Here is a 72,089-nt window from a genome sequence, read left to right on the forward strand (position 1 = left end):
CACCCTTACCCTAACCGATAATTCTAACCCTAAGCCTATTCCAAAACGTCAACCTAACCCTCACCCTCACACTAAGACTAACACTAACCCTAACCCTACCCCTCACCCTAACCCTCCCCCGAAACCTAAACTTCACCCACAAACTAACCCTAACCCTAAACCTCACTGTAAACTTCAACCTAACCCTAACCCTCACCTCACCCTCACTGTAAGTCTAACCCTAACCTTAACAATAACACTAACCCAAACACTAAACCTAAACCTAACCCTAACCATAAATCTCACCCTCAGCCTCACCCTCATCGCAAACTTAACCCTAACCATAACACTAACAATAACCCTAACCCTAACCCTAATCCTCACCCTAAACCTCACCCTAATCCTAACACTAATCCTCAATCTAAACCTCACCCTCACACTAACCCTAGACCTAACCCTCACCCTAACACTAACCCTCAGCCTTACAGTAACTCTCACCCTCAGCCGAACCCTAACATTTACTCTTACCTTCACCACCATCCTAACAATCACGCTAACCCTAACCCTCACTCTAACCCTCAACCTAACCCCAACTGTACCCCTAAACCTCACCCTCACCATAACCCTAACTCTAACCCTAATCCTAACACTAAACCGCACCATAACCCACAGAGTCACCCTCACCCTAACCCTAATCCTAACCCTAACCCTCATCCTAACCCTCAACCTTATCTAAACCTAACCCTAACCTAAACCTATCCCTCACCTTCAGCCTCAGCCTCAGCCTAACCCTAAGCCTAACTTTAAACCTAACCCTAACCCACACACTCAAGCTCACCCTACCCTAATCCTAACCCTAACAGTCCCTCTAACCCTTACCCTCACAATAAACCTCACTCTAACCCTAACCTAAGACTAACCTTAACACTAATCCTCACACTAACCCTCACATTAAGCCTAACTCTAACCCTAAACCTCACCCTCACCCTAACCCTAAACCGGACCCGCAACCACACCCTCACCATAACTCTAACCCTAACCCTAACAATAACACTAACCCTAACCCTAACCCTCACCCTAACCCTAACCCTCATCCTCAACCTAAACCTCACACTAAACCTAACCCTAATCCTCAATGTAACCCTCACCCTCACAATAAACCCTAACCCTCACGCTTACCCTAACCCTAACCCTCACCCTTAACTTAACCCTCCCTCTCAGCCTAACCCTCAACTTTACCCTTACCATCATCCTCACTCTAACACTCAACCTACCCCTAAACCTCATGCTAAACTTCAACCTAACTGTAACCCTAACCATCACCATAACCTTAACCCTCACCCTCAACATCACCCTCAGCCTAAACCTAAGCCTAAGCCTAACCCTAACCCTCACCCTCACCCTCACTCTAGCCCTCACTCTAACACTAATCCTAACCCTAACCCTCATCCTAACCCTCACCCTAATCGTAACCCTAACCATCACCCAAAAACTAATCCTCACCCCCACCCTCACCCTCAGCCTAACCCTCAGCCTAAGCCGAAGCCTAACCCTAACCCTCACAGTCACCCTCACCCTAAACCTAATCCTAAACCTAACCCCAACCCTAACCCTAAACCTCCACCTATCCCTCACCTTAACCCTCACCGTAACCCTTTCCCTAATCCTAACTCTAACCCTAACCCTAACCCTCACCCTAACACTCTCTCCCCCTAACACTAACCCTCACACTAACACTAACCATAACCCTAACCTTAAACCTCACCTTTACCCTTACCCTCACCCTCAACCTAGCCCTCAACCTAACACTAACTCTCATCCTCACCCTAAAACTCACACTAACCCTAACCATATACCTCACCCTAAGCCGAACCCTCACCCTCACCCTCACCATAACTCTAACCATAAGCTTAACAATAACACTAATCCTAACCCTAAACCTAACCCTAACCGTAATCCTACCCCTAAACATCACCCTCAGCCTCACCATCACTGCAAAGGTGTCCTTAACCATAACATTAACAATAACCCTAACCCGAACTCTAATCCTAACCCTCACCCTTACCCTAACCCCAATCCTAATGCTAACCCTCACCCTAACCCTAACAATCACCCTCAACTTAATCCTAACCCAAATCCTAAACCTCACCCTAAACCTAATCCTCACCCTCACCATAACCCTAACACTCACACCTATCTTCACCCTCAACCTAATCCTAAACCTAACCCTCAATCTAACCCTCACACTCACCTCACCCTCACTGTAACACCAACCCTAACCTTAACAATAACACTAACCCAAACCCTAACCCTAAAACTAACCCTAACCATAAACCTCACCCTCAGCCTCACCCTCATCGCAAACTTAACCCTAACCATAACACTAACAATAACCCTAACCCTAACCCTAATCCTCACCCTAAACGTCACCCTAATCATAACACTAATCCTCAATCTAAACCTCACCCTCACACTAACCCTAAACCTAACCCTCACCGTAACACTAACCCTCAGCCTTACAGTAACTCTCACCCTCAGCCCAACAATAACATTTACTCTTACCTTCACCACCACCCTAACACTCACGCTAACCCTAACCCTCACCCTAACCCTCAACCTAACCCCAACTGTACCCCTAAACCTCACCCTCACCATAACCCTAACTGTAACCCTAACCATAACACTAAACCGCACCATAACCCACAGAGTCATCCTCACCCTAACACTAATCCTAACCCTAACCCTCATCCTAACCCTCAACCTTACCCTAAACCTAACCCTAACATAACCCTATCCCACACCTTTAGCCTCAGCCTCAGCCTAACCGTAAGCCTAACTTTAAATCTAACCCTAACCCACACACCCAACCTCACCCTAACCCTAATCCTAACCCTAACAGTCCCTCTAACCCTTACCCTCACAATAAACCTCACCCTAACCCTAATCTAAGACTAACCTTAACACTAATCCTCACACTAACCCTCACATTAAGCCTAACTGTAACCCTAAACCTCACCCTCACCCTAACCCTAACTCTACCCCTAAACCTAAACCTCACCCTAACTCTAACCCTAAACCTCACACTCACCCTCACCCGGAATGTAACCCTAAACCTAAAAATCACAATAACCCTAACCCTAAACCTAACCCTAACCCTCACCCTAACTATAACCCTCACCCTAACCCTAACCCACACTCTAACACTTACCCTCACCATAACACTAACCCAACCATAACACTAACCCGCACACTAAACCTAACCCTCACCCTAACCCTAAAACTCACCATAACCCTAACCTTACCCTCACCCTCACCCTCAGCCTAGCCCTCATCCTAACCCTAATTCTAACCCTAACCCTCACCCTAACCCTAACATCATCCTCACCCTAAACCTCACACTAAACCTAACCCTAATCCTCAATCTAATGCTCACACTCACCCTAACCCCTAACCCTCACCATTACCCTAACCCTCACCCTAACCCTAACCCTCACCCTTATCTTTACCCTGACCCTCAGCCTAACCTTCAACTTTACCCTTACCATCACCAACAACCTATCCCTCACCCTATCCCTAAACCTCAGGCTAACCTTCAACCTAACCGTAACCCTAACCTCACCCTAACCCTGACCCTCACCCTCAAACTCACACTCAGCCTAAACATAAGCCTAAGCCTAACACTAACCCTAACCCTCACCCTCAAACTAGCCCTCACCCTAAACCTAACCCTCAACCTAACCCTCCCCCATAACCCTAACTCTAACCTTAAACCTCACCCTAACCCTAACTCTAACCCTAAACCTCACACTCGCCCTAAACCTAAACCTAACTATAACCCTAAACCTCAGCCTAACCCTAACCCTAAACAGCACCCTCACCATAAATTTCACCCTAACCCTAACCCTAAACCTCACACTCAACGTAGCCCTCAACCTAACCCAAAACCTAATCGTAACCGTCACCCTAAACATAACCCTCACTGTAACCCAAAGACTCACACTAAACCTAACCCTCAGCCTCAACCTCACCCTCTGCCTAACCCTAAGCCTAACACTAAAACTAACCTTAACCCACACACTCACCCTCACCCTAACCCTAATCCTAATCCTAAACATAAACATAACATCACCCGAACACTATCACTCACCCTAACCCTAACCCTAACACTAACCCGATCCCTAACCCTCACCCTAACCCTAACTCTAACACTCAACCTCACCCTAAACCTAACACTAAACCTCACCCTAACCCTAAATCTAAACCTCACCCTCACCCTAGCTATCACTCTAACCCTAACCCTAACCCTAACCCTAACAGTAAACTTAACCCTAACACTAACACTCACACTAACCCTAAACCTCACCCTAAGCCCAAACCTCACCCTAACTCTAAACCTAACCCTCAACCTCACCCTAGCCTTCACCCTAAACCTAATCCTAACCCTAACCCTGATCCTATCCCTCACCTTCATCCTAACCCTAACCATCACCCAAACACTAAGCCTCACCCTCACCCTCACACTCAGCCTAAGCCTAAACCTAACCCTAACACTCACACTCACCCTCACTCTAACCCTAATCCTAAACCTAACCCTAACCCTAACCCTAAACCTCAACCTATCCCTCATACTAACCCTAACCCTCACAGTAACCCTAACCCTAATGCTGACCCTAACCCTCCCCCTAATCCTAACACTAAACCTAACCCTCACCCTAACTCTAACCCTCACCCTAACCCTAAACCTCACCCTAAACCTAAGCTTAACACTCACCCTCACCATAATCCCAAACCTAAGCCTAAGCCTAATTCTAACCCTAACACTCACATTCACACTCACCCTAAACCTAATCCTAACCCTAAACCTATCCCTAAACCTCAACCTAACCCTCACCCTCACCCTAAGAATAACACTAACCCACAACCTAATCCTAACCCTAAACCTCACCCTAAAACTCACCCTAACCCTAACCTTCACCCTCACCTTCACCCTAACCTTAACTCTAACCTTAACCCTAACAACACTAACACTAACCCTAACTCTAAACCTACCCCTAACCATAAACCTCACCCTCAGCCTCACCCTCACTGCAAAATTAATTCTAACCATAACACTAACAATAACCCTAACCCTAACCCGAACCCGAACTCTAACCCTAACCCTAACCCTAAACCTAATCCTCACCCCCACGCTCACCCTCAGCCTAAACCTAAGCCTAACGCTAAAAATAACCCTAACTCTAACCCTAAACCTTACCCTCAACCTAACCCTATCTCTAACACTAACCCTAAACCTCACCTAACCCTAACCCTAATCCTCAACCCCACCCTCTCACCATTAGCCTAACACTAACCCTAACACTAATCCTAATCCTCACCATCACCCTCACTCTAAACCAAACACTAATCCAAACCCTAACCCTATGCCTAACCCTAACCCTAAGCCTAACCATCACACTCACCCTCAACCTAACCCTAATCCTAATCCTAACCCTATCCCTATCCCTCACACTAAACTTCACACCAGCGGTCAACCTAACCCTCATCCTAACCCTAACCCTCATCCTAACCCTCAATCTAACCCTAACTCTAACACTCACCCTAACCCTAATCCTCACCCTCAACCTCACCCTCAGCCTAACCCTAAGCCTAACACTAAACCTAACCCTAACCCAAACACTCACACTCACCATAACCCTAATACTAATGCTAACTATCACTCTAACCCTAACTCTCAAACTAACCCTCACCCTAACCCTAACCTAACACTAACCCTAACCCTAACCCTCACACTAACACTCACCCTAAGCCTAACTCTAACCGGAAACCTCACCCTCACACTAACCCTAAATCTAACCCTAATCCTAACCCTAAATCTGACCCTAACCCTAATCCTAAACCTAACCCTCACCCTCACCCTCACCCTCAATGTAACCCTAAACCTAACAATAACAATAACCCTAACCCTAACCCTCAACCTAACTATAAACCTCATCCGAACCCTAACCCTCACCCTAACACTTACCCTCACCCTAACACTAACCCTAACCCTAACACTAACCCTCACACTAATCTTAAACCTCACCCTAATCCTAAAACTCATCCTAACCCTAACACTAACCCTAACCCTCATCCTCTCCCTAGCTCTCAACCTAAACCTTATTCTAACCTTAACCCTCACCATAACCCTAACCCTCATCCTCACCATAAACCTAACCCTAATCCTCAATCTAACCCTCACCCTCAGCATAACCCCTAACCCTCTCTCTTACCCTAAGCCTCACCCTAACCCTAACACTCACCCTTATTTTAATTCTCGCTCTCAGCCTAAACCTCAACTATACCCTTACCATCACCCTCACTCTAACCCTCACCTTATCACTAAATATCATGCAAACCTTCAACCTAACGGTAACACTAACCATCACCCTAACCATAACCCTCATCCTCAACCTCTACCTCAGCCTAACCCTAAGCCTAAGCCTAACCCTAACCCTAATGCTCACCCTCACCCTAGCCTTCACCCTAACCCTAATCCTAACCCTAACCTTCATCCTAACCCTCACCCTAATCCTAACCCTAACCATCACCCGAACCCTAAACCTCACCCCCAACCTCATCCTCAGCCTAACCCTAAGCCTAAGCCTAAGCCTACCCTAACACTCACACTCACCCTCACCCTAACCCTAATCCTAACCCTAACCCTAACCCTAACCCTAACCCTCACCTTAACCTTCCCCCTAACCCTAACTCTAACCCTAAATCTCACCCTCACCCTAACCCTAATCCTCACCCTAACCCTAAACCGTCACCTAACCCTAAACCTAAGCCTCACCCTCACCCTCACCCTAACCCTCACCATAACTCTAACCCTAACCTTAACAAAAACACTAATACTAACCCTAAACCTAACCCTAACCCTAATCCTAATCCTAAACCTCACCCTCAGCCTCACCATCACTGCAAAGCTAACCTTAACCATAACACTAAAAATAAGCCTAACCCTAATCCAAACACTCACCCTCACCCTAATCCCAATCCTAACCCTAACCATCACCCTAACCCTAACCCTCACCCTCACCTTAATCCGAACCCAAATCTTAACCCTCACCCTAACTGTAATCCTCACCCTCACTGTAACCATAACCCTCACACCTACCTTCACCTTCAACCTAAACCTATGCATAAACCTAAACCTAACCCTCACACTCATGCTCACCCAAACCCTAATTCTAACCCTAAGCCTATCCCTAAACCTCAACCTAAACCTCAGCCTCACCCTAACACTAATTCTAACCCTAACCCTACCTCTCACGCTATCCCTCACAATAAACCAAATTCAAACTCTAAAACTCACCCTCAACCTAACCCTAACCCTAAACCTCACCGTAAACTTCACCCTAAACCTAACCCTCACCCTCACCCTCACTGTAAATCTAACCCTAACCCTAAAAATAATACTAACCCTAACCCTAACCCTAAACCTAACCATAACCATAAACCTCACCCTCAGCCTCACCCTCACTGCAAACTTAACTGTAACCATAACACTAACAATAACCCTAACCCTAACCTTTACAATCATCCTCACCCTAAACCTCACCTTAACACTAATCCTCAATCTTACCCTCACCCTCACACTACCCCTAACCCTAACCCGCACCATAACCGTAACCCTAATCCTCACATTTACCGTAATCCTCACTCTCAGCCTAACCCTCAACTTTACCCTTACTATCACCCTCACCCTAACCCACACCCTAACACTCACCCTAATGCTAACCCTCTTCCTGACCATAACCCTAAGTATCACCCTAACCCTAACCCTCACCCACACCCTAACTTTAACACTAACCCTCACACTAACCCTCACCCTAACCGTAACACTCACCCTAACTCTCACACTCACCCTAACCCAAATCCTAACCGTCACCTTCACCCTAGCCCTCACCCTAACCCTAACTCTCATCCTCACATTAAACCTCACACTAACCCTAAAACTAATCCTCAAACTAAACCACACCCTCACCCTAACCCTAACCCTAACCCTCACCCTAACCCTAACCCTCACATTTACAGTAATCCTCACTTTCAGTCTAACCCTCAACTTTACCCTTACTGTCTCCCTCACTCTAACCCTCACACTAAATCTCACCCTCATGCTAACCCTCTCCCTGACCGTAAACCTAAGCATCACCCTAACCCTAACCCTCACCCACACCCTAACATTAATAATAACCCTCACACTAAACCGCACCCTAACCCTAACCGTAAACGTCACCCTCACCCTTGCCCTCACTCTAAACGTAATCATAACCCTAACCCTCATCCTAACCCTCACACTAACCCTAATCCTAACCCTCACCCTAACCCCTAACCTCACCCTCAACCTCACCCTCAGCCTAATGCTAAGCGTAACCCTAAAACTAACCCTAACCCACACACGGAACCTCACCTTAACCCTAATCATAACACTAACCGAACTCTAACCATAACCCTCACACTGACCCTTACCCTAACCGAAACCTAACACTAACCCTCACCCTGAGCCTAAATCTAACCCTAAACCTCACCCAAACCCTAACCCTAACTCTAACCCTAATCCTAAACCTATACCTCACCCTAACCCTAACCCTAACCCTCACCCTCACCCTCATACTTAACGTAAATCTAAACCTAAATCTAACAATAACCCTAACCCTAACCCTAACCCTCACCCTAACTATAACCCTCACCCTAACACTTACCCTCACCATAACACTAACCCTAACCCTAATACTAACCCTTACACTAACCCAAAACCTCACCCTAAGCCTAAACCTCACCCTAACCCTAACCCTAATCCTCACCCTCAACCTAGCCCTCACCCTAACCCTAATTCTAACCCTTACCCTCACCTAACCCTAACCCTCATCCTCACCCTAAACAACAACACTAACCCTAACCCTACTCCTCAATCTAACCCTCACCCTAATACCTAACCCTCAACCTTAACCTAACCCTCACCCTAACCGTAACCCTCACACTTATCCTAACCCTCACCCTCAGAGTAACCCTCAAATTTGCCCTTAACATCACCCTTACCCTAACACTCACCCTATCCCTAAACCTCATCTTAACTTTCAAGCTAACCGTAACCCTAACCATCACCCTAACCCTAACCCTAACACTAACCCTAACCCTAAGCCTGACCCTAACACTCCCCCTAAACCTAACACTAAACATAAACCTAACACTAACACTCACACTAACCTTAACCCTCACCTTAATCCTAAACCTCACTCTAACCCTAACCCTCACTCTCACCCTAGACCTCACCCTAACCCTCACCCTAAACCTAACCCTAACCATCACACGAAAACGAATCCTGACCCACACCCTCACCTTCAGCCTAAGCCTAACCCTAACCCTAACACTCACCCTCACCCTCACCTTAACCCTAACCCTTAAACTAACTATAACCCTAATATTAACCCTAACCCTAAACCTGACCCTAACCCTCCCCCTAACCCTAACACTAAACCAAACCCTAACACTAACACACTAACCCTAAACCACACCCTAACCCTAAACCTCAATCTAACCCTAACCCTAACACTCACCCTCATCCTAATTCTAACCATAAGCCTAAGCCTATACCTAATCCTAATCCTCACATTCACCCTCACCCTAACCCTAATCGTAAACCTAACCCTATCCCTAAACCTCAACCTAACCCTCAACCTCACCCTAAGACTAACACTAACCCTAAACCTAACCCTCACCCTAACCCTCCCACTAACCCTCACTCTAAACCTAAAACTCACCCTCAACCTAAATCTAACCCTAAATCTCTCCCTAACCCTAACCCTCACCCTCACGATCACTGTCACCGTAACTTTAACCCTAACACTAACACTAAAACTAACATTAACCCTAACCCTAAAGCAAACCCTAACCATAAACCTCACCCTCAGCCTCACCCTCACTGCAAACTTAACTTTAGACATAACACTAACAATAACTCTAACCCTAACCCTAACCCTACATCTAACCCTAACCCTATCCCTAATCCTCACCCCCACTCTCACCCTCAGCCTAACCCTAAGCCCAATCCTAACACTAACACTAACTCTAACCCTAAACATCATCCTCACCCTAACCTTATCTCCAACCCTAACTCTAAACCTCACCCAAACCCTAACCCTAACCCTCACCCACAACCTCAGCCTCATAGTAACTCTAACTCTAACCCTAACAATAACACTAACCCTAAACCTAACCATCACCCTAACCCTAATCCTCACCCCCACCCTCACCCTCAGCCTAACCCTAACAGGAACACTAACACTAACCCTAATCCTCACCCTACCCCTCACCCTAAACCAAACCCTAACATTAAACCTAACCCTAACCCTAAGCCTAACCCTAACTCTAACCCTAAAACTCACACTGACCCTCAACCTAACCCTAATCCTAAACCTAACCCTATCCCTAACCCGAAGCCTCACACTAACCCTAACCCTCACCCTCAACCTCAGCCTCAGCCTAACACGACGCAAAAATCTAAACCTAACCCTAACCCACACACTGACCCTCACACTAACCCTAATCCTAACCCTAACCCTCATCCTAACCCTCAAACTTACCCTAAACCTAACCCTCACCTAACCCTCACCCTCACATTCAACCTCAGCCTCAGCCTAACCCTAAGCCTAACTCTAAACCTAACCCTAACCCAAACACTCAACCTCACGCTAACCCTAATCCTAACCCTAACCCTCCCTCTAACCCTAACGCTCACACTAACCTCACCTTAACCCTAACCTAACACTAACCCTAACCCTAATCCTCACACTAACCCTCACCCTAAGCCTAACTCGAACCCAAAACCTCACCCTCACCATAACTCTACCCGTAATACTAAACCTAAACCTCACCCTAACTTTAACCCTAACACTCACCCTCACCCTCACCCTCAATGTAACCATAAACCTAACAATAACAATAACCCTAAACCTAACCCTAACCCTCACCCTAACACTTACCCTCACCCTAACACTAACCCTAACCATAACACTAACCCTCACACTAACCCTAACCCTCACCCTAACCCTAAAATTCACTCTAACCCCAACCTAACCCTAACCCTCACCCTCACCCTAGCCCTCATCCTAACCCTAATTCTAACCCTAACCCTCACCCTAACCTTAACCCTCATCATCACCCTAAACCTCACACTAACCCTAACCCTAATCCTCAATCTAACCCTCACCCTCACCCCAACCCCTAACCCTCAACCTTACCTTAACCCTCACCCTAACCCTAACCCTCACCCTTATCTTTACCCTGACCCTCAGCGTAATCCTCAACATTACCCTTACCATCACCCTCACCTTAACCCTCACCCTATCCCTAAAACTCATGCTAACCTTCAACCTAACCGTAACCCCTAACCTCACCCTAACCCTAACCTCACCCTCAACCTCACCCTCAGCCTAACCATAAGCCTAAGCCTAACACTAACCCTTACCCTCACCCTCAACCTAGCCCTCACCCTAAACCTAACCCTCACCCTAACCCTCCCCATAACCCTAACTCTAACAGTAAACCTCACCTTAACCCTCACTGTAACCCTAACTCTAACCCTAAACCTCACACTCACCCTACCCCTAACCCTAAATATAACCCTAAACCTTAGCCTAACCCTATCCTTAAACCTCACCCTCACCATAAACTTTACCCTAAAGCTAACCCTAAACCTCACCCTCAACGTAGCCCTCAACCTAACCCTAAACCTAACCGTAACCGTCACCCTAAACATAACCCTCACTGTAACCCAAACACTCACACTAAACCTAACCCTCAGCCTCAACCTCACCCTCAGCCTAACCCTAAGCGTAACACTAAACCTAACATTAACCCACACACTAACCCTAACCGTAACCCTAATCCTAATCCTAACCATAACCATAACCCTCACCCTAACCCTATCACTCACCCTAACCCTAAACCTAACACTAACCAGATCCCTAACCCTCACTCTAACCCTAACTCTAACACTCAACCTCACCCTCACCATAACCCTAACACTAAACCTCACCCTAACCCTAACCCTAAACCTCACCCTCACCCTAGCCATCACCTAACCCTCATCCTAACCCTCACCATAACCGAAATCCGTACACTCACCCTAACCTTAACCCTCACCCTCAACCTCACTCTCAGCCAAAAACTAAGCCTAACCCTAAACCTAATCCTAACCCACACACTCACCCTAACCCTAACCTAATATTAACCCTAACCCTAACCCTCACCGTCACCCTCAACATAACCCTAAACCTAAAATTAACACAAACCCTAACCCTAACCCTAACCCTCACCCTAAGTATAACCCTCACCCTAACCCTAACCCTCAACCTAACACTTACCCTCACCCTAACACTAACACTAACACTAACCCTAATACTAACCCTCACACTAACCCTAACACTCACCCTAAGCCTCACCCTCACCCTAACACTAACACTAACCCTAACCCTCACCCTGATCCTAGCCCTCACCGTAACCCTAATTCTAACCCTTACCCTCACCTAACCCTAACCCTCATCCTCACCCTAAAACAGACACTAACCCTAACCCTAATCCTCAATCTAACCCTCACCCTCACCATAACCCCTAACCCTCACCCTTATCTTAACCCTCACCCTCAGCCTAACCCTCAACTTCAACCTTACCATCACCCTCACCGTAACCCTCACCCTATCCCTAAACATCCTAACCTTCAAGCTAACCATAACCCCAACCATCACCCTAACCCTAATCCTAACACTAACCCTAAACTTAACCCTGACCCTAATCCTCCCCCTAACCCTAACACTAAACTTAACCCTACCACTAACACTCACAATAGCCCTAACCCTCATCCTAAGCCTAAACCTCACCCTAACACTAAACCTAACCCTCACCCTCACCCTAGCCTTCACCTTAACCCTAATCCTAACCCTAACCCTCATCCTAACCCTCACCCTCATCCTAACCCTAACCATCACCCAAACGCTAAGCCTCACCCTCACCCTCACCCTCAGCCTAAGCCTAAACCTAACCCTAACACTAACAAATACCCTCAACCTAACCCTAATCCTAAACCTAACCCTAACCCTAACCCTAAACCTCAACTAAACCCTCACCCTAACCATAACTTTCACACTAACCCTAACCCTAACTCTGACCCTAACCCTCCCCCTAACCCTAACACTAAACCTAACCCTACACTAACACTCACACTAACCCTAACCCTCAACCTAACCCTAAACCTCACCCTAATCCTAAGCCTAACACTCACCCTCACCATAATCATAAACCTAAGCCTAAGCCTAACCCTAACCCTAATGCTCACATTCACCCTCACCCTAACCCTAATCCTAACCCTAAACTTATCCCTAAACCTCAACCTAAACCTCACCCTCACCCTAAGACTAACAATAACCCTAAACCTAACACTCACACTAACCCTAACCCTCAACCTAACCCTAAACCTCACCCTAACCCTCCCACTAACCCTCACTCTAAACCTAAACCTCACACCTTACCTAACCCTAACCCTCAACCTCACCCTCAACCTCACCCTAACCGTAACCCTCACCCTCACCCTCATCCTCACCATAACTCTAACCCTAACCCTAAAAATAACACTAACACTAACCCTAATCCTAAACCTAAACCTAACCATAAACTTCACCCTCAGCCTCACCCTCACTGCAAACTAAACCTAACCATAACACTAACAATAACCCTAACCCTAAGCCTAACCCGAACTCTAACACTAACCGTAACGCTAACCCTAATCCTCACCCCCACCCTCAACCTCAGCCTAACGGTAAGCGTAACCCTAACACTAACCCGAACTCTAACCCTAAACCTCACCCTCACCTTAACCCTATCTGTAACACTAACCCTAAACCTCACCTAACCCTAACCCTAAAACTCACCCGCACCCTCACCCTCACCCTCACCTTAACTCTAACCCTAACCCTAACAATAACACTAATCCTAACCCTAACCATCACCCTAACCCAAATCCTCACCCCACCCTCACCCTTAGCCTAACCCTAACACTAACACTAACACTAACTCTAATTCTTACCCTCAACCTCACTCTAAATCAAACCCTAACCATAACTCTAACCCTAATCCTAACCCTAACACTAAGCCTAATCCTCACACTCACCCAAAACCTAACCCTAATCTTAAACCTAACCCTATCCCTAACCCTAAACCTCACACTAACCATCACCCCAGCGCTCAACCTAACACTAATCGTAACACTAACCCTCATCCTAACCCTCAATCTAACCCTAACTCTAACTCTCACCCTAACCATAACCCTCACCCTCAACCTCACCCTCAGCCTAACCCTAAGCCTAACATTAAACTTAAGCCTAATCCACACACTCAACCTCACCCTAACCCTAATACTACACCTAATTATCACTCTAAACCTAACCCTCACCCTAACACTAATATAACACTTACCCTAACCCTAACCCTCACACTAACACTCAACCGAAGCCTAATTCTAACCCTAAACCTCACCCTCACACTAAACATAACTCTAACACTAATCCTAACCTTAAATCTCACCCTAATCCTAACCCTAAACCTAACCCTCACTGTCACCCTCACCCTCAACCTAACTCTAAACCTAACAATAACAATAACCCTAACCCTAACCCTCACCCTAACTATAACCCTCAACCTAACCCTAACCCTCACCATAACCCCTAACCCACACCCTTACCCTAAGCCTCACCCTAACCCTAACCCTCACCCTTATCTTAATTCTCACAGTCAGCCTAACCTTCAACTTTACCCTTACCGTCACCCTCACTCTAACCCTCACCCTATCCCTAAACCTCATGCTAATCTTCAACTTAACCTTAACCCTAACCATTACCCTTAACTTAACCCTTACCCTCAACGTCACTATCAGCCTAACCCTAAACCTAACCCTAACCCTAACCCTCAACCTCACCCTAGCCCTCACCCTAACCCTAATCCTAACCCTAACACTCATCCTAACCCTCACCTTAATCCTCACCCTAATCATCACTCGAACACTAATCCTCACCCCCACCCTCATCCTCAGCCTAACCCTAAGCCTAAGCCTAAGCCTAACCCTAACACTCACACTCACCCTCAACCTAACCCTACTCCTAAACCTAACCCTAACCCAAACCCTAATACTCACCCTAACCCTCCCCCGAACCCTCACTCTAACCCTAAACCTAACCCTCACCAAAACCCTAATCCTCACCCTAACCCTAAAGCTCACCCTAACCCTAACCCTCACCCTCACCCTCACCATAACTCTAACCCTAACCTTAACAAAATCACTAATCCTAACCCTAAACCTAACCCTAACCCTAATCCTAAACCTAACCCTCACCCTCAGCCTCACCATCACTGCAAAGCTAACCTTAACCATAACACTAACAATAACCCTAACCATAATCCAAACACTCACCCTCACCCTAATCCTAATCCTAAACCTAAAACTCACCCTAACCCTAACCCTCACCCTCACCTTAATCCTAACCCAAATTCTAACCCTCACCCTAACCCTAATCCTCACCCTCACCCTAACCATAACGCTCACACCTACCTTCACCCTTAACCTAACCCTGAGTCTAAGCCTAAACCTAACTCTCACACTTATCCTCAACCAAAACCTAATCCTAAACCTAAACCTATCCCTAAAACTCAACCTAACCCTCACCCTCACCTTAAGACTAACTCTAACCCTAACCCTATCTCTCACCCTAACCCTCCCCATAAACATAATTCTAACTCTAAACCTCACGCTCAACCTAACACTAACCCTAAACCTCACCGTAAAACTCACCCTAACCCTAACCCTCACCCTCATCCTCACTGTAAATCTAACCCTAACCCTAAAAATAATACTAACCCTAACCCTAAACCTAAACCTAACCCTAACTATAAACGTCACCCTCAGCCTCACCCTCACTGCAAACTTAACTGTAACCATAACACTAACAATAACCCTAACCCTAACCCTCATCCTCACCCTATACCTCACCCTAATATTAATACTCAATCTTACACTCACCCTCACCCTACCTCTAACCCTAAACCTCACCCTCACCTTAACCCTAACCCTCACATTTACCATAATCCTCACTCTCAGCCAAACCCTCAACTTTACCCTTACTGTCCCCCTCACCCTAACCCTCACACTAACTCTCACCCTCATGCTAACCCTCTCCCTGACCATAACCCTAAGCATAGCCCTAAACCTAACCTTCAACCACACCCTAACTTTAACACTAACCCTCACACTAACCTTCACCCTAACCCTAACACTAATCCTAACACTCACACTCGCCCTCACCCTAAACCTAACCCACACCCTCAACCTAACCCTAAGCCAAACCCTTACCTTAACCTCACACTCATCCTCACCCTAACCCTAATCCTAATCCTAAACATAACCATAACCCTCACCCTAACCCTAACACTCATCCTTACCCTAACACTAACCCTAACCCTAACCCTCAACCTAACGCCAACCCTGACCCTTATCTTAATTCTCACCCTCAGCCTAACACTCAACTTTACCCTAACCATCACCCTCACGCTAACCCTCACCCTATCCCTAAACCTCATGCTAACCTTCAACCTAACCGTATCCCTAAACATCACCCTAAACTTAACACTCACCCTCAACCTCACCCTCAGCCTAACCCTAAGCCTAAGCCTAACCCTAACCCTCCCCCTCCCCCTAGCTTTAACCCTAAACCTAATTCTAACATTAACCCTCATCCTAACAGTCACCCTAATCCTAAACATAACAATCAACCGAACCCTAATCATCACCCCCACCCTCATCCTCAGCCTAACCCTAAAACTAAGAATAAGCCTAACCCTAACCCTCACAGTCACCCTCACCCTAACCCTATTCCTAAACTTAACCCTAACCCTAACCCTAACCCTCAACCCTAGCCCTCTGCCTAAACCTAACTCTAACCCTAAACCTCACCCTCACCCTAACCCTAATCCTCACCCTAACCCTAAACCACACCCTAACCCTAACCCTAACCCTCACCCTCACCCTAACACTAACCATGAGTCTAACCCTAACCTTAAAAAAACACTAATCGTAACCCTAAACCTAACTCTATCCCTAATCCTAACCCTAACCCTCCCACTAACCCTCACTCTAACCATAAACCTCACCCTCAACCTAATCCTAACCCTAAACGTCACCCTAAACCTCAACCTAACCCTAAGACTCACTCTCACCATAACTCTAACCGTAACCTTAAACCTAACACTAACACTAACACTAACCCTAACCCAAAACCTAACCCTAACCATAAACCTCACCCTCAGCCTCACCCTCACTGCAAACTTAATCCTAAACATAACACTAACAATAACCCTAACCCTAACCATAAACCTAACTCTAACCCTAACCTTAACCATATCCCTAATACTCACCCCCACTCTCACCCTCAGCCTAACCCTAAGCCCAACCCTAACACTAACCCGAACTCTAACCCTAAACATCACCCTCACCCTAATCCTATTTCCAACCCTAACTTTAAACCTCACCCTAACACTAACCCTAAACCTCACCCAGAACCTCACCCTCACCGTAACTCTAACCCTAACCCTAACAATAACACTAAACCTAACTCTAACCATCACTCTAACACTAATCCTCACCGCCACCCTCACCCTCAGCCTAACCCTAAACCTAACACTAACACTAACTCTAATTCTCACCCTCACCCTAATCCTAAACCTAACCCTAACCCTCACCCTAACCCTAACCCTCACCCTCACCTTAATCCTAACCCAAATCCTAACCCTCACCCTAACCCTAATCCTCACCCTCACCGTAACCATAACCCTCAAACCTACCTTCACACTCAACCTAAACCTAAGCCTAATCCTAAACCTAACCCTCACACTCAACCCCACCATAACCCTAATCCTAACCCTAAGCTTATCCCTAAACCTCAACCTAACCCTCAACCTCACCCTAAGACTAACACTAACCCTAACCCTACCTCTCACCCTAACCCTCCCCATAAACCTAATTCTAAATCTAAACCTCACCCTCAACGTAACACTAACCCTAAACCTCACCGTAAACCTCACCCTAACCCTAACCCTCACCCTCACCCTCACTGTAAATCTAACTCTAACCCTAAAAATAATACTAACCCTAACCCTAACCTAAATCTAACCCTCACCATAAACCTCACTCTCAGCCTCACCCTCACTGCAAACTTAACTATAACCATAGCACTAACAAAAACCCTAACCCAAACCCTCATCCTTACCCTAAACTTCACCCTAACACTAATCCTCAATCTTACACTCACCATCACCTTACCCCTACACCTAACCCTCACCCTAACCCTAACCCAAACCCTTATAGTAACTCTCACCCTCAGCCTAACCCTAAAGTTTACCTTTACTGTCACCCCCACCCTAAACCTCACCCTAACCCTAACCCTCAGGCTAACCCTCACCCTAAGCCCAACTCTAACCCTAGACCTCACCCTCACCCTAACCGTTACCCTAACACTAAAACTCATCATACCCCTAACCCTAACCCTCACCATAACACTAACCTAACCCTCACCCTAACCTTAACCCTCTCCCTCACCATCACCCTCAGCCTAAACCTAAGGCTAACCCTAAAACTAACCCTAATCCTCACACTCACCCTCACCCTAACCCTAACCCTCACGCTCACCCTCACCCTCAGGCTAACCCTAAGCCTAACCCTTACCCTCACCCTCACACTCACCCTAACCCTACCCTAATCCTAATCCTAACCATCACCATAACACTCACCCTAACCCTAACACTCACCCTAACCCTAACGCTAACACTAACCCTAATCCTAACCCTCAACCTAACCCGAACTCTAACACTAAACCTCACCCTCACACTAACCCTAACCCTAAACCTCACCCTAACCCTAACACTAAACCTCACGCTCACCCTAGCCCTCACTCTAACCCTAATCCTAACCATAACCTTCATCCTAACCCTCACACTAACCCTAATCCTAACCCTCACACTAACCGTAACCATCACCCTCAATCTCACCCTCAGCCTAACCCGAAGCCTACCCCTAAACCTACCCCTAAACCACACACTCAACCACACCATAACCCTAAACCTAACCCTAACATAACACTAATCCTAACCGTAACCATAACACTTACCCTAACCCTAAGATAAATCTAACCCTAAACCTCACCCTAAACCTCACACTCACCCTCACCCTCAACATAAACCTAAACCTAAAATTAACAATAACCCTAACCCTAACCCTTAGCCTCACCCTAACTATAACCCTCACCCTCACCCTAACCCTCTCCCTAACACTTACCCTCACCCTAACACTAACCCTAACCCTAACACTAACCCTCACACTAACCCTAATCCTCACCTTAAGCCTAAACCTCACCCTACCCCTAAACCTAACCCTCACCCTCACCCTAGTCCTCACCATAACCCTAATTCTAACACTTAACTTCACCTAAGCCTAACCCTCATCCTCACCCTAAACCACACACTAACCATAACCCTAATCCTCAATCTAACACTCAGCCACACCTTAATCCCTAACCCTCACCCTTACCCTAACCCTCACCCTAACCGTAACCCTCACACTTATCCTAACCCTCACCCAAAGCTTAACCCTCAAATTTACCCTTACCATCACACTTACCCTAACCCTCACCCTATCCCTAAACCTCATCCTAAACTTCAAGCTAACCGTAAGCCTAACCATCACCCTAACCATAACCCTAACACTAACCCTAACCCTAACCCTGACCCTAACCCTCCCCCTAACCCTAACTCTAAACCTAAATCTAACACTAACACTCACACTAACCCTAACCCTCACCTTAACCCTAAACCTCACCCTAACCCTAACCCTAAACCTCAGTCTCACCCTAGCCCTCACCCTAAGCCTAATCGCAACTCTAACCCTCATCCTAACCCTCACCCTAATCCTAAGCCTAACCATCACCCGAAAACTAATCCTCACCCCCACCCTCACTCTCAGCCTAAGCCTAACCCTAACTCTAACACTCACCCTCACCTTCACCCTAACCCTAACCCTAATCCCTAACCTAACCCTAACCCTAACTCTAACCCTAACCCTAAACCCAACCCTAATCCTCACCCCCACTCTCACCCTCAGCCTAACCCTAAGCCCAACCCTAACACTAACCAGAAATCTAACCCTAAACATCACCCTCAACCTAACCCTATCTCCAAACCTAACTCTAAACCTCACCCTAACCGTAACCCTAACCCGGACCCGCAACCTCACCCTCACCGTAAATCTAATCCTTAAACTAACAATAACACTAAACCTAACACTAACCCTCAACCTAACCCTAACCCTCATCCTCACCCCAAAGCTCACACTGAACCTAACCCTAATCCTCAATCTAACCCTCACTCTCACACTTACTCTAACCCTCACCCTAACCCTAACCCTCACCGTTATCTTAATTCTCACCCTCAGCCTAACCCTCAACTTTACCCTTACCATCATCCTCACTCTATCCCTCAAACTATCCCTAAACCTCATGCTAAACTTCAACCTAACTGTAACCCTAAACATCACCCTAACCTTAACCCTCACCCTCAACCTCACCCTCAGCCTAACCCTAAACTTAAGCCTAAACCTAACCCTAACCCTCACCCTCACCATAGCCCTCAGCCTAACCCTAATAATAACCCTAACCCTCATCCTAACCCTCACCCAAATCCTATCCGTAACCAACACCCAAACCATAATCCTCAACCCCACCCTCATCCTCAGCATATCCCTAAAGTTAAGCTTAAGCCTAACCCAAACCCTCACACTCACCCTCACCCTAACCCTAATCCTAAACCTAACCCTAACCCTAACCCTAACCCTCACCCTAACTCTCCCCCTAACCCTCACTCTAACCCTAAACCTCACCTTCACCCTAACCCTAATCCTCACCCTAACCCTAAACTCACCCTAACCCTAACCCTCACCCTCACTCTCACCCTCACCATAACTCTAACCCTACCTATAACAAAAACACTAAAACTAATCCAAAACCTAACCCTCACTCTAATCCTAAACCTAACCCTCATCCTCAGCCTCACCATCACTGCAAAGGTAACCTTAGCCATAACACTAACAATAACCCTAACCCTAATCCTAACCCTCACCCTCACCCTCACACTAATCCTAATCCTATCCCAAACACTCACCCTAATCCTAACCCTCACCCTCACCTTAATCCTAACCCAAATCCTAACCCTCACCCTAACCCTAATCCTCACCCTCACCGTAACCATAACCCTCCCACCTACCTTCAACCTCAACCTAATCCTAAGCCTAAGCCTAAACCTAACCCTCACACTAACCCTCACCCTAAAACTAACACTAACCCTAACCCTCACACTCACCCACACTCTAAACCTAACCCTCACCCTCAACCTAACCCTAAGCCTAAAGCTTACCCTAACCCTCACACTCACCCTCACCCTAACCCTAATCCTAATCCTAACCATAACCATAACCTTCAACCTAACCCTAACACTAACACTAACCCTAACCCTAAACCTCACCCTAACCCTAACTCTAACACTAAACCTCATGCTCACCCTAACCCTAACCCTACACCTCACCCTAACCCTAACAGTAAAGGGCACCCTCATCCTAGCCCTCACTCTAATCCTAATACTAACCCTAACCCTCATCCTAACCCTAACACTAACCCTAATCCTAACCTTCAGCCTAACCCAAACCCTCACACTCAACCTCACGCTCAGCCTAACGCTAAGCCTAACCCTAAACATAACCCTAACCCACACACTAAACCTCACCCTAACCCAAATCCTAACCCTAACCCTAAATCTAACCATAACCCTCAACCTAACCCTCACCCTAACCCAAACCTAACACTAATCCTAACCCTAACCCTATCAGTAACCCTCACCCTAAGCCTAAATCTAACCGTAAACCTCACCCTCACCCTAACCCTATCTCTAACCCTAACCATAAACCTGACCTAACCCTAACCCTAAACCTCACCCGCACCCTCACCCTCACCTTCACCTTAACTCTAACCCTAACCCTAACAATAACACTAACCCTAAACCTAACCATCAACCTAACCCTAATCCTCACCCCCAACCTCACCCTTAGCCTAACCCTAACCCTAACCCTAACCCTAACCCTAACCCTAATAATCACCCTCACCCTCACCCTAAACCAAACCCTAACCCGAACCTAACCCTAAGCCTAACCCTAACCCTGCCCATAACCCTCACACTCACCCTCAACCTAACCCTATCGTAACCCTAACACTCACACTATCCGTCACAGCAGCGCTCAAACTAACCCTATTCCTAACCCTAACCCTCTGCCTAACATTCAATCTAACCCTAACTCTAACCCTCACCATAACCCTAACCCTCACCCTCAAACTCACCCTCACCCTAACCCTAAGCCTAACACTAAACCTAACCCTAACCCTCACACTCACCCTCACCCTAACCCTAACGTAACACTAACCCTAAACCTAACCCTCACACTAACACTCACCCTAACCCTAACTATAACCCGAATCCTAACCCTAAATCTCACCCTAACCCTAACCCTAAACCTAACCCTTACCCTCACTCTCACCGTCAACGTAACCCTAAACCTAACAATGACAATAACCCTAACCCTAACCCTCACCCTAACTATAACCCTCACCCTAACCTTAACCCTCACCCTAACACTTACCCTCACCCTAACACTAACCCTAAACCTAACACTAACTCTCACACTAACCCTAACCCTCATCCTAACCCTAAAACTCACCCTAACACTAACAGTAAACCTCACCCTCACCCTAGCCCTCACCCGAAACCTAATTCTAACCCTAACCCTCACCCTAATGCTAACCCTCATCCTCACCCTAAACCTCACACGAAACCTAACCCTAATCCTCAATCTAACCCTCAAACTCACCATAAACCCTAACCATCACCCTTACACTAACCCTCACCCTAACCCTAACTCTCACCCGTATCTTAATTCTCACCTTCAGCCTAACCCATAGCTTTACCCTTACCATCATTCTCACTCTAACCCTCACCCTATCCCTAAACCTCATGCTAACCTTCAACCTAAGGATAACCCTAACATCACCCTTACCTTAACACTCACCCTCAACCTCAACCTCAGCCTAACTCTAAGCCTAAGCCTAAGCCTAACACTAACTTTCACCCTCACCCTAGTCTTCAGCCTAACCCTAATTCTAACCCTAACCCTCACACTAACCATCACCCTAATCCTAACCCTAACCATCACCCGAACCCTCATCCTCAACCCCACCGTCATCCTCAGCCTAACCCTAAGCCTTAGCCTAAACCTAACCCTCACACTCACCCTCACACTAACCCTAATCCTAAAGCTAAACAAAACCCTAACCTTAACCCTAACCATCAACCTAACCATCGCCCTAAACCTAACTCTAACCCTAAACCACACCCTCACCCTAACCCTAATCCTCACCCTAACCCTAAACCTCACCCTAACCCTAACCCTAACCCTCACCCTCACCCTCACCCTCACCATAACTCTAACCCTAACCTTAACAAAATCACTAATCCTAACCCTAAACCTAACCCTAACCCTAATACTAACCCTAACCCGCACCCTCAGCCTCACCATCACTGCAAAGGAAACCTTAACCATAACACTAACAATAACCCTAAACCTAATCCTAACCCTCACCCTCACCTTAATCCTAATCCTAACCCTAACCCTCACCCTAACCCTAACCCTCACCCTCACCTTAATCCTAACCCAAATTCTAACCCTCACCCAACCCTAATCCTCACCCTCACTGTAACCATAACCCTCACACCTACCTTCACCCTCAACCTAACCGTAAGCCTAAGCCTAAACTTAACCCTCACAATCAACCTCACCCTAACCCTAATCCTAACCCTAAGACTATCCCTAAACCTCAACCTAACCCTCACCCTCACCCTAAGACTAACACTACCCCTAACCCTACCTGTCACCCTAACTCTCCCCATCAACCTAATTCTAACTCTAAACCTCACCCTCAACGTAAACCTAACCCTAAACCTCACCGTAAACCTCACCCTCACCTTAACCCTCACCCTCACCCTCATTGTAAATCTTAAACCTATCCCTCTAAATAATACTAACCCTATCTCTAACGCTGAATCTAAACCTAAAAATAAACCTCACCCTCAGCCTCACCCTCACCGCAAACATAACTGTAACCATAACACTAACGATAACCCTAACCCTCACCCTCATCCTCACCCTAAACCTCACCCTAACACTAATCCTCAATCTTACCCTCACCCTCACCCTACCCCTAACCCTAACCCTCTCCCTAACCCTAACCCTAACCCTCACATTTACGGTAATCCTCACCCTCAGCCTAACCCTCAACTGTACCATTACTGTCACCCTCATCCTAACCCTCACACTAACTCTCAACGTCATGCTAACCCTCTCCCTGACAGTAACACTAAGCCTCACCCTAACCCTAACCCTCACCCACACCATAATTTTAAGACTAACCCTCACACTAACCCTCACCCTAACCCTAACACTAACTCTAACCCTCACACTCACCCTCACCCTAAACCTAACCCTCACCCTCAACCTAAACCTAAGCCTAACACTTAACCCTCACACTCACCCTCACCCTAACCCTAATCCTAATCCTAACCAAAACCATAACCCTCACCCTAAAACTAACACTCACCCTATCCCTAACCTTAAGACTATCCCTAACCCTAACCCTCACCCTAACCCTAACTCTAACACTAAACCTTACCTTCACCCTCACCCTAACACTAAACCTTACCCTTACCCTAACAGTAAATGTCACCCTCACCCTAGCCCTCACTCCAATCCTAATCATAACCCAACCCTCATCCTAACCCTCACCCTAACCCTAATCCTAACCCTAACCCTAACCCCAACCCTAACACTCAACCTCACCCTCAGCCTAACGCTAAGCCTAACCCTAACCCTAACCATAACCCTCACACTAACCCTCATCCTAACCCACACCTAACACTAACTCTAACACTAACCGTCACCCTAAGCCTAAATCTAAACCTAAACCTCACTCTCACCCTAACCCTAACTCTCACCCTAATCCTAATCCTAAACCTTACCCTAACCCTAAACCTAACCCTCATCCTCACCCTCACCCTCAAGGTAACACTAAACCTAAAACTAATACCCCTAACCCTCACCCTAACTATAACCCTCACCCTAACCCTAACCCTCACCCTAATACTTAGCCTCACCCTAACAGTAACCCGAACACTAACACTAACCCTTACACTAACCCTAACCCTCACCCTAAGCCTAAACCTCACCCTAAACCTAACCCTAACCCTCACCATCACCCTTACCCAAATTCTAACACTTACCCTCACCTAACCCTAACCCTCATACTCACCCTAAACAACATACTAACCCTAACCCTAATCCTCAATCTAACCATCACCCTCACCCTAATCCCTAAACCTCACCCTTACCCTAACCCTCATCCCAACTGTAACCCTCACTCTAACCTTAGCCCTCACCCTCAGCCGAACCCTCAAATTTATCCCTACCATCACCCTTACCCTAACCCTCACCCTATCCCGAAACTTCATCCTAATTTTCAAGCTAACAGTAACCCTAACCATCACCCTAACCCTAACCCTATCACTAACCCTAACCCTAACCCTGACCCTAACCCTTTCCCTAAACGTAACACTAAACCAAAACCTAACACTAACACTCACACTAACCCTAACCCTCACCTTAACCCTGAATCTCACCCTTACCCTAACCAAAACCCTCACCCTCACCCTAGTCCTCACCCTAACCCTAATCCTAACCCTAACCCTCATCCTAACCCTCACCCTAATCCTAAGTCTAACCATCACCGGAAAACTAATGGTCACCCTCACCCTCACCCTCAACCTAAGCCTAACCCTAACCCTAACACTCACCCTCACCCTCACCATAACCCTAATCCTTAACATAACCCTAACCCGAAACCTCAAACTAACCCTAACCCTCCCCCTAACCCTAACACTAAACCTTACTCTAAACCTGACCCTAACCCTCCCCCTAACCCTAACACTAAACCTAACCCTAACACTAACATTCACACTAACCCTAATACTCACCCTAACCATAAACCTCAATCTCACCCTAACCCTAAATCTCACCCTCATCCTAATCCTAACCCTAAGCCTAAGCCTAAACCTAACCCTAACCCTCACATTCACCAACATTGTAAGCCTAATCCTAACCCTAACCCTATCCCTAAACTTCAACCTAACCCTCACCCTCACCCTAAGACTAACATTAAACCTAAACCTAACCCTCACCATAACCCTCCCACTAACACTCACTCTAAACCTAAACCTCACCCTCAACCTAACCCTAACCCTAAACGTCACCCCAAACCTCACCCTAACCCTAACCCTCACACTCACGCGCACCTCACCGTAACTCTAACCCTAACAATAACACTAACACTAACCCTAACACTAACCCTAACCCTAACCATATAACTCACCCTGAGCCTCACCCTCACTGCAGACTTAACCCTAAATATAACACTAACAATAACCCTAACCCTAACCCAAACCCTAACTCTAACCTTAACCCTAACCCTAATCCTCACCCCCACTCTCACACTCAGCCTAACCCAAAGCCCAACCCTAACACTAACCCTAACTCTAATTATAAACATCACCCTCACCCTAACCCTATCTCCAACCCTAACTCTAAACCTCACCCTAACCCTAACTCACCCTCAACCTCAGCCTCAGCCTAACCTTAAGCCTAACTCTAAACATAACCCTCACCCACACACTCGCCCTCACCCTAACCCTAATCCTAAACCTAACCCTCAACCTAACCCTCATCCTAACCCTAAACCTTACCCTCACCTTCAACCTCAGCCTCAGCCTAACCCTAACCCTCCCTCTAACCCTAACCCTTACACTAACCCACACCGTAACTCTAACTTAACACTAACCCTAACTCTAATCCTAACACTAACCCTCACCCTAAGCCTAACTCTAACCCTAAAACTCACCCTCACCCTAACCCTAACTCTACTCCTAATCCTAAACCTAAACTTCACCCTAACTCTACCCCTAACCCTCACACTCACCCGCAATGTAATCCTAATCCTAACAATTACAATAACCCTAACACTAACCCTCAAACTAACTATAACCCTCACCCTAACCCTAACCCTCACCCTAACCCTTACCCTCACCCTAACACTAAACCTAACCCTAACACTAACCCTGACACTAACCCTAACCCTCACCCTAACCCTAAAACTCACCCTAACCCTAACCCAACCCTGACCTTCACCCTCAACGTAGCCCTCATCCTAACCCTAATTCTAACCCTAACCCTCACCCTAACGCTAACCCACATCCTCACCCTAAACCTCACACTAACACTAACCCTAATCCTCAATCTAACCCTCACCCTCACCCTTATCCCTAACCCTCACACTTACCCTAACCCTCACCCTAACACTAACCCTCACACTTATCTGTACCCTGACCCTCAGCCTAACCCTCAACTTTACCCTTACCATCAACCTCACCCTAACCCTCACCCTATCCCTAAACCTCATGCTAAACTTTAACCTAACCGTAACCTTAACCATCACCTTAAACCTAAACCTCAACCTCAACCTCACCCTCAGCCCAACCATAAGCCTAAGCCTAAGCCTAAATCTAACCCTCACCCTCAACCTAGCCTTCACCGTAAACCTAACACTCACACTAACCCTCCACCTAACAATAACTCTAACCCTAAACCTCACCCTAACCCTCATCCTAACTCTAACTCTAACCCTAAACCTCACACTCGCCCTAACCCTAACCCTAACTATAATCCTAAACCTCAGCCTAACCCTAACCCTAAACCTCACCCTCACCCTAAACCTCACCCAAAACCTAACCCTAAACCTCACCCTCAATGTAGCCCTGAACCTAACCCTAAACCTAACCGTAACCGTCACCCTAAACATAACCCTCACTGTAACCCAAACACTCAAGCTAAACCTAACCCTCAGCCTCAACCTCAACCTAAACATAACCCTAAGCCTAACACTAAACCTAACATTAACCCACACACTCACCCTCACCATAACGCTAATCCTAATCCTGACCATAAGTATAACCCTCACCCTAAACCTATCACTCACCCTAACCCTAACCCTAACACTAACCCAAACCCTAACCCTAAACGTAACCCTAACTCTAAGACTCAACCTCACCCTCACCCTAACCCTAACACTAAACCTCACCCTAACCCTAACCCTAAAACTCACCCTCACCCTAGCCATCACCCTAAACTTAATCCTGACCCTAACCCTCATCCTAAGCCTCACCCTAACCCTAATCTAACACTAACCCTAACCCTAACCTCACACTTACCCTCACCCTAATCCTAATCCTAACCCTAAACCTCACCCTAACCCTAACCCTCACACTCACCTTTATCCGAACCCAACCTAACCCTCACTGTAAACTTAATCCTCACGCTCACCGTAACTATAACCCTCAACCCTCACCTAACTTCACCCTCAACCTAACCCTAAGCCTAAGCCTAAACCTAACCCTCACACACACACTCACCCTAACCCTAATCCTAACCCTAAGCCTATCCCTAAACCTCAACCTAACCCTCACCCTCACCCTAAGACTAACACTAACCCTAACCCTTCCTCTTACCATAACCCTCCCCATAAACCTAATTCTAACTCTAAACCTCACCCTCAACATAACCCTAACCCTAAACCTCACCGTAAAACTCACCCTAACCCTAACCCTCACCAAACCCTCACTGTAAATTTAACCCTAACCCTAAAAATAATACTAACCCTAAACCTAACCCTAAACCTAACCTTCACCATAAACCTCACCCTCAGCCTCACCCTCACCGCAAACTTAAATGTAATCATAACACTAACAATAACCCTAACCCTAACCCAACCCTCATCCTCACCCTAAACCTCACCCTTACACTAATCCTCAATCTTACCCTCACCCTCACCCTACCCCTAACCCTAACCCTCACCCTAACCCTAACACTAACCCTTACAGTAAATCTCACCCTCAGCCTAACCGTAAAGTTTACCCTTACCGTCACCCCCACCCTAACCCTCACCCTAACCCTAACCCTCACCCTAAGCCCAACACTACCCCTAGACCTCACCCTCACCCTAACACTAACACTAACACTAAACCTCATCATTCCCCTAACCCTAACCCTCAACCTAACCCTAAACCTCACCCTCACCCACACCCTCAGCCTAAACCTAGGGCTAACCCTATCACTCACCCTAATCCTCACACTCACCCTAACCGTAATTCTAAACCTCACCCTCACCCTAGCCCTCACCCTAACCCTAACCCTCATCCTCACCCTAATCCTCACACGAACCCTAAAATTAATACGCAATCTAAACCACACCCACACCCTAACCCTAACCCTAAACCTCACCCTATCCCTAAACCTTACATTTAACGTAATCCTCACTCTCAGCCTAACCCTCAACTTTATCCTTACTGTCACCCTCACCCTAATATTCACACTAAACCTAACCCACATCCTAACCCTCACCCTGACCGTAACCCTAAGCATCACCCTAACCCTAAACCTCACCCACACCATAATTTTAACACTAACCCTAACACTCACCCTCACCCTAACCCTTACTGTAACCCTAACTCTAAAACTAAACCTCACCCTAACCCTAACCCTAACACTCACCCTAACCCTAACCCTCGCCCTCACCCTCACCCTCAGCCTAAACCTAAGGCTAACCCTCAAACAAACCCTAACCCTCACACACACCCTCAACCTAACTCTAACCTTCACCCTCACCCTCACTCTCAGGCTAACCTAAGCCTAACCCTTACCCTAACCCTCACACTCACCCTAACCCTACCCTAATCCTAATCCAAACCATCACCATAACCCTCACCCTAAGCCTAACACTCACCCTAACCCTAACCCTAACACTAATCCTAATCCTAACTTTCAACCTAAACCTAACTCTAACAATAAACCTCAACCTCACCCTCACCCTAACCCTAATCCTAACCCTAACCCTAACCCTATCACTAAACCTTACCCTCACTCTAGCCCTCACTCGAACCCTAATCCGAACCCTAACCTTCGTCCTATCCCTCACAGTAACCCTAATCCTAACCCTCACCTTAACCCTAACCCTCACCCTCAACCTCACCCTCAGCCTAATCCCAAGCCTAACCCTAAACCTAAACCTAACCCAGACACTCAACCTCACCGTAACCCTAATCCCAACCATAACATTAACTCTAACCCTAACCCACACACTAACCCTCACCCTAACACTAACCCTAACCCTAACACTCACACTAACCCTCACCCTAAGCCTAGCTCTAAACCTAAACCTCACGCTCACCCTAACCCTAACTCTAACACTAAACCTAACCCTAAACCTCACCCTAACCCTAACCCTAAACCTCACCCTCACCCTCACCCTCAACATAAGCCAAAACCTAAAATTAACAATAAACGTAAACCTAAACCTAACCCTATCCCTAACTATAACCCTCACCCTCACCCTCACCCTCACACTAAAACTGACCCTCACCCTAACTCTAACACTAACACTAACCCTCACACTAACCCTCACCCTCACCCTAAGCCTAAACCTCACCCTACCGCTAACCTTAACCCTCAACCTCACCCTAGCCCTCACCCTAAACCTAAATCTAACCCTACACCTCATCCTAACACTCACCCTAAACCTAACCCTAACCCTCACCCTAACCCTAACCCTAACCCTCACCCTCACTCTCGGCCTAAGCCTAAGCCTAACCCTAAGCTTAAGCCTAACCCTAACCCTTACACTAACCCTCACCCTAACCCTAACACTAACACTAACGCTAAATCTAACCCAAAACCTCATCCTCACCCTAAACCTAACTCTAAACTTAACCATTAACATAAACCTCACCATAAACATAACCCTAACCCTCACACTCACAGTAACTGTAAACCTAACCCTAAACCAAACAACAACCCTAAACCTAACCCTAACCCTCATTGTAACCATAAACGTCACCCTAACCCTAACCCTCACCCTAATATTTAACCTCACCCTAACACTAACCCTAACCCTAACACTAATCCTCACACTAACCCTACACATCACCCTAACACTAAACCTTACCCTAACCCTAAACCTCACCCTCACCCAGCCCTCACCCTAACCGTAACCCTCATCCTTAGCCTAAACCTAAAACTAACCCTAAAACTAATCCTCAATCTTAACCTCACCCTAACCCTACCCCTAACTCTAACCCTCAACCTAACCCTAACCCTCACCCTTAACTTTATCCTCACTCTCAGCCTAAACTTCAACTTTTCCCTTACCGTTTTCCTCACATTAACCCACACCCTAACCCTAAAACTCATCCTAACCCTCACCCTGACTGTAACCCTAGGCATCACCCTAACCCTAAACCTCACTCTCACCCTCAGCCTCAGCCTAGCCCTAAGCCTAAGCCTAACCCTAACCCTAAACCTAACCCTCACCCTAGCCCTCACCCTAACCCTAATCCTAAACCTAACCCTAACCCTAACCCTAAACCTCACACTCACCCTCAACCTAACCCAAATCATAAACTTAATCCTATCCCTAACACTAACCCTCAAACTAACCATCACCCCAGCGCTCACTCTAAGAGTAATCCTAACCCTAACCCTCATCCTAACCCTCAACTTAAACCTAACCCTAACCCACACCCTAACCCTAACACTAACCCTCACCCTCAGCCTCAGCCTAACCCTAAGCCTAACCCTAAACCTAACCCTAACCCACACACTCACACTCACCCTAACCCTAATCCTAGCCCTAACCCTCACTCTAACCCTAACCCTCACACTAACCCTAACCCTAACCCTAACCTAAAACTAACCCTAACCCTAACACTCACACTAACCCTCACCCTAATCCTAGCTCTAAACCTAAACCTCACCCTCACCCTAACTCTAATTCTAACCCTAATCCTAACCCTAAACCTCACCCTAACTCTAACCCTAACAATAACCCTCACCTTCATCGAAACGGTAACCTTAACCCTAACCCTAAAAATAACCCTAAACCTAAGACTAACCCTCATTCTAACCATAACCCTCACCCTAACCCTAACCCTCATCCTAACACGTACCCTCACCCTAACACTAATCCTAACCCTAACACTAATCCTCACACTAACCCTATCCATCATCCTAACCTTAAACCTCAACCTAACCCTAATCCTCACACTCACCCTAGCCCTCACCATAACCCTAATCCTAACCCTAACCCTAATCCTAACCCTAAACCTAACCCTAACCCTAACCATCACACTAAACCTAATCCTCATCCCCACCCTCACCCTCAGCCTAACCCTAAGCCTAAGCCTAATCCCAACCCTAAACCTCACAATCACCCTCACCATAACCATAATCCTAAATCTAACCCTAACTCTAACCCTAAACCTCAACCTAACCCTCACCCTAACCCTAACCCTAACACTAACCCTAACCCTAGCCCTCACCCTAACCCTCCACCTAAACCTAACTCTAACCCTAAACCTCAGGCTCACCCTAAATCTAAACCTAACCCTAAACCTCACCCTCATCCTCACCCTCTAACCCTAAACCTAACCCTAACAATAACACTAACCCTAAACCTAACCCTAACCCTCACCCTCACCGTAACCCTAAACCTAACCCAAGGCCTGACCCTAACCGTAATCCTAACCCTAACCCGTACCCTCAGCCTCATCCTCACTGTAAACTTAACCTTAACCATAACACTAACAATAACCCTAATCCTATCCCTAATCCTAAACCTCACCCGAACCCTAACCCTAACCCTAACTCTCACCCGAACCCTAACCCTCAACTTCAAAGTAACCCTAACCCTAAACCTCACCCTCATCCTCACCCTCAGCCTAAACCTAATCCGAAGCTTAACCCTAACCCTAAACCTCACACACACCCTCACCCTAACCGTAATCCTAACACTAACCCTAACCCTAACACTCACCCTAACCCTCCCCCTAACTCTAACTCTAAACCTTAAACCGCACCCTCACCCAAACACTAACTCTAACCCTAACCCTAAACCTAAACCTCACCCTAACCCTAACCCTAAACCTCACCTTCACCCTCACCGTAACAGTAACCATAACCCTAACCATAACAATAACCCTAACCCTAACATTAACCATAACACTCACCCTAACCCTAACCCTCAACTTTACCCTTGCTGTCACCTTCACCCTAACCCTCACCCTAAACCTAACCCTCATCCTAACCCTCATCCTAACCGTAACCCAAACCATCACCCTAACACTAACCCTCAACCTGACACTCACCCTCAGACTAACACTAAGACAAACTCTAACCCTCATCCTAACCGTAACCCAACCATGACCCTAACACTAACCCTCAACTTGACCCTCACCCTCAGAATAACACTAAGCCTAACCCTAACCCTAACCATCACCCTCACCCTAGCCCTCACCCTAAACCTAAACCAAACCCTAACCCTCATCCTAACCCTAACACAAACAATAACCCTAACCCTAACCCTAACCCTCGCCCTAACACTTACTGTCACCCTAACACTAACCCTAACCGTAACACTAACCCTCACACTAACCCTAACCATCACGCTAACCCTAACACTCACCCTAACCCTAACCCTAACCCTCACCCTCACACTAGCCCTCACCCTAACCTTAACCCTCATCCTCACGCTAAACCTCACACTAACCCTAAAACTAATCTTCCACCTAAACCACACCCTCACCCTAACCCTAACACTCACCTTTACCCTAACCCAATCCTAACATTTACCCTAATCCTCACTCTCAGCCTAACCCTCAACTTTACGCTTACTGTCACCCTCACCCTAAACCTCACACTAACCCTAACCCTCATCCTAACCCTCACCCTGACCGTAAACCTAAGCATCACCCTAACCATAAACCTCACCCACACCCTAAACCTAACACTAAACCTCACACTACTGCTCACACTAACACTAAGTCTAACCCTAAACCTCACCCTCAACCTAACCCTAACCCTCACCCTCACTCTCAGCCTAACCTAACCCTAACCCTAATCCTCACACTCACCCTCACCCTAACCCTAATCCTAATCCTAACCATAAACATAACCCTCAAACTAAACCTAACACTCACAATAACCCTAAGCCTAACACAAACCCTAACCCTAACACTCACCCTAACCCTAAATCCACCAGTAAACCTCACCCTCACCATAACCCAAACCCTAAACCTCACCCTAACCCTAACCCTAAACCTCACCCTCACACTAGCTCTAACCCTAATCCTAACCCTAACCCTCATCCTAACTCTCACCCTAACCCTAATCCTAACCATCAACCTAAACCTAAGCCTTACCCTCAACCTCACCCGCAGCCTAAACATAAGCCTAACCCTAAACCTAATCCTAACCCACACACTCACCCTCAACCTAACCCTAATCCTAACCCTAACCCTAACTCTAACCCTAACCCTCACACTAACCCTCACCCTAACCCTAACCTAACACTAACCCTAAACCTAACCCTCACACTAACCCTCACCCTAAGTCTAAATCTAACACTAAACCTCACCCTCACATTAACCCTAACTCTAACCCTAATCCTAACCCTAAACCCGACACTCACCCTAAACCTAAACCTAACCCTCACCCTCACCCTAACCCTAACCCTCACCCTCACCCTCAACCTCAGCCTAACCCTAAGCCTAAGCCTAACGCTAACCCTAATCCTCACACTCACCCTCACCCTAACCCTAATCCTAACACTAACCCTAACCCTAACCCTAACCCACACCCTAACCCTCCCACTAACCCTAACTCTAAACCTAAACCTCACCCTCAACCTAACCCTAACTCTAACCATAATCCTAAACCTAAACCTCAGGCTAAGCATAACCCTGATGCTCACCCTCAACCTCACTGTACCCATAATATTTACCCTAACCCTAAAAATAACACTAATCCTAACCTTAACCAACCTAACCCTATCCCTAACCCTGAACCTAACCCTAGCCCTCAACCTAACGCTACCCTTCATCCTCACCCTAAACCTCACACTAACCCTAACACTAATACTCAATCTAACCCTCACACTCACCCTAACCCTAACCTTAATCCTCACCCTAACCTTCACCCTAACTCTAATCCTCACCTTTAGCCTTACTGTCACCCTCACCCTAACCCTCATCCTAACCCTGACCCTCATCCTAACCCTCAGCCTAACTGTAACTTTAACCATCACGCTGACCATAAACCTCACCCTCACCCTCACCTTCAGCCTAAACCTAAGCCTAAGCCTAACCCTAAAACTCACCCTCAACCTAGCCTTCACCCTAACCCTAATCCTAACCCTAAACCTCATCCTAACACTAACCCTAACCCTAACCCTAACACTAACACTAATCCTCACACTCAACCTAACCCTAACCCTCACCCTCATGCTCGGCCTAAGCCTAAGCCTAAACCTAAGCTTAAGCCTAACCCTACCCCTCACACTAACTGTCACCCTAACCCTAACACTAACACTAACGCTAACTCTAACCCTAAACCTCACCCTCACCCTAACCCTAACTCTAACCCTAACCCTAAACATAAACCTCACCCTATACCTAACCCTAAACCTCTCCTTCACTGTAACCGTAACCCTAACCCTAACAATAACCCTAAACAAAACCCTAACCCTCATTCTAACTATAACCCTCACCCTAAACCTAAACCTCAACCTGACACTAACCCTCACCCTAACACTAAACCTAACACTAACACTAATCCTCACCATAACCCTAACCGTCACCCTAACCATAAACCTCACCCTAACCCTAACCCTCACCCTAGCCCTCACCCTAACCCTAACCCTCATCCTCACCCTAAACCTCAGACTAAACCTAAAACTAATCCTCAATCTTAACCTCACCCTCACCCTAACCCTAAACCTTACCCTAAACCTAACCCTATCCCTCAGACTTACCATAATCCTCACTCTCAGCCTAAGCTTCACTTTTACCCTTACCATCACCCTGATTCTAACACTCACCCTAACCCTAACCCTCATCCTAACCCTCACCCTGACTGTAACTCTAAGCATCACCGTAACCCTAAACCTCACCCTCACCCACAGCCTCAGCCTAAACCTAACCCTAAGCCTAAACCTAACCTTAACACTCACCCTCACCCTAGCCTTCACCCAAACCCTAATCCTAACCCTAACCCTAATCCTAACCGTAACTCTAACCATAACCCTAACCGTCACCCTAAACCTAATCGTCATCCCCACCCTCACTCTCAGCCTAACCCTAAGCCTAAGCCTAACCCTAACCCTAACCCTCACACTCACCCTCACCATAACCCTAATCCTCAACCTAACCTTAACCTAACCCTAAAACTCAACCTAACCCTCACCCTAACCCTAACCATAACATTTACCCTAAACCTTACTCTAACCCTAAATCTCACCCTCACCCTAAACCTAACCCTAACCCTAAACCTGACCCTCACCCTCACCCTCACCATAACTCTAACCATAACTCTAACAATAACACTAACCTTAACCCTAACCCTAACCTTAAACCTCACCCTAACCCTAACCCTAAACCTCAACCTCAGCCTCACCCTCACTGTGAACTTAAACTTAACCATAACAATAACAATAACCCTAACCCTAATCCTAACCCTCACCCTCAAACTAACCCTAACTCTCACCCTAATCCTAAACCTCACCATCACAGTAACCCTAACCCTAACACTCACCCTAACCCTAAACCTAACCCTAATCTTAAACCTCGCCATAATGCTAACTCTAAACCTCACCCTCACCCTTGCCCTCATCCTAACCCTAAACCTCACTCTAAACCTCATCCTAACCCTCACCCTAACCCTAACCCTAACCTCAACCTAACCGTAACCCTCACCTTCAACCTTACCCTCAGCGTAACCGTATGCCTAAGCCTAACCCTAACCCTAAAACTCACACTCACCCTCACCCTAATCCTAACACTAACCCTAACCCTAACCCTCACCCTAACCCTCCCCCTAATCCTAAATCTAAACCTAAACCTCACCCTCAACCTAACCCTAACTCTAATCATAACCCCAAACCTAAACCTCACCCTAACCCTAACCTTTACCCTCCCCCTCCCACTCACTGTAACCATAAACCTATCCCTAACCCTAAAATAACCCTAACACTAATACTAATCCTAACCCTAACCATAACTCACACCCTAACCCTAACCCTCACCCTAACATTTACCCTCACCCTAAAACTAACCCTAATCCGAACACTAACCCTCACCCTAACCCTAACCATCACCTTTACCCTAAACCTCAACCTAACCCTATCCCTAACCCTCACCCTCACCCTAGCCCTCACCCTAAACCTACACCTAATCCTCACCCTAAACCTCACACTAACCCTAACACTGATACTCAATCTAACCCTCACCCTCACCGTAACCCTAACCCTAATCCTCACCCTTACCCACAACTTAACTCTAGCCCTCACCTTTACCCTTACTGTCACCCTTACCCTAAACCTAACCCTAACCCTAACCCTCAGCCTAACAGTAACCCTAACCATCACCCTAAAACTAGCCCTCACCCTCACCTTCAGCTTCAGCCTAACCCTCAGTCTAAGCCTAAACAAATCACTAAACCTGAAACTCACCATAGCCCTCACCCTAACATTAATCCTAACCCTAACCCTCATCCTAACCCTAAACCTAACCATAATCTAAACCAGCACTCTAAACCTAATCCTCATCCCCACACTCACCCTCAGCCTAAACCTAAGCCTAAGCCTAACCCTAACCCTAAGGCTCAAACTCACCCTCACCCAAACCCTAATCCTAACACTAACCCTAAATCTAAACCTAAACCTCAACCTAACCCTCACCCTAAACCTAACACTAACCCTAACCCTCACCCTCACCTTAGTCCTCACCCTAACCCTCACACCAAACCTAACCTTCACCCTCACCCAAACCCGAACCTTAACCCTCACCCTAAACCTACACCTAAAGTTAACTCTAAACCTCACCCTAACCCTGACACTAAAACTCACAATCACCCTAGCCCTCAACCTAACTCTAATTGTAAGTCTATACCTCATCCTAACCCTCACCCCAACCCTCATCCTAACCCTAAACCTAATTTTAAACCTCAAACTAAACCTAACCCTGACCCTCACCATAACCATAACACTAATCCTCAACCTAACCCTAAACCTAACCGGAGCCCTAAACCTCACCCTAAACCTAACCCTAAACCTCACCCTCACGATAGCCCTCACACTAAACCTAATCCTAAACCTAACCCTCATCCTAACCCTCAACCTCACACTCAGCCTAACCCTAAGCCTAACCCTAACACTAACCCGAACCCTAACCCTCATACTCACCTTCACCCAAACCCTAATCCTAAAACTAACCCTATCCCTAACCCTAAACCTCACCCTAAAACTCACCCTATCCCTAAACCTAATATTAAGCCTAACACTAACCCTCACACTAACCCTCACCTTAACACAAACTCTAACTCTAAAACTCACCCTCACCCTAACCCTAACCCTCATCCTCACCCTCTCCCTCAGCCTATCCCTAAGCTTAAACCTAACCCAAACCCTAACAGTCACACTCACCCTAACCCTAACACTCAGCCTTACCCTAAGACTAAGCCTAAGCCTAAACCTAACACTAACCCTCATCCTAACCATAACCCTCACCCTAACCCTAACACTCACACTAACCCTAACCCTAACCCTAACCCCGACCTTCGCCCACACCCTCACCCTAACCCTAACCCTCACCCTCACCCTAAATCAAACCCTAACCCTAAGCGTCACCCAAACCCTAACCCTCACACTCACCCTCAACCTAAACCTAATCCTAAAACTAATCCTATCCCTAACCCTAGCCCTCACACTAACCCTCAACTTAGTGCTCACCCTAAACCTTATCCTAACCCTAAACCTCAACCTAACCCTCACCCTAAGCCTAACGCTCACCCTAAACCTAATTCTAAGACTCACCCTCATGCTAGGCCTAAGCCTAAGCCTAAGCCTAACCGTAACCCTCACCTAACCTTAACCTGAACACTAACCCTAACTCTAACACTAAACCTCACCCTAACCCTAATCCTAACTCTAAACCTCATCTTAACCCTAACCCTCACCCTCACACCAGCCCTCACCCTAATGCTAACATTAATCCTCATCATAACCCTCACCCTAACCCTAACCCTAACCCTCACCTTAACCCTATCCCTAACCCTCAACCTAATCCTAACCTTCACTCTCACCATAACCCTATCCCTAACCATCACCCTAATCCTGAACTTAACCCAAACCCTAACCCTCACCCTAACCCTAACCCCCACTCTTAACCTCACCCTCAGCCTAACCCTAAGCCTAACCCTAAACCTAACCCTAACACACACACTCACCCTTACCCTAACCCTAAATCTAAACCTAAACCTACCCCAAAACCTCAACCTATCCCTCACAATCACCATAACATTAACACTAACCGAAAGCCTAACCATAATCCTCATCCTAACCCTAACCCTAATCCTAACCCTCACAGTCACGCTAACCCTTACCCTAATCCTAATCCTAACCCTAAGCCTAACCCTCACAATCACCCTAACCCTCACCCTAACCCTAAATCTAACAATAACCCTAACCCAAACCCTCAAAATCAGCCTCACCCTAACCCTAACTCTAACCCTAAAAATGATTCTCACCCTAACCCTAACCCTAAACCTAACCCTTAACCTCACCCTAACCCTAACCCTAACCCTAATCCTCATCCTCACCCTAGCCCTCACCCTCACCCTAATCCTAACCCTAACCCTCATCCTAACCCTCACCCTAACCCTAAACCTCACCGTCACCAAAACCCTTAACCTACCCCTCACCCTAACCCTAAATTTAACCCAAACCCTAACTCTCACCCTAATCCTAACACTAACCCTCACCCTAAGCGTAACACTCACACTCAGCCTCAGCCTCAGCCTCAGCCTAAGCCTAAGCCTAAGCCTAACCCTAACACTAACCCTTACACTCTCCCTAACCCTAACCCTAATCCTAATCCTAACCCTAACTCTCACCCTCACCTTATCCCTCACCTTAACCCTAACCCTAACACTAACCCAAAACCTAACCCTCACCCTGAGCCTCACCCTAGACCTAACTCTAACCCTAAATCTCACCCTCACCTTAACCCTAACGCTAAACCTCACCCTAACCATAACCATAAACCTCACCCTCAACCTAGCTCTCCCCCTAACCTTAACCCTCATCCTAATCCTCCCCCTAACCCTAACCTTAACCCTCTCCCTAACCCTAACTCTCACCCTCAGCCTCACCCTCAGCCTAAGCCTAAGCCTAACCCTAACCCTAACCATCACACTCACCCTAAACCTAACACTAATCCTAAAGCTGACACTAAACCTAACCCTCACCCTCACTCAAACCCTCACCTTAACCCTAACCTAACATTAACCCTAACCCTAACCCACACCCACAGCCTCACCCTAACCCTAACTCTAACCAGTAACGTCACCCTGACCCTAACCCTAACCTAACCCTAAACCCAACCCTAACCCTAAACCTAACCATCACCGTCACCCTAGCCCTCCCCCTAGCTGTAATCCTAACCGTAAAACTCATCCTAACCCTCCCCTATACCTAAGCATAACGCTCACCTTAACCCTAACGTTCTCACCCTCAACCTCATCCTCAGCCTAACCCTAAGCCTAACACTAAACCTACCCCTAACACACACACTCACCCTCAGCATAAATCTAAGCCTAATTCTAAATATAACCCTAACCCACACACTCACCCTCACCCTAAACCTAATACTAACCCTAACCCTAACCCTAACCTTCCCCCTAACTCTCACCCTAACACTAAACCTAACACTAACCCTAAACCTAACCCTCAACCTAACCCTCACCCTAACCCTGAGTCTAACCCTAAACCTCACCCTCACCCTAACCCTAACTCAAACCCTAAACCAAACCCTTAAACAAAGCCTAACCCTAACCCTAACCCTCACCCTCACCGTAACCGTAAATTTAAACCTTACCCTAAGAATAAACCTAACCCTAACCCAAACAATAACCCTAACTCTAACCCTCATCCTAACCATATCCTTCACCGTAACCCTCACCCTCACCCTAACACTTACCCTCAACCTAACCCTAACCCTAACCCTCACACTCACCCTAAACTTTACCCTAATCCTAATGCTAACCCTAAGCCTAACCCTCACACTCACCCTCACCCTAACCCTAACCTTAACCCTAACCCTCAACCTAACCCTAAACTTCACCCTCACCATAACCCTTATCCTAACCCTCAACCTAATTCTAAACTAAACCTGAATCCTAACTCTCAACCTAACCCTAACCCTAACACTCACCCTAAACCTAACCCTCACCACACACTCAACCTAACCCTAACACTAACCCTCAACCTAACTCTCACCCTAACCCTAACTCTAACCCTAAACGTCACCTTTACCCTAAACCTAACGCTACCCCTAACCCAAACCCTAAACCTCACCCTAACGTTAACCCTAATCCTCACCCTCAACCTCACAGTAACTGTAACCCTAAACCTAAACCTAACAATAACCCTAACCCTAATCCTAACCCTCACCCTAACCATAACCCTCACCCTAACCCAAACCCTCACCCTAACACTTACCCTCACCCAAACACAAACCCTAACCCTAAAGCTAACCCTCACACTAACCCTAACCCTAACGCTAAACCTAAACCTCAACCTAGCCCTCACCCTCACCCTAAGCCTAACACTAACCCTAAGCCTAAACCTCACCCTCCCTCTTCCCATAACCCTATATCTAACCGTAAACCTCTCCCTCACCCTAACCCTAACCTTAACCCTAAACACCACCCTAACCCTAACCCTAATCCACACCAGTACTCTCAACTTCACAATATCTATAACCCTAACCCTAACAGTAACCCTAACCCTAACCCTAACCATCACCTTAAACATAATCCTCACCTCCACCCTCACCCTCAGCCTAACCCTAAGCCTAAGCCTAACCCTCACCCTAACCATCACACTAAACCTCACCCTAAACCTAAAACTAACCTTAACCATATCCCTAAAGCTCAACCAAACCCTCACCCTAAACCTAACCCTAACCCTAACCCTAAATCTCAACCTAACCCTCCCCCTAACCCTAACTCTAACCCTAAACATCAACCTCACCCTAACCCTAACCCTCACCCTAACCCTAAAGCTAAACCTCACCCTAACATCCCCCTAACCCTAACTCTAACCCTAAATCTCACCCTCACCCTAACACTAACCCTAACTTTAAACCTTACCCTAATCCTAACCCTCAACCTTACCCACCACCTCAAAGTAACTCTAACCATAACCCTAATAATAACACTAACCATAACCCTTACACTATCCCTAACCCTAACCATAACCCTCACCCTCAGTCTCACCATCACCGCAATCTTAACCCTAACCATAACACTAACAATAACCATAACCCTAAGCCTAACCTTAATCGTCACCGCCACCCTCATCCTCAGCCTAACCCTAAGCCTAACTATAACCCTAACCCTAACCCTCAGAGTAAGCCTAACCCTAACCCTAACCCTAAACCTAAATCTAAACGTAAACCTAAATTTAACACTAATCCTAAGCTTTACCCTCACCCTAATCCAAACCCTAACCGGAACCCGAACGTTAACTCTAAGCCTAAGCCTAAGCCTAACACTAACCTTCACACTGACTCTACCCTAACCCTAATCCTAAACCTAACCATATCTCTAAACATCATCCTAACCGTAACCCTCACCATAGCCCTCACCCTAACCCTAATCCTTACCCTAAACCTCATCCTAACACTCACCCTAACCCTAAACCTAACCCTCACCCTCATGCTCGGCCTAAGCCTAAGCCCAAACTTAAGCCTAACCGTACAGCTGACCCTCACCCTAACCCTATCCCTAACACTAACCCGAACTCTAAACCTAAACCTCACTCTCACCCTAAGCCTGTCTCTAACCCTAAACCTCATCCTACCCTAACTGTAACATTCACACTCACCCTAACCGTAACCCTCACCCTAAACCTAACCCTCAACCTAACACTTACCTTCACCCTAACCCAAAACTTAAAACTAACACTGACCCTCACACTAAGCTAAACATTACCCTAACCCTAACACTAACCCTAATTCAAAACTAAACCGTACACTAACCCTCACCCTCACCATAATCCTAAGGCTAACCCTAACCCTAAAACTAACCCTCACACTCACAATAACCCTAACCCTAATCCTAATCCTAACCCTAACCCTAACCCTCACCCTCACCCTAAAGCTCACCCTAACCCTAAACCTAAAACTAACCCTAACCCTAACCCTCACCCTCAGTCTCACACTAACCCTAATTATCACCCTAAACCTCACCCTCACCCTAACCCTAATGCTAAACCTAACCCTAAACCTAACCCAAACCCTAACACTCCCCCTAACTCTCACCCTAACCCTAACACTAACACTAACCTTAACTCTAACCCTAACCCTAAAACTAAACCTCACCCTAACCCTAACCCTAACTCTCACCCTAACCCTAACCCTCACCCTCACCCTCACCCTCAGCCTAACCCGAAGCCTAACCCTAAACCTAACCCTAAACCTCACACTAACCCTAACCCTAAACCTAAACCTAATCCTAACCCTAACCCTATCCCTCACCCTCACCCTAAACCTCACCGTAACCCTAACCCTAATATTAACCCTAACCCTAACCCTCACCTTCAACCTCACTCTCAGCCTAACCCTAAGCCTAACCCTAAACCTAACCCTAACACACACACTCACCCTTACCCTAACCCTAATCCTAACCCTATCACTGAGCATCCCCCTAATTCTCACCCTCACCCTAACCCTAAGACTAAGCCTAACCCTAACCCTAAACCTAACCCTCACTCTAACTCTAACTCTAACCCTAAATCTCACCCTCACCCTAACCCTAACTCTAACCCTAAACCAAACCCTAAACCTCACCCTAACCCTAACCATAACTGTAACCCTAACATTTACCCTAACCCTAACTCTAACCCTTATCCCCACAATCACCCTCAGCCTAACCCTAAGCCAAAGACTAACCCTAAACCTAACCCTCACACTCACCATCACCCTAAACCTAATCCTAATCCTAACCCTAACCCTAACCCTAACCCTGCTCCTAACTCTCACCCTCACCCTAAACCTAAGACGAAGCCTAACCCTAACCCTCAACCTAACCCTCACCCTAACCCTAACTCTAACCCTAAATCTCACCATCACCCTAACCCTAACTCTAACACTAAACCAAACCCTAAACCTCACCCTAACCCTAACCCTAACCCTAACCCTAACATTCACCCTAACCCTAACTATAACCTTAACCTCACCCTCACCCTATCCCTAACCCTAACCCAATGCTAAACATCACCCTAAATCTAAACATTACCCTAACACTTACCCTCACCCTAACACTAACACTAACACTAACACTAACCCTCACACTAACGCTAACCATACCGCAAAACCTAAACCTCACCCTAACCCTAACCCTAACCCTCAACTTCACCCTGGCCCTCACCCTAACCCTAAGCCTCACCCTCACACTAAACCTCACACTAACCCTAACACTAATCCTCAATCTAACCCTCACCCTCACCCTAAAACTAAACCGAACCCTCACCCTTACCATATCCCTCACCCTCGGCCTAACCCTCACCTTTTCTCTTACTGTCACTCTCATCCTAACCCTCACCTTAAACCAAACCCTCATCCTAAACCTCAACCTAACCATAACCCTAACCATCACACTAACCCTAACCCTCACCCTCACTATCCCTAAACCTCACACTCACACTAGCCCTCACCCTAACCCTAATCCTAACCGTAACCTTTATCCTAACCCTCAACCTAACGATAACCTGAAGCATCACTCTAAACCTCATCCTTATACCCACCCTCACCCTCAGCCTAACCCTAAGCCAAAGACTAACCCTAAACCTATCCCTCACAGTCACCCTCACCCTAACCCTAATCCTAACCCTAACCGTAACCGTAACCCTAACCCTCCCCCTACCTCTCACCCTCACCCTAACCCTAACACTAAGCCTAACCCTAACCCTCAACCTAACCCTCACCCTAACCCTAATTCTAACCCTAAATCTCACCCTCACCCTAACCCTAACTCTAACCCTAAACCAAACCCTAAAACTCACCCTAACCTTAACCCTAACCTTAAGGCTAACATTCATCCTAACCCTAACTCTAACCCTAAACCTCACCCTCACCCTAACCCTAACACTAAGCCTAATGCTAAACGTCACCCTAAACCTAAACCTTACCCTGAAACTTACCCTCACCCTAACACTAACACTAACACTAACCCTCACACTAACGCTAACCATCACCTTAAACCTAAATCTCACCCTAACACTAACCCTAACCCTCAACTTCACCCTGGCCCTCACACTGACCCTAACACTCACTCTCACACTAAACCTCACACTAACCCTAAAACTAATCCTCAATCTAACCCGCACCCTCACCCTCAGCCTAACCCTCACCTTTACTCTTACTGTCACCCTCATCCTAACCCTCACCTTAATCCAAACCCTCATCCTAAACGTGACCCTAACCATAACCCTATCCATCAAAATAACCCTAAACCTCACCCTCACCTTCAGCCTCAGCCTAACCTAAGCCTAGGCCTAAACCTATCCCTTAACCTCACACTCAGCCTAGCCCTCACCCTAACCCTAATCCTAACCCTAACCCTCATCCTAACCCTCAAACTAACGATAACCTGAACCATCACTCTAAACCTCATCCTTATCACCACCCTCACGCTCAGCCTAACCCTAACCCAAACCCTCACCCTAGCACATACCCTAACCCTAATCCTAACCCTAACACTCACACTAACCCTCACTCTAACCATAAACCTAAACCTCACCCTTAATCTAAACCTCACCCTCACCCTCAGCCTCAGCCTAACCCTAAGGCTAACACTAACCCTAACCCTCACACTCACCTTCACCTTAACCCTAATCCTAACCCTAACCCCAACCCTAAACCTAACACTAACCCTAACCCTAACCCTCAACATAACACTCACCCTAACACTAACACTCACCCTAGCACATACCCTAATACTAATCCTAACACTAACACTCACCCTAAACCTCACTCTAAACCTAAACCTAACCCTAACCCTCACTCAAATGCTAACCTTCAACCTAACCCTACCCCTGACCCTCACACTAACCCTAAACCTCACCCTAACCCTCACACTAACCAAGACTCTAACCCTAAACCTCACACTTGCCCTAACCCTAACACTAACCGTAACCCTAAAATTCACCCGAACCCTAACCCTAAACCTCAACCTCACCCTAAACCTCACCCTCACCCTAACACTAAACCTCACCCTCACACTAACCCTCACCCTAACCCTAACCCTAACCCTAACCCTCAACCTAACCATAACCCTCACCGTAACCCTAACACTCACACTAACCCTAACCCTAAACCTCACCCTAACCCTCACCCTCACCCTAAGTCTAACACTTACCCCCTTACCCTAAACCAAACCCTAACCTTAACTCTCACCCTAACCCTAAGCCTAACCCTAACCCTAACCCTAATCCTCACACTCACCCTTAACCTAAACCTAATCCTAAACCTAAACCTAACCCTCACAGTAACCCTCACCCTAGTGCTCACCCTAACACTAATCCTAATCCTACACCACATCCTAACCCTAACCCTCACTGTCACCCTCACTCTCAGCTTAACACTAACATGAATCCTAATCCTAACTCTAAGCCTAACACTCACCCTTACCCTAAACCTCACCCAAAACTTAAATCTGAAAATAACCCTAACCCAAACCCTCACAATCAGCCTCACCCTAAACCTAACTCTAACCCTAAACCTCAATCTCACCCTAAACCTAACCCTAACCATAAACCTCACCATAACCCTAACCCTAAACCTCATCCTCACCCTAGCCCTCACCCTAACGCAAATACTAACCCTAATCCTCACCCTAACACTAACCCTAACCCTATCCATCACACTCACAAAACCCTTACCGTACCCCTCACCCTAAGCCTAAACTTAACACTAACCCTAACTCTCACCCTAACCCTATCCCTAACACTCACCCTAAGCCTAACCCTCACTCTCAGCCTCAGCCTAAGCCTAAGCCTAACCCTAACACTAAACCTCACACTCACCCTAACTCTAACCCTAATCCTAATACTAACCCAAAGCCTAAACCTCACTCTCACTCTATCACTCATCTTAACCCTAACCCTAACACTAACCCTAAACCTAACCCTCACCCTCAGCCACACCCTAACCCTAACTCTAACCCTAAATCTCACCCTCAATCTAACCCTAACCCTAAAACTCACCCTAATCATCACCATAAACCTCACCCTCACCCTAGCCCTCCCCCTAACACTAATCCTAACCCTAACACTCATCCTAATCCTCCCTCTAATCCGAACCTTAACCCTCACCCTAACCCTAACTCTCAACCTCACCCTAACCCTAAACTTCACACTCACCCTCACCCTCAGCCTAAGCCTAAGCCTAACCCTAACCCTACCCCTCACACTCACCCTAACCCTAACCCTAATCCTAATGCTGAACCTAACCCTAACCCTCACCCTCACCCTAACCCTCACCTTAACCTTAACCCTAACATTAAACCTAAACCTAACCCACACCCTCAGCCTCACACTAACCCTAACTCTAAACCTAAAGGTCACCCTGACCCTAACCTTAAACCTAACCCTAAACCTCACCCTAACCCTAAACCTAAACCTCAAAATCACCCTAGCCCTCACCTTAACCCTAATCCTAACCATAAATCTCATCCTAACTCTCCCTCTAAACCTAAGCATAACCCTCACTTTAACCCTAGCGTTCTCACCCTCAACCTCACCCTCAGCCTGAGCCTAAACCTAACCCTAACACACACACTCACCCTCAGCCTAACCCGAAGCCTAAGCCTAACCCTAACCCTAAACCTCCCCCTAAATCTCACCCTAACCCTAACCCTAACACTAACCCTAACCCTAACCCTCAACCTAACCCTCAACCTAACTTTGACTCTAACCCTAAACCTCACCCTAAACCTAACCATAACTCTAACCCTAACCCAAACCCTAAACCTCACCTTAACCATAAACCAAACCCTCACCCTCACCTTAACCATAAATATAAAACTTACCCTAACAATAACACTAACCCTAACCCTAACAATAACCCTAACCCTAACGCTAACGCTCATCCTAACCATATCCATCACACTGACCCTAACCCTCACCCTAACACTTACCCTCCTCCTAACCCTAAGCCTAACCCTCACCCTCATCGTAACACTCACCCTAACCCTAATTCCAACAATAACCCTAACCCTAACCCTCACCCTCACCCTCACCCTAACCCTAGCTATAAACCTAAACCTCACCCTCACCCTAACCCTAACCCTAACAATAACCCTAAGCCTAACCCTAACCCTCACACTAACCCTCACCCTAACACTAACCCTAACCCTCACACTAACCCTCACCCTAACCCTAAACCTAACCATAACCCTAACCCTCAACCTAACCCTAACCCTAACCCTAACTCTACCCCTAAAACTCACCCTCACCCTAAACCTAACTCTAAACCTAACCCAAAGCCTAAACCTCACCTTAACCCTAAACCTAACCCTCACCCTCACCCTCAGCGTAACTGTAACCCTAAACCTAACCCTAACAATAACTCTAACCCTAATCCTAACCCTCACCCTAACCATAACACTCACCCTAACCCAAACACTCAACCTAACACTTACAATCACCCTAACACTAACCCTAACCATAAAGCTAACCCTCACACTAACCCTAACCCTAACCCTAACCCTAACCCTAACCCTCACATTAACCCTAACCCTAAAACCTAACCCTAAAACTCAAACTAACCCTGACCCTCACCCTAACCCTAACACTAACCCTAGCCCTAAACCTCACTCTCCCTCTCCCCCTAACCCAATATCTAACCATAAACCTCACCCTCACCCTAACCCTAACCTTAAACCTAAACACCACCCTAACCCTAAAACTAATCCTCACCCACACCATCTACTTCAACATAATTGTAACCCTAACCCTAACAATAACACTAACCCTAAACCTAACCATCACCCTAAACCTAATCCTCACCTCTACCCTCACCATCAGCCTAACACTAAGCCTAAGACTAACCCTCACCCTAACCCTCACAGTCACCCTCAACCTAACCCTAATCCTAACCATAAACTTATCTCTAAACCTCAAACTAACCCTCACCATCACCCTAACCCTAACACTAACCCTAACCCTAAACCTCACCCTAAACCTCCCCCTAACCCTAATTCTAACCCTAAACCTCACCCTCACCCTAACCCTGACCCTAACCTTAAACCTCACCCTAAACCTCACCCTAACCCTAACTCTCACCCTTACCCACCACCTCACCGTAACTCTAACCCTAAACCTAATAATAACACTAACTCTAACATTAACACTAACACTAACCCTCACCCTAAACCTAACCCTAACCCTCAACCTAACCCTAACCCTCACCCTCAACATAACACTAACCCTAACCCTCACCCAAACCCTAAACCCAACCCTAATCCAAAACCTCACCATAATGCTAACCCTAAACCTCACCCTCACCCTTGCCCTCATCCTAACCCTAATCCAAACCCTAAACCTCATCCTAACCCTCACCCTAACAATAACCCTAACCCTCAACCTAACCCTAACCCTAACCCTCAAGCTAACCCTAACCCTCACCCTCACCCTCACCCTCAGCCTAACATTAATCCTAAGCCTACCCTAACCCTCACAATCACCCTCACCTTAACCCTAATCCTAACACTAACACTCACCCTAACCCTCACCCTAACCCTCCCACTAACCCTAACCCTAAACCTAAACCTCACCCTCTCCCTAACTCTAACTCTAAACCTGACCATAAACCTAAACCTCACCCTAACCCTAACCCTAACCGTCACCCTCACCGTAACAGTAACCCTAACCCTAACAATAACCCTAACCCTAACCCTAACAGTAACCCTAAACATAACCCTCACCCTAATGCTAAACCTCAGCCTAAAACTCACCCTAATACTAACACGAACCTTCACACTAACCCTAACCATCACCTTAACCCTAAACCTCAACCTAACCCTATACCTAAACCTCAACCTCACCCTAGCCCTCACACTAACCCTAACCCTCATCCTCACCCTAAACCTCACACTAACCCTAACACTAATACTCAATCTAACCCTCACGCACAGCCTAACCCTAACCCTAATCCTCATCCTAACCCTCAACCTAAGCCTAACCCTCACTTTACCCATAATGTCACCCTCACCCTAACCCTCACCCTAACACTAACCCACATTCTAACCCTCACCCTAACCGTAAACCTAACCATCACACTAACCCTAACCCTCATCCTCACCCTAGCCCTCACCCTAACCCTAATCCTAACCCTAACCCTCACCCTAACCCTAATCCTAACCCTAAACCTCATCCTAACACTCACCCAAACCCTAACCCTAATCTCACCCTTATGCTCGGCCTAAGCCTACGCCTAAGCCTAACCGTACACCTGACCCTCACCCTAACCCGAACCCTAACACTAACCCTAACTCTAAACATAATCCTCACTCTCACCCTAATCCTAACTCTAACCCTAAACCTAAACTTAAACCTCATCCTAATCCTAATCCTAACCTTTAACCTCACCCTCAATGTAACCCTCACACTAACCCTAACCCTCACCCTAACACTTACCCTCACCTTAACCCAAACCCTAACACTAACACTGACCTTCACACTAACCTTAACCATCACCCTAACCCTAAAGCTAAACCTAACCTTAACCCTACCGCTAACCCTAGCCCTCACCCTAACCCTAACCCTCATCCTCCCCCTAAAACTCACCCTAACCCTAACACTAATCCTCAATCTAACCCTCACCCTCACTCTACACCTAACCATAAACCTCACCCTAACGCTAACCCTCACCCTTACAGTAACCCTCACGCTCAGCCTAACCCTAACATGTACCCTTACCGTCACCCCCACCCTAACCCTCACCCTAACCCTAACTCTAATCCTCAATCTAACCCTCACCCTCACTCTACCAATACCCTTAAGCTCACCCTAATGCTAACCCTCACCCTTACAGTCACCCTCACGCTCAGCCTAACCCTCACGTTTACCCTTACCGTCACCCCCACCCTAACCCTCACCCTAACCCTAAACCTCATCCTCATGCTCGGCCTAAGCCTAAGCCTAACTGTAAACCTGACCCTCGCCCTAACCCTAACCGTAACACTAACACTAACTCTAAACCTCAACCTCACCCTCACCCTCACCCTCAGCCTAAACCTAAGGCTCAACCTAACCTTAACACTAAATCTCACAATCACCCTAACGCTCATCCTAACCCTAACCCTAACACTAACCCTAACCCTAATCCACACCCTCAGCCTCACCCTAACCCTAATTCTAACCCAAAACCTCAACCTCACCCTAACCCTAATGCTAAACCTAACCCTAACCTGAAACCTATACCTCACCCTAACCCTGACCCTCACAATCACACTCAACGTAACCGTAGCCCTAACCTTAACACTATCCATAACACTCACCCAAAACCTAACCCTCAACCTAATAATTAACCTCACCCTAACACAAACCCTAACATTAACCCTCACACTAACCCTAACTCTCACCCTAACCCTAAGCCTCACCCTTACCCTAAACCTAACAATAAACCTCACCCCCACCCTCATCCTAACCTTCACGTGCACCCTAACCCTAACCCTAAACCTCATTCTAACCGTAACCCTCACCCTCACCCTCACCCTCACCTTAACCCTAACTCTAAACTTAATAAACACCCTAAACCTAACCTTAACCCTCACCCTAACATAACCCTCACCCTAACCCTAAGCCTCACCCTACCACTTACCCTCACCCTAACATTAACTCTAACTCTAACACTAACCCTCACAGTAACCCTAACTCTCACCCTAACCCTAAACCGCACCTTAACCCTAACCCTAACCCTCAGCCTCACCCTAGCCCTAACCCTAATTCTAACCCTAACCCTCAACCTAAACCTAACCCTCATCCTCACCCTAAACCTCACACAAACCCCAACACTGATCCTCAATCTAACCCTCACCCTCACCCTAAACCTCACCCTAACCCTTACCCTAACCCTCACCCTAATCCTAACTCTCACCCTTAAGGGAACACGCACCCTCAGCCTAACCCTCACCTTTACACTTACTTTCACCCTCACCCTAAACCTCACCCTAAATCTAACGCTCATCCTAACCCTCAACCTAACCCTAACCCTAACCATCACCCTAACCCTAATCCTCACCCCCATCCTCACCCTCAGCATAAGCCTAACCCAAACCCTAACCCTCACACTCACCCTCACCCTAACCTTAATCCTAAATCTAACCCTAAACCTAACACTAACCCTAACTCTAAACATAAACCTCACACTCACCATAACCCTAACTCTAACCCTAAACATAAACTTAAACCTCATCCTAATCCTAATCCTAACCTTCACCCTCACCCTCACCGTAACCTCACCCTAACCCTAACCCTCACCCTAACACAAACCCTAACACTAACACTGACCCTCACACTAACCCTAACCATCACCCTAACCCTAAAGCTAACCCTAAACTTAAACCTAGCCCTCACCCTAGCCCTCAACCTAACCCTAACCCTCATCCTCCCCCTAAACCTCACCCTAACCCTAACACTAATCTTCAATGTAACCTTCACCCTCACTCTACCCCTAACCCTAAACCTCACCCTAATGCTAACCCTCACCCTTACAGTAACCCTCACCGTCAGCCTAACCCTCACTTTTACCCTTACCGTCACCCACACCCTAACCCTCACCCTAACCCTAAACCTCACCCTCATGCTCGGCCTAAGCCTAAGCCAAATCCTAAGCCTAAATGTAAACCTGACCCTCATGCTAACCCTAACCCTAACACTAACACTAACTCTAAACCTCAACCTCACCCTCAGCCTAAACCTAAGGCTAAACCTAACCTTAACACTAACCCTCACACTCACCCTAACACTCACCCTAACCCTAACCCTAACACTAACCCTAACCCTAATCCTCATGCTCTGCCTCACCCTAACCCTAATTCTAACCCAAAACCTCAACCTCACCAAAACGCTAACGCTAAACTAACCCTAACCCGAACCCTAAACCTAACCCTAACCCTAACCCTCACCTTCAACGTCACCCTCAGCCTAACCCTAAGCCTAACCCTAAACCTAACCTTAACACGCACACTCAACCTTACCCTAACCCTAATCCTAAACCTAACACTATTCCTAACCCTAACCCTCCCCCTAACTCTCACCCTCACCTTAACCTAACTCTAAGCCTAACCCTAACCCTCAACCTAACCCTCACCCTAACCCTAACTCTAACCCTAAATCTCACCCTCACCCTAACCCTAACTCTAACCCTTAACCAAACCCTAAACCTCACCCTAACCCTAACCCTAACACTAACCCTAACATTCACCCTAACCCTAACTCTAACCCTAAACCTCACCCACACCCAAACCCTAACCCTAAGCCTAATGCTAAACCTTACCCTAAACCTAAAATTTACCCTAACACTTACCCTCACCCTAACACTAACCCTCACACTAACGCTACCCATCACCCTAAACCTAAACTGCACGCTAACCCTAACCCTAACCCTCAACTTCACCCTGGCCCTAACCCTAACACTCAACCTAGCACATACCCTAACCCTAATCCGAACCCTAACACTCACCCTAACGCTAACCCTCACCCTACCCCTACCCCTAACCCTCACACTAACCCTTAACCTCACCCTAACCCTCACCCTAACCCTATATCTAAGCCTAAACCTCACACTCGCCCTAACCCTAACCCTAAACATAACCGTAAACCTCACGGTAACACTAACACAAATCCTCACCCTCACCCTAAACCTCATCCTCACCCTAACCCTAAACCTCACCCTCACACTATCCCTCACCCTCACCCTAAACCTAACCCTAACCCTCACCCTAACCATAACCCTCACTGTAACCCTAACACTCACACTAACCCTAACCCAAACCTCACCCTCATCCTCACCCTAACCCTAACCCTAACCCTCACCCTCACCCTAAACCAAACCCTAATCCTAACCCTCACTCTAACCCTAAGCCTAACTCTAACCCTAACCCTAACCCTCACAATGACCCTCAATCTACACCTAATCCTAAACCTAACAATAACCCTCACAGTAACCCTCACCCTAGCGCTCACCCTAACCGTAATCCTAACCCTAAACCTCATCCTAGTGCTCACCCTAACCCTAACCCTCACCCTAACCCTAACCCTAACCCTCACCCTCATGCTCGGCCTAAGCCTAACCCTAAGCCTAAGCTTAAGCCTAACCCTAACACTCACACTAACGCTCACCCTAACCCTAACCTTAACACAAAAGCTAACACTAACCCTAAACCTCACCCTCACCCTAACAGTAACTCTAACTCTAACCCTAAACATAAACCTAACCCTCACCCTAACCCTAACCCTCACCCTCACCGTAACCGTAACCCTAATCTTAACCCTAACAATAACCCTAACCCTAACCATCATTCTAACCATAACACTCAACCTAACCCTAACTCTCCCCCTCACATTTAAAGACACCATAACACTAAACCTAACCCTAACACTAGCACTCACACTAACCCTAACTCTCACCTTCACCCTAGCCCTCACCCTAACCCTAACCCTCATCCTCACCCTAAACCTCACACTAACCCTAAAACTAATCCTCAATATAAACCTCACCCTCAACTTAACCCTAACCCTAACCCTCACCCTAACTCTAACGCTCACCCTTACCTTAATCCTCACTCTCAGCCTAACTCTCACTTTCACCATTAATGTCACCCTCACCCTAACCCTCACCCTAAGCCTAACCCTCATCCTAACCCTCACCCTGACTGTAACCCTAAGCCTAACCCTAACCCTAACCCTCACCCTCAACCTAGACATCAGCCTAACCCTTATCCTAACCCTAACCCTAACCCTAACCATCACCCTTAACCTAATCCTCAAACCCACCCTCACCCTCAGCCTAACCCTAAGCCTAAGCCTAATCCTAACCCTGACCCACACACTCAGCCTCACCATAACCTTAATCCTAAACCCAACCCTAACACTAACACTAAACCTCAACCTAACCCTCACCGTAACATTAACCCTAAAATTAACCCTAACCATAACCCTCCCCATAACCCTCCCTGTAACACTAACTCTAACCCTAAACCTCACCCTCACACTAACTCTAACTCTAACACTAAACCTAAACCTAAACCTCATCCTAACCTTAACCCTAACAATAACCCTAACACTAATCCTAACCTAACCCTAACCCTAACCCTAACACTAAACCTAACCCTAATCCTCACCCTAACCCTAACCCTAACCCTCAACCTAACCCTAACCCTCACCCTCACGGTAACTCTCACCCTAACACTCACCCTAACCCTAAAACTAACCCTAACCCTAAACCTCAACCTAAGGCTAACCCTAACCCTCACCCTCACCCTAGCCCTCACCATAGCCCTAATCCTAAACCTAAACCTCAACCTAACCCTTAAACCCTAACAATCACCCTAACCCTAACCCTTACCCTCATCCTAACGCTCGGCCTAAGCCTAAGACTATGGCTAACCCTAACCCTAAACTTCACACTCACCTTCACCCTCATCCTCACAGTAACTCTAACCCTAACCCTAACAATAACACAAACCCTAAACCTAACCCTAACCCTCACCCTCACAATAACCCTCACCCTAACCCAACCCCTCACCTTAACACTAACCCTAACCCTAACCCTAAACCTCAAACTAACCCTAACCCTAACCCTCACCCTCAGCCTCAACCTCACTGTAAAATTAACCTTAACGATAACACTAACAAAAATCCTAACCCTAACACTAAATCTAACCCTCACCCTCACCCTAACCCTAACCCTAACCCTCACCCTCACCCTCACCGTAACCCTAACCCTAAACCTCACCCTAACCCTAAACTTAACCCTAATCCTAAACCTCTACATAATGCTAACCCTAAACCTCACCCTCGCCCTTGCCCTCATCCTAACACTAATCCTAACGCTAAACCTCATCCTAACCCTCACCCTAACAATAAACCTAATCCTCACCGTAACCCTAACCCTCACCTTTACCCTTACTGTCACCCTCACCCTAAACCTCACCCTAACCCTAACCCACATTCTAACCCTCACCCTAACCGTAACCCTAACCATCACACTAACCCTAAACCTCAACCTCAACCTCAGCCTCAGTCTAACCCTAAGCCTAAGCCTAACCCTAACCCTCACCCTCACCCTCACCATAGCCCTCACCCTAACCCTGACCCTCACCCTAACACTTAGCTTAACCAAACACTAACCCGAACCCAAACACTAACCCTCACACTAACACTAACCCTAACCCTAAAACTCACCCTAACCCTAACCCTAACCCTCACCCCCACCCTCACCCTAATTCTAACCCTAACTTTAACAATAACACTAATACTAACCCTAAACCTAACCTTAACAATAAACCTAACCCTCACCCTCAGCCTCACCTTCACCACAAACTTAACCGTAATCATAACACTAAAAATAACCCTCACCCTAACCCTAAACCCTAACCCTAACTCTCACCCTAACGATAAACCTAAGCCTCACCGTAACCCTAACACTCATCCTCACACTCACCCTCTCACTAATCCTAATCCTAATCCTAACTCTAACTCTAACACACACACTCACCCTCACCCTAACCCTAACCCTAACCCTAACACTAACCCTAACCCTAACCCTCACCCTAACCCTCACCCTTCCCCTATCTCTAACCCTAAACCTCAAACTCACACCGACCTTAACCTTAAACCTAACCTTAAACCTCACCCTAAACCTAACACTAAACCTCAACCTCATCCTAGCACTCAACATAACCCTAATCCTAAACCAAACCCTCATCTTAACCCTAATCCTAACCCTAAACCTAACCCTAACCCTAACACTAATCCTAACTCTAACCCTAACCCTAACACTAACCCTAACTCTAAACATAAACCTCACTCTCACCCTAACCCTAACTCTAACCCTAAACCTAAACCTAAACCTCATCCTAATCCTAATCCTAACCTTCACCCTCACCCTCACCTTAACCCTCACCCTAACACTCACCGTCACCCTAACACTTACCCTCACCCTCACACAAAACCTAACACTAACACTGACCTTCACACTAACCCTAACAATCACCCTAACCCTAAATCTAACCCTATCCTTAAACCTAGCCCTCACCCTAGCCCTCAGCATAACCCTAACCCTCATCCTCCCCCTAAACCTCACCCTAACCCTAATACTAATCTTCAATGTAACCCTCACCCTCACTCTACCCCTAACCCTAAACCTCACCCTAATGCTAACCTCACCCTTACAGTAACCCTCACCGTCAGCCTAACCCTCACGTTTACCCTTACCGACAACCCAACCCTAACCCTCACCCTAACCCTAAACCTCACCCTCATGCTTGGCCTAAGCCTCAGCCTAATCCTAACCCTAACAGTAAACCTGACACTCACCCTAACCGTAACGCTAACCCTAACACTAACTCTAAAACTCAACCTCACCCTCTGCCTAAACCTAAGGCTAAACCTAACCTTAACACTAACGCTTTACACTCACCGTAACACTCACCTAACCCTAACCCTAAAACTAACCCTAACCCTAAACCTCACCCTCATGCTCGGCCTAAGCCTAAGCCTAATCCTAAGCCTAAATGTAAACCTGACCCTCACCCTCAGCCTCAACCTAACCCTAATTCTAACCCAAAACCTCAACCTCACCCTAACCCTAACGCTAAACCTAACCCTAACCCGAACCCTAAACCTTACCCTAACCCTAACCCTAACCCTCACCCTAACCCTCACCTTAAAACTAAACCTAAATCTAACACGAACCCTAACCCTAATCCTCACCTTCAACCACACTCTCAGCCTAACCCTAAGCCTAACCTTAACCCTAACCCTAATCATAACCCTCACCCTCAGCCTCACCATCACTGCAAACTTAACCCTAAGCATAACACTAACAATAACCCTAACCCTAACCCTCCCCCTCAGCTTAACCCTAAGCCTAACCCTAACCCTAACCTTAACCCTCACTGTAACCATAACCCTAACCCTAAACCTAACCTCACCCTAATCCTAACCCTAACCCTCACACTCACCCTCACCCTAACCCTAATCCTAAATGTCAACCTATACCTTACCCTAACCCTCACCCTAAGCCTCACCCTAGCCCTCACCCTAACCCTAATCCTAACCCTAAACATCATCCTTAACTTCACCCTAACCCTAACCCTAAACCTAACCCTCACCCTGACCCTAACCCTCACCCTCAAGCTCGGCCTAAGCCTAAGCCTAAGCCTAGTCCTAACCCTAACCTTCACCCTAACCCTAACCCTAACACTAAGCCTAACTCTAACCCTAAACCTCACTCTCACCCTAACCCTAACTCTAACACTAAACCTAAATCTAACAGTATCTCTAACCCTAACCCTTATCCTTACCATAAGCCTCAACCTAACATTTACCCTCAACCTAACACTCACCACTCTAACCCTAACACTAACCCTAACCATCACCCTAACCCTAACTCTAACCCTCATCCTAACAGTAACCCTCACCCTCAACATCACCCTCAGCCTAATCCTAAACCTAAACCTAACAAAAACCATAACCCTAATCCTAACCCGCACACAAACCATAACCCTCACCCTAACCCATACCCTCACTCTAACACTTACCCTCACCCTAACACTAACCATAACCCTAACACTAACCCTCCAACTAACCCTAACCCTAACCCAAAACCTCAACCTAATCCTGACTCTCACCCTAACCCTAACACTAACCCTAACACTAACCCCCCTTAAGCAATATCTCACCCTAAATCTCACCCTCTCCCAAACCCTTACCCTAATCCTTACCGTAAACCCCACACTAACCCTAACCCTAACACTCACCCGGACCCTCCCCATCACCGGAACTCTAATCCTAACCCTAACAATACCACTAAGCCTAACCCAAACCATCAGCCTAACCCTAATCTTCACCCCCACACTCAACCTCATCCTTACCCTAAGCCTAAGCCTATCCCTCATCCTAACCCACATACTCATCCTCACCCTAACCCTAATCCTAAACTTAACCCTATCCCTAAACCTCAACCTAAACCTCACCCTCACCCTAACCCTAACACTAACTCTAACCCTAAACCTCCCCTCCCCCTCAACCTCATCGGAACGCTAACCCTAACCCTAACAATATCATTAACCCTAACCCTCACCCTAAACATAAACCTCACCCTCAGCTTCAACTTCACAGCAAACTTAACCCTAACCATAACACTAACAATAAACCTAACCCTAACCCTAACCCTATTCTGCACCACCACCATCACCCTCACCCTCAGCCTAAGCCTAACCCTAACTATAACCATCACCATAATCCTAACCCTAACCCTCAACCTAACCCTAATCCTTAGCCTCACCCTCACCATCAATGAAATCCCTAAGCTTAACCCTAACACTAAACTTCACACTCACCCTCACCCTAACCCTAATCCTAAACCTAACACTATCCATAAGCCTAACCCTCACCCTAAACCTCACCCTAACCCTCACCCTAACTCTTACCTTCACCCTAACACTAACCCTAACCCTACACTAACCATAAACTTCACCCTCACCTTATCCCTCACCCTAACCCTAAATCTACCCCTAAACCTCACCGTCACCTAACCCTAACTCTAACCCTAACCCTAACACTAAACCTCACCCTAACCCTAAACCTAACCATCACCCTCACTCTCACCGTAACCTTAAACCTAACCCTAACTCTAACAATTACATTAACCCTAACCCTAACCCTCACCCTAACCATAACCCTCACCCTAACGGTAATCCTCACCCTAGAACTTACACTCACCCTAACACTAACCCTAACCCTAACACTAAGCCTCAAACTAACCCTAACATTGACCCTACTCCTAAACCTCACCCTAACCCTAACCCTCACCCTCACCCTAGCCCTCAGCCTAAACCTAATTCTAACCCTCACCCTCAACCTAAACCAGACCCTCATGCTCACCCTAAACCTCACACTAACCCTAACCCTAATACTCAATCTAACCCTCACCCTAACCCTAACCCTAACCCTTACCCTAACCCTAAACCTAACCCTTACCCTCAGCCTTATCTTAACCCTAACCCTCAGCTTAAACTTCACTTTTACCCTTACAATCATCCTCACACTTACGCTCACCCTAACACTAAAACTCATCCTAACCCTCACCCTAAACTTAAACCTAAACATCACCCTAAGCCTAAGCCTCACCCTCAATCGCACACTCAGCCTAAACCTAAGCCTAATCCTAAGCCTTACCCTAAACCTCACCATCACACTAGCCCTTATCCTAACCCTAATCCTAACCAACACACTAACCCTAATCCTCACCCCACCCTCACCCTCAGCCTAACCCTAAGCCTAAGCCCCACCCTAACCCTAACCCTCATGTCACCGTAAACCTAACCCTCATCCTAACCCTCACGCTATCCCTAACCCTAACTCTAAACCTCACCCTAACCCTAACCCTAACCCTCACCCTCACCTTAACTCTAATCCTAACGCTAATCCTCATCTTAACCATCACCCTAACCCTAACCCTAACCCTCACCATAACCCTATGCCTACCCCTCAACCTAACCCTAACACTCATTCTAACCCTAACCCTAAACCTCACCCTAACCCTAACTCTCACCCTCACCCTCACCCTCAGCCTAACCCAAAGCCTAACCCTAAACCTAACCCAAACCCTCAAACTTACCTGAAACCTTACCCTTATCCTAATCCTAACCCTAAGCCTTACCCTAAGCCTAACCCTAACCCTCATCCTAACCCTAAATCTAAAACTAACCTCACCCTAATCCTCAAACTCAGCCTCACCCTAACACTAACTCTAACCCTAAACCTCACCCTCACCCTAACCCTAACCCTTACCGTAACCCTAAACCTCACCCTAACCCTTACCCTAAACTTCACACACACAATAGCCCTCACTCTAACTCTAATCCTAAAACTAACCCTCATCCTAACTCTCACGTTAACCCTAACGCTAACCCTCACCCTCACCCTCACGCTAACCATAACCTTCAACCTAACCCTAACCCTCACCCTCACCATAACCTTTACCCTAACCCTAAACTTAACCCGAAGCCTAACCGTCACCCTAACCCTAACCCTCATCCTCAACCTCACCCTGAGCCTAAAACTAAGCCTAAACCTAAACCTAACCCTAACACACACACTCACCCTCACCCTAACCCTAATCGAACCCTAACCCTAACCCTAAACCTCCCCCTGACTCTCACCATAACCCTAACCCTAACATTAACCCTAACCCTAACCCTCAACGTACCACTCACCCTAAACCTAACTCTAACCCAAAACCTAAACCTCACCCTAACCCTAAACATAACCTCACACTAACCCAAACCCTCACCCTAACACTTACCCTGACCCTGATACTAATCCTAACCCTAACACTAACCATCACACTAACCCTAAACCTAACTCTAAACCTCAATCTAACCATCACTCTCAACCTAACCCTAACACTAACCCTAACACTAACCCTATACCAAACCCTCTCCTGAACCATATATCTAAACCTAAACCTCACCCTCAAACTAACACTAACCCTAACCCTAACCCTAAACCCCACCCAAACCCTAACCCTAACCCTCACCCGCACCCTCACCCTCACAGGAACTCTAACCCTAACCCTAACAATAACACTAACACTAACCCGAACCATCACCCTTACCCTAATCCTCACCCCCACCCTCACCCTCATCCTAACCCTAAACCTAAGCCTAACCTTCAACCTAACCCTTACACTCACCCTAACCCTAACCCTAACACTCACCCTAAACATCATCCTAAACCTCACCCTTACCCTAACCCTCACCCTCACCTCAACCTCACCGTAACTCTAACCCTAAACCTAACATTACCACTAAACCTAACACTAAACCTAACCCAAACATAACCCTCACCCTCAGCCTCACCCTCACCGCAAATTAACCCTAACAATAACACTAACAATAACCCTAAACCTAACCCTAACCGAAACCTAATCCTCACCCCCACCCTCACCCTCAGCCTAACCCTAAGCTTAACCCTACCCCTAAGCCGAAACCTCACTGCAACCCTAACCGTAACGCTCACCCTCACCCTAAACCTAACCCTCACACTCACCTTCACCTTAACCCTAATCCTAAACATAACCCTATACCTTACCCTTACCCTCACCCTAAGCCTCATCCTAGCCCTCACTCTAACCCTAATCCTAACCATAAACCTCATCCTAACCCTCACCCTAACCCTAAGATTAACACTGACACTAACCCTAACCATCACCCAAACCCTAAACCTTACCCTAAACCTAACCCTAAACCTCACCCTCACCCTAGCCCTCACCCTAACCCTAACAATCATCCTCACCCTAAACCTCACACTAACATTAACACTAATCCTCAATCTAACCCTCATCCTCACCCTACCTCTAACCCTAACTCTCACCCTAACCCTAACCCTCACCCTTTTGATAACCCCCACCCTCAGCCTAAGCCTCACGTTTACCTGTACCGTCACCCACACGCTAAACCTCACCCTAACACTAACCCTCACCCTAACCATGACTCTACCCCTAAACTTCACCCTCACCTTAACCCTAACTCTAAACCTAACCCTAACACTAAATCTCACCATAATCCTAACGCTAAACCTCACCCGCACCCTCACTGTAACTGTAACCCTAACCCTAACTCTAACAATAACCTTAACCCTAAGCCTAACCCTCACTGTAACCCTAAGCCTAACACTAACACTAACACTAACCCTAAACCTAAACCTAACCCTAATCCTCAGCCCACCCTCACCCTAACCAAACTCTAACCCTAACCTTCACCCTAACCCTAAGCCTAACCCTAACCCTAATTATAACCCTCATATTCACTCTCACCCTAAACCTAATCCTAAACCTAACACTATCCCTAATCCTAACCCTCACCCTAACCCTCAGCCTAACCCTGATCCTAACCCTAAACCTCATCCTAATCCTCACTCTAACCCTAACCTTAACCCTCACCCTAACCCTAACCCTATCCCTCATCCACATGCTGGGCCTAACTAAACCAAAGCCAAAGCCTAAGCCTAACGCTAAACCTAACTCTCACCCTAACCCTAACCCTAAGACTAACCCTAACTCTAACCCTAAACCTCACCCTCACACTAACCCTAACTCTAAACCTAAACCTAAACCTAAACCTCATCCTAACCTTAAGCCTAACAATAACCATAAGCCTAACCTTAACCTAACCCTAACCCTAACACTAACACTAAAACTAACCCTAACCCTAACCCTGACCCTAACCATAACCCTCATACTAACCCTAAACTCACCCTAACACTAAACCTAATCCTCACCCTCACCCTAGCCCTCACCCTAACCCTAACGGTCATCCTCACCCTAAACCTCACACTAACACTAACACTAATCCTCAATCTAACGCTCACCCTGACCCTCACCCTAACCCTAACCCCCACCCATAACCTAAACCTCACCCTACAGTAACCCTCACCCTAGGCCTAACCCTCAACTTTACCCTTACCAACAACCCCAGCTTAACCCTCACCCTAACCCTAACCCTAACCCTAAACCTCACCCTAACCCTAATACTAACCCTAGCCCTAAACCTCACCCTAAACCTCCCCCTAACCCTAAATCTAACCCTTAACCTCACCCTCACCCTAACCCTAACCCCAACCCTAAACCTCACCCTAAAACTCACTGTAACCCTATCCTTCACTCTCACCCTCAACCTTACTGTAACTCTAACTCTATACCTAACAATAACCCTAACTCTAACCCAAACCCTAACCCTAACCATAAGCGTCACCCTCAGCCTCAACCTCACCGCAAACTTAACCCTAACCATAACACTAACAATAACCCTAACACTAACCCTAACCCTAATCCTCACCCCCATCATCAGCCTGAGCCTAACCCTAAGCCTCACCCTAACCCTAACCTTAACCTTAAACCTAACCATAAACCTCACCATCAGCCACATCCTCACAGCAAACTTAACCCTAACCATAACACTAACAATAACCCTAACCCTAAACCTAACCCGAATCCTCACCCCCACTGTCAACCTCAGCCTAACCTTAAGCCTAATCCTAACCCTAACCCTAACCCTAAACCTCACCTTAACCCTAACCATAACCCTAAACCTAACCCTAACCCTAAACCTAACCATAATCCTCAGCCTCACCCTCACCCTAACCAAAACCCTAAACCTAACCCTCACCCTAACCCTAATCCTAAACCTAACCTTATCCCTAACCCTAACGCCCACCCTAACCCTCACCCTAGCCCTCACCCTAACCCTAATCCTAACCATAAACATCATTGAAACCCTCACCCTAACCCTAACCCTCACCCTCAAGCTCGGCCTAAGCCTAAGCCGAACCCTAACCCTAACCATCACCCTAACGCTAACCCTAACACTAACCCAAAATCTAACCCTAAACCTTATTCTCACCCTAACCCTAACTCTAAACCTAAACCTCATCCTAATCCTTACCGTAATCCTACACTTCACCCGCACCTGAACCATAACCATAACCTGAACCCTAATCCTAACAATAACCCTAACCCTAACCCTAACCCGAAATCTCACCCTCAACTTAACCTTAACCCTCAACCAAACCCTCACACTAAACCTAACCCTAACCCGAAAGCTCACCCTAACACAAAACCTAACCCTCAACCTCACCCTAGCCCTCACTCTAACCATAATGGTAACCCTAATTCTCCTCTTAACCCTCACCCTAAACCTAACACTAACCCACCCCCTAACCCTAACACTAACCCTCACCCTCAACCTAACCCTAACCCTCATGCTCACCGTAACCCTAACCCTAACCCTCACCCTAATCTTAAACTTAACCAGAAATCTAACTCTCACCCTAACCCTAACCCTAAACCTCACCCTAACCCTAACCCTCAACCTCAACCTCACCCTCAAACTAACCCTAACCCTAACCCTAATCCTAACCTTCACACTCACCCTAACCTTTACCCTAACAATAATCATAAGGTAAGTGTAACCCTCACCCTCACCCTAGCACTCAACCTATCCCTAAATCTTACACTAACCCAAACCCTAAACCTCACAATCAGCCTCACCCTAACCTTAACTCTAACCTTAACCCTAACCCTAAACCTCACCCCAACCCTAACCCTAAACCTCACCCTCACTCTAGCCCTCACCCTAACCCTACTCCTAACTCTAAACCTCACCCTAACACTAAATCTACCCCTAACCCTCACCCTCATCTTCACCCTCTGCCTAATATTAAACCTAACCCTAACCCCAACCCTAATGCTAACACTAAGACTAACCCTCACCCTAACCCTAACCCTCACCCTCACCATAGCCCATAACCAAACCCTAAGCCTAAGCCTAAACTTCACGCTAACCCTCACTCTAACGCTAACCCCAACACTCACCTTAAACATAAACCTCACCCTCACCCTTACTCTAATCCTAACCCTAACCCTAACCCTAACCCTCCCCTGAACTCTCACCCTAACCCTAACCTTAACACGAACAATAACCCTAACCCTCAACCTAACCCTCACCATAACCCTAACTCTAACCTAAACCTCACCCTCACCCTAAACTTAACTCTAACACTAACCCAAACCCTAAACCTCACCCCAACCCTAACCCTAACCCTCATCTTCACCCTCACCGTAACCGTAACCCTAAACCTAACCCTAAAAATAACCTTAACCCTATTCCTAACCCTCTCCCTAACACTTACCCTCACCCTAACACTAACCCTAACCAACACAATAACCCTCCCCTTAACCCTATGTCTAACCCTCAACCTCACACTCACCCTAACCCTAACCCTAAACCGCACACTACCCCTGACCTTAACCCTCACTCTCATGCTCAGCCTAAGACTAAGCCTAAGCCTAAGTCTAACACTAACCCTAAAACTCACCTTAACCCCAACAATAACACTAAACCTAACTCCAACCCTAAACCTCACCCTCACCCTAACCCTTACACTAACCCTAACCCTAAACCTAAACCTCATCCTAAAACTAACCCTCACTCTCACCCTCACCGTAACCGTAACCCTAACCCTAACCCTAAAAATAACGGGAACCCGAACCCTAACCCTCATCCTAACCATAACCTTCACCCTAAACCTAACCCTCACCCTAACACTTACCCTCATCCTAACACTAACCCTCCCCCTAGCACTAACCCTCACACTAACCCTAAGCATAACCCTAACCCTAAACCTCACCCTAATCCTAACCCTCACCCTCAACATAGCCCACAACCTAACCCTAGCCCTCATCCTCACCCTAAAGCTCACACTAACCCTAACACTAATCCTCAATCTAACCCTCACCCTCACCCTAACCCTCACACTCACCCTCACTGTAAACCTAATCCTAAACATAAACCAAAACCTAACATTAAACTTCAATCTAACACTCACCCTAACCCTAACCTTAATACTAACCCTAACTCTAACGCTCACCCTAACCCTCCCCCTAACCCTAACTCTAACCCTAAACCTCACCCTAACCCTTAACAATAACCGTAACCCTAACTCTAACCCTTACCCTAACCATAATACTCACCCTAACCATTACCCTCAACCTAACACACTCACCCTTATCTTAACCCTCAGCCTCAGCCTAAACCTCACCTTTAGGCTTACCATCACACTCACACGAACCCTCACCCTAACCCTCACCCTAACCCTTCCCGTAAACCCCACCCTAACCCTAACCCTAACTGTGACCCGCACCCACACGCTCACGGTAACTCTAACCCTAAACCTATCAATAACACTAACCCTAACCCAAACCATCACATAACCCTAACCCTAACCCTCACCCTCAGGCTCGGACTAAGCCTAAGCCTAACCCTAACCCTCACCCTAGCCCTAACCCTAACACTAACCCTAACTCTATCCCTAAACCTCACTCTCACCATAACACTAATTCTAACCCTAACTCTAACCCTAAAACTCATCCTTACACTAACCCTAACACTCACCCTCACCCTCAGCCTAAACTTAAGCCGAACATTAACCCTAACCCTAACCCTCACACTCACCCTCACCCTAAACCTAACTCTAACCCTAAACCTCACCCTGAACCTAATCCTAAACCTAACACTAAACCTCACCCTAAACCTAACCCTAACCCTCACCCTCACCCTCACCCTCAGCCTAACCCTAAGCATAATTCTAACCCTAACCCTAACCCTCACACTCACCCCCACCCTAACCCTAATCCTAAACCTACCCCTACCCCTATCCCTTAACCTCAACCTAATCCTCACCCTAACCTTAACCCTAACACTAACCCTAACCTTAATCTAAGAACTAACCCTCCCCCTAACCCTAAATCGAACCATAAACCTCAACCTCACCCTAACCCTAATCCTACCCCTAAACCTAAACCTCAACCTCAACCTAAACCTAACCCTGACCATCACCCTCAACTTAACTCTAATTCTAACCCTAACAATAACACTAATCCTAACCATAAACCTAACCCTAACCACAACCCTAATCCTGATCTTAGCACACACCCTCACCCTAACCTAATCCTAAACCTAACCCTCATCATCACCCTAACCCTAACACTAACCCTAACGTTCAACCAAACCCTAACTCTAAACCTCACAGTAACCCTTACCCTAACCCTCACACTAACCCTAAACTTAACCTGAACCCTAACTCACACCCTAACCCTAACCCTAACCCTCACCCTAACCCTAACCCTCACCCTCACCCTCACCCTCAGCCTAAGCTTAAGCCTAAGCCTAACCCTAAACCTAATCCTCACACTCACCCTAAGCCTAATCCTAATCCTAATCCTAAACCTAACCCGAAACAGGACACTCACCCTAACCCTCACCTTAACCCTAATTCTAACACTAACCCTAAACCTTACGCTCACCCTCACCCTAACCCCAACTCTAACCCTAAACCTCCCCCTCCCCTTAACCCTCACCTAACCCTAACCCTCACCCTCAACCTCAACCTCAGCCTAAACTTAAGCCTAAACCTAAACCTAAACCAAACATACACACTCACCCTCACTGTAACCCTAATCCTAACCCTATCCCTAACCCTAACCCTCCCCCTAAATCTCACCCTAAACATAACCCTAAAAATAACCCTAACCCTAACCCTCAACCTAACACTCACCCTAACCGTAACTCTAACCATAAACCTCAACCTCACCCTAAACCTAACTCTAACACTAACCCAAACCCTAACCCAAACCCTAACCATCAACTTAACCCTAATATTCAGCCCCACCCTCACCCTCAGCCTCACCCTAAGCCTAAGCCTAACCCTAACACTAAACCTCACACTCACCCTCACCCTAACCAATACTAATCCTAAACCTTTACCTCAACCTAACCTTTACCTTAACACTAACACTTACACTAACCCACGAACTAACCCTCCCCCTAACTCTAAATCTAACCCTAAACCTCACCCTCACCCTAACCCTAACCCTAAACCTCACCCTAACTCTAAACCTCACCCTGACCCTGACCCTCATCCTCACCGTAACTCTAACCATAAACTTAAAAATAACACTAATGGTAACCCTAAACCTAAGCCTAAACCTAACCGTAACCCTAATCCTAAAACTCACCCTCAACCTAACCCTAATCCTAGCCCTAACCTTCACCCTCACCCTAAACCTGACCCTCATCGTTACCCTAACCCTCATCCAAAACCTCACCCTAACCCTAACTCTAAACCTAAACCTCACACTAACACTAACACTAAACCTCATCCTCACCCTAGCCCTCACCCTAACCCTAATCCTAACCCAAATCCTCATCCTAACCTCACCCTAACCCTCATCTTAACCCTAACCCTCAACCTAACCCTAACCCTCACGCTGACCGTAACTGTAACCCTAACTCTCATCCTAACCCTAAACTGACCCTGAACCCAAACTCTAACCCTAACCCTAACCCTAACCCTAACCCTCACCCTTACCCTAACCCTCATCCTCACCCTCAAACTCAGCCTAACCCTAAGCCTAAAACTAACCCTAACCAAAACCCTCACACTCACCCAATTACCCTAATCCTAATCCTAACCCTAACCCTAAACCTCACCCTCAGCCTAACCATCACCTTAACCCTAAACCTAACACAAACCCTAACCATAACACTCACCCTAAGCCTCAACATAAAACAAAATCTAAACCTAAATCTCACCCTCACCCTAACCCTAACCCTAAAGCTCATCCTAACCCTAACCCTAAACCTCACCCTCACCCTCACCATAGCCCTCAACCTAACCCTAATCCTAATCCTAACCCTCATCCTAACCCTCCCCCTAACCCTAAACCTAACCCTCATCTTAACCCTAACCCTCACCCTCACCCTCAGCCTAACCCTAAGCCTAACCCTAAAATTAACCCTAACATACACACTCACCCTCACCCTAACACTAATCCTAACCCTATCCCTAATCCTTAACCTACACGTAACTCTCACCCTAACCCTAACCCTAACACTCATCCTAACCCTCACCCTAACCCTAAATCTAACCCTAAACCTAAACCTCAACCTCACCTTAACCCTAATCCTAACCCTCACGCTCACCGTAACCATAACCCTAGCCCTAAACCTTACAATAACAATAACCCTAACCCTAACCCTCATCCTAACCATATCCTTCACCCTAAACCTAACCCTCACCCTAACACTTACCCTCACCCTAACCCGAACCCTAAACCTCACACTCACCCTAAACGTTACCCTAATCCTAATCGTAACCCTAAGCCTAACCCTCACCCTCACCCTAACCATAACTCTTACACTAACCCTAACCCTAACGCTAGCTCTCAGACTCAACCTAACCCCAACTCTAACCCTAATCCAAACACTAAATCTCACCCTAACCTTAGCCCTAACCCTCACACTCACCCTCACAATAACCGTAACCTTAACCTAAACCTAACAATAACCCTAAAGCTAATGCTAACCCTCACGCTAACCATAACCCTCACCCTAACCCAAACCCTCACCCTAACACTTACCCTCACCCTAACACTAACCCTCACACTAACCCTAACCATAAACCTCAACCTAACCGTCACCCTCACCCAATCCCTAACACTAACCCTATTCCTAACCCTTACCCTAACCCTCCCCGAACCCTATATCTAACCCTAAACCTCACCCTAACCCTAAACCTAACCCTCAATCTAACCCTAAACCTAATTCTAACCCTCAACCTAACACTAACCCAGACACCAACGTAACCCTAACCCTAACACTCACCCTAAACCTAACACACATCCTAACCCTAACCCTCATCGTCACCCTAACCCTAACATTAATCCTAACCCTAAACCTCACCCTATCCCTCAACCTAACCATAACTCTAACCCTAATCCTGACCCTCACCTTAACCGTAACCCTAACCCTAAACATCACCGTCACCCTAGCCTTCAACCTAATCCTAATCCTAACTTAACCCTCATCCTAACCCTCACCCTAAACCTAAACCTAACCCTCACCCTAACCCTAACCCTCACCCTTAACCTCAGACTTAGTCTAACCCTACGACTAATCCTAAACCTAACCCTAACCAACACACTCACCCTCAATCTAACCCTAAACCTAACCCTCACCCTAACCCTAAACCTCACCATCAACCTCACCCTTAGCCTAACCCTAAGCCTAACCCTAAACCTAACCCGAACCCACACACTCACCCTCACCCTAACCCTAATCCTAACCCAAACCCTAACCCTAACCCTAACACTCACCCTCACCCTAGCCTTCACCCTAACCCTAATCCTAACCCTAAACCAAACTCTAACCATAACCCTAACCCTAAACCTCACCCTAAACCTAACCCTATCCCTCACCCTCATTGTAAGGGTAAACCTAACCCTAACCCTAACAATAACCATAACCCTAAATCTAACCCTCACCCTAACCATAACACTCACCCTAACCCTAACCCTCACCCTAACACTTACACTCACCATTATCTTAACCCTCAGCCTCAGCCTAATCCTCACCTTTAGGCTTACCATCACACTCACCCGAACCCTCACCCTAACCCTCACCCTAACCCTAACCCTACCCGTAAACTTAACAGTACCCCTAAACCTACCCCTCACCGTAACCCTCACCCTAACCCTAATCCTAACCCTAAACCTCACCCTAACCCTAAACCTACTCCTAAACCTCAACCTCACCCTAACCCTAACTCTAACCCTAACACTAAAACTAAACCTCACCCTAAGCTAACCCTAACCATCACCCTAACCCTAACCCTCAACCTCACCCCCACCCTCAGCCTAACCCTAAGCCTAACCCTAAACCTATCCTTAACACACACTTACCCTCACCCTAAACCTAAACCTCACACTAACCCTAACCCTTAACCTCACCCTCATCCAAACCCTCACACTTACACTAACCCTAA

This window comes from Dipodomys merriami, unplaced genomic scaffold (assembly GCF_024711535.1).
Source record: "Dipodomys merriami isolate MVZ:Mamm:240054 unplaced genomic scaffold, mDipMer1.0.p SCAF_118, whole genome shotgun sequence".
NCBI lineage: Eukaryota > Metazoa > Chordata > Mammalia > Rodentia > Heteromyidae > Dipodomys > Dipodomys merriami.